Source organism: Gossypium arboreum, chromosome 9, assembly GCF_025698485.1.
Source record: "Gossypium arboreum isolate Shixiya-1 chromosome 9, ASM2569848v2, whole genome shotgun sequence".
NCBI lineage: Eukaryota > Viridiplantae > Streptophyta > Magnoliopsida > Malvales > Malvaceae > Gossypium > Gossypium arboreum.
Window position 1 is genome coordinate 74,536,773 of NC_069078.1, and position 72,089 is coordinate 74,608,861.

Below are 72,089 nucleotides of genomic sequence, written 5' to 3' on the forward strand. Positions count from 1 at the left end.
TAGGAGGGCTTGATATCCATTACCAAGAAATCAACTTCATGTGTATTTGGCCCAATTTCCAAAGGGATGTCAATTCGTCCCATCACTTTCCTTTCAGTTCCATCAAAGGCTCTTACCACATTGTGACATGTTTTCATATGCGAACCGTCAATGGGTAATCTGTACAATATGGATAATGGAAGGACATTCAAAGCAGACCCGTTATCAACGAGTACACTTGGCAGCGTGTATTCCTTGCACCGAGTAGTGGTATACAAGGCTTTGGTTGACCCTATGCCCTAGGATGGAATTTCATCATCATTAAAGTAGATGAAATTGTCCGCACTGATGTTATTTACCAACCGGTCCAACTTGTTAACGGATATGTCGTGGGTGACATATGTTTCGTTAAGTGCATTCAACAATGCATCCCGATGCACCTCAGAACTCAAAAGTAAGGCTAATACTGATATACGCGCCAGCTGCTTATGTAACTGATCGACCACACTGTACTCGTTATGCTTAAGGAATTTTAGAAACTCCTTAGCCTCCTCTTTCTTTACTGGCTCTTTGACAGGGATTTCAACATCTTTCTTCTTCTCAACGTCAACATCCTTTGCTTTCGTGGGCTCCACTCTAATGCCCCCCATTATAGCGTTTCCTACTTCGCGTATGGGAACCTTTATTTTGCTCGTTCCTAGATGCACTGGCTATGCTCTCCCCCTCAGGTACTGTTACACTGCAATCATAGCTCCATGACACCCTCTTGTCATCCTTGTAAGGGAAAGGAGTGGGTTTATGGATGACCATCTTGGGCCCAGTTCGTGTCCCCACTTCCTTATTCCCCGGTAAGGAAATAATAATTCTTGGTCGGCTGGTTCCTTGTTGTTCATTTTCCAGCACACATATTTGTCTTTTGCAAGAACTACCCTAAAAAATCTGTAGCTCTTTGTCAAACATAAGGCCTTGCACCATGGCCTTGAACTCCTCACAATTTTGGATCACATGACCCACCTCACCATGGAATTCACAATAATTCTCTATTCCTCTTCTACCTTTTCCAGAGGTCAACATGCCTCTCTTCACCATTTCCTCCCATACTACTTTCATGGGTGTCTTCACTTCAGCAATATCTTCCTTGATTTTTCCTTCTATTGTTTCATCAATGGCATTCACTCCTTGATTGCCATGATCTGGTAATGGATTTTCGGCATTAGGGGTACTATCAAATTTCACAACCCCCATCTTGATAAGCCTCTCCACTATCTTCTTGAATTCTATGCAGTTTTCGATCGAATGCCCCGGTATTCCCGCATGATATTCGTATTTAGCATTTGCATCATACCATCTGGGGTACGGTGGCTGTAGTGGTTTCAAGTAAAATGGAGCAATGGCATGTGCATCATACAAGCTTTGATAAAGCTCACGATACATCACAGGGATAGGCGTAAATTGCATTCTTTCCGAATTCTGTCTTATGCCCGATTCCTGTCTTTAGGTATTTTGTTGTTCGACTATAGCTGCTTTGGGTTGACCAACTGTGATTACCCTTGAGTTGAGACTATTCACCTCATTGTCCTTTCTCCTTGGGGCTGATCTTTTAGTCGTTTCCCTCTTCAATTTTACCGCCCCTTACGGCGTTCTCAATCATCTCTCCTGCCATAATTATATCCACAAAACTTTTCGTGGTGCTTCTAATCATGTGAGTAATGAATGGAGTCTTCAGAGTGTTGATAAATAACATGGTGGTCTCCTTTTCCAACAATGGTGGCTGTACTTGCATTGCTACTTCCCTCCATCGTTGTGCGTATTGCCTAAAATTTTCATTAGGCTTCATCTCCATGTTTTGAAGCGTGATCCTGTCTGGCTTCATATCAGTCACATGGTTGTAGTGTTGCATGAAGGCTTGTACAAGATCTCTCCATGAACCCATTCTTGCACGACTCAACTGATTGTACCACCTAGCCGCTGCTCCTACTAAGTTGTCTTGAAAACAATGGATCAATAGTTGATCATTGTTCACATACCCAGTCATTCTCCTACAAAACATTGTTATGTGTGCCTCTGGACAAGTAGTCCCGTTATACTTTTCAAACTCCGGCATCTTAAATTTATGAAGAAGCACCAAGTCTAGGACCAAACTTAAGTCATTGGCATCAATCCCTTGATGATTGCTAGCGCCTTTCAAAACCCTAAATTTCTCTTCCAACCACTTGCAACGATCCTCCAACTGTTTTGAGGATTCAGTTGTCATTCTTTCCCTCTCCATCATATCTAGATCAGGAGTGACAAGGTTGATCAGGCTATCGCCCACGTTATTTCCCAACCCAAATGGGAAATTCACGGGGATTCTAGCATCAACCGGCCCATGTTGAGGTCTTACAGTAACAGATGGCCTTCTAGGAGGTACCTCAGTTTGCAGTAGCACACGTGGCGGAGTGAAACCCGGAGGATGATCCTCATCCTCCTCACCAGTGATAGCCATGGGGGTCTTCCCTTTATCAGTGGCCCTTAGAAGCTGAGTCATTTCGGCCATCATACTCCTCTGAACCTCTAGCATTTGTTCCCTCATGTCATTCTGCATCTTGGCCAACTGCTCTTGCAATTGGTCTTACATAACCTTTTGCAATTGTTCGAACCTTTGATCCATACTCTTAGTTTTAGTGCGAGTGCCGTAGGGATGTGTGATTTCCAGATTTTCCTTTTCTACCTCTTTGGAAGTAAACTTTAACTAATTAGAGTCTTTCTATAATTTTGAATGCATATGATATGATGTAATGCAAACGCATGAATGCAAAAAGAAAATGAGATGTTGATCTTGAATTCAATTCCATTAGAATAACTTTTCTAGAAAATAGATTTCTTTACATGAAAATAGATTACATATGCGGTCTTGCCCTTCATAGTCTAAGTAAACGCTGATCTTTTCCTCATGGTCGAATCCTGTTAATTCTCTAAAAGATGCCTCTGCTAGCTCCTTGTTGCTTAATCTGAGCCTCGATCTTTTGCTCGCTTATCTTCATAATACTTATCAAAAAGTGTCGGCTCTTGGATAATCTTCATTGGCAATTAAATCAAGTCATGTATTCCTTTGTGGACTTCCGGCTTTCTCTCGTCATGCTCTTGGATAACCTTTGTTGGCTTGAATCTCTGGCAATTACATCATGTATTCCTCCGTGGATTATTAGTTTTCTCTTGTCGTGTTTACTTGAACTATATTCAGATGACGGCACTAGAATCCACTTTATCAAGAAATTCGTTTCCTTATGACAAACTATTCTATTTAGGAATTGAATTTCGAATCAACATCTTCTTTTCTTTGATGTAATGTAATGCAAATGCATGAATGCAAAAATTTATCAATCTCGATTCAATCTCATTTAGAAAACTTTATTTAAAAAAAGAATATCTTTACATATAAATGGATTACATATACGCCTTTGCCCTAATGCCCAAAGTTCTAACTTTATCTAATAAAAGGGCTAACTCTCGACCTTTATCAGACGGTGACTCATACATCATGCTCAAAGCATCCGCTCGTACTGCTAAGTCTTGAACAGATTCAGCAACCTCTCGAATCTGGGCTATTGCCTCTCCAATAATATAATCCCTATCTCTGACTTAACCTTTAACTTGATGGAGCTCTTCTTTGAGACAATCTTCTTACACCTCGAACTGCTCAATCTGAAGTTCACTACCATGCAATGCCGCTTCCAAATCTTCAACCTTACTTTTTAGCTCTTCTAACTCGACCGTAGGATCATGGTTTCTATGCCAACGAAGAGATCTTCCAAGCTCAGTTACTTTAGTCTTCAACCCTTTATTCTCTCTCTCTAATGTCAAATTTTGCGACCGCATTTCTTGGCACTTCTTCTCCTAGTATTCGGCTCTAACTTTTTCCTCTTGAACTTCTTTCTGCCACTGTTTTAAAGACCTTCCTAACCCCACTCGCTTCAAAAATACTTGTGCCTTCTTATACTTTTCTTTTAAATCATCTTGGTCTTCCTTAACCTTCCTCTTTTCTTTCCTAACCTTTTCAACCTCCTTCTTTTGCAGGTCGACATCTAGACCTAGGTACATCTTCTCCTCCTCAAGTTTTTCTATCTTCTTTTTGAGTTCCAAATTCTTTCTCTTAAATTCTTGCTTCATGATATCAAGCTCCGAGGGTATCACTTGTAGATATTCCTCTATTGGTCGAACTTTCTGAATTTTTGTCATAGGGACATTATCGTTAATCCTTCTACTCCTCCACTCGACATATTCCGGTGTCATAGCAGGATTAATGGCCACTGCCTTCAATCGATAAGTCCTGTTCCAAGCACTAGAAACTTCGATAACCTTCCTCTTATAATCGGCTCCTCTGTATACAAACTCACTTTAAGCTAACCCTTGAGTCACTGGTACGAACTGTCTCAGTGCATGCTGCCTTAGCACGAGCAAAGGGGCATAACCAATGGCACCCCAAATTCCCAACAGGGGAACCCAATTAAAGCTGCCACATCGATAAAGTATATCACCAGGAACTATCCATGGAGCTATCTATTTCACATCCTTCGACTGAAGATTCTGAAGTAATGCTATCCAATTCTCCTTCGGCACATCCACTTTTCTAGACGAGGATACTATATCTTTCACTGGGGAGTAGTTCTCAAAAAAAACTCGACAAACAGTCCTATCAATCAACCAAAAGTGACTGTAGAACCAAGCCAAAAGTAACTGAGCACATCCTATAAACCTGCCTGCGCCAGCCCTCCTACATGCACCTAAGGACCTAAATGTTTCCGCCAAAATCGCAGGGATGTATGACCCTTTTGTCGAGTCGATGAAAAGATCCGTGGTTGCCTCGTCCACATATCCCAAAGCCCTAGGGAAAACCATCAGTCCATACAAACTTAAGGCAAAAATGTCTACCTTCTTCGTCTCATCAGGGTGTGTCAAAATCAAAATTTTCAAAGCGCCCCACGAGATGCACTTGCACTCACCTTTCTCTTTAATTCTGACCGTGACCCACTGCTCGCTCATCCCCGTAATGGCCATTAATTTCTTCCAAAAGGTAGGGACACAAGCAGCTCAAGAATAAATCCTATCACTCTGAAACTTGGGACAACGAAGTAAGGCGGTGTACTCCTCTACGGTAGGTACCAAGTCTACTTCTCCAAAGGTGAAACAGCTGTACGCCGGGTTCCAAAACTGAGCAAGGGCTCGGAATAAGTGCTCATTTACCTGAATATCGAGTAAGCAAGTTAAATTTCCGTAATTATCGTAGAATAACTGCTTGGTCCCATTGCCACACTAATCCCAAATTTCCTTAAGCTCTTGGAGATTATTCTGTGTGACACTTATACGAGTATAATCTGGCAGCTCCGACACATATCTTATAACTATACTGTCTCCCTTTTCTAATTGAGTTTGCTCTGACCATTTATGAACATCGGCGTTGTCCTCCACTCTATCAAGAAGTCCATTTTCCATAATAAAACTTCCTAACTTAGAAACTGACCATGAATCGATACCTTTATAAATGCAAAATGACATGCAAACAAAAGAAAAGAAGTAGTCAGTATTGCATGATATCAATAAATCTCAACGATAGTTTATAGGGGTAATATCTAAGGTTTAATCCTAACTAAGTTGGGTTCTTACGGTTTTTCTATATGAGGTTGGTTCTAAAGTTTGAGGTACCTAAATCAGTAGATTCCTCAATCCTCACCCATTATAGGCTCATTTGAATCGAGTTCAATTCAGGGGAATATATTTCCCTATGGCTACACGGAGATGAAAATCTCACGAAACCATAGGTACGGATGTATTCCGAAAGTGATCCACTATCCTGCACGGAGGCGAAAACCTCACGAAGGCGTAGTTTCTCACTCCCACTTAAGGGTGTGACCACAACGGTCATGCAATGCAATGCGAGAAGATATATGCATAAAAACTTGAAACGATTAAAGAAAATAGGAATAAAATGATGAAAACAGTACGAAAAATGGGTGAAACGCAATGAAGAGATCGCATATCAAAACCAAATTCTCAATTTTTGAAAAAAGACAAAAGTTAATCAACTTGTGGCTTGACTCTCTTATAAAACTCCCCAGCGGAGTCGCCAAGCTGTCGTAACCATTTTTTAAAAAAAACGGGTATCGACTTGGAGAAAAACGAAAACGGGAGTTGCCACTAATCTTTTTAGGTGTGATTGGATCACCTTGTAAAAGTGGTTGTTTTTAATAAATGGTTTGATTTATTTAAACAACGATTTTGGTCCACGTAAATCAAAAAAACAGGTTCGGGAGTCGGTTACGCACGAGGAAGGATTAGCACCCTCGTAGCGCCCAAAAATTGGTACATAGTTGATTAATTAATATCTTAGTGTCGAAAATTGAAAGCTTGAAAGACATTGAAATACGATCCCTCTTCGTAAAAACGCTAATTTGAAAATGACTGAATAGATTAAAACAAACGTTAAAGACTCTCTCATCTCGAAGTAATAAAATGTCACGCCCAGTAAGTTAAGACACGACATATCAAACTTTGAGAATGAGCTTGCCTTTATTTAAAATTCATATATTCTAAATTTTATTTTAAAAGGTTGTTCGGTTATTTAGGATAAACAAGAAAAGTCGAAACCCAGTAAGTTAGGGCACGTTTTCTCGAATTTCCTAATACCGAATAACGCCTTTATTTTAAAACAAATTTTACTTCAAGGTAACGAAGTGTTATACCCAAGAAGTTAGGGCACAACACCTCGTATTCAAAATAAGTATTATTCAAAACTCAGATTATGATTTAAAAGAGTATTCCGTATTTAGATTAAATGAGAAAAGTCGAGACCCAGAAGTTAGGGCATGATTGTCTCGAATTATCAAATACGAAATATTTATTTTATGAAAGAATTATTATTGGGTTAGATAAAACCTAAATTCGTGATGGAACGAGATAATAAAGAACGATAACAAATAAAAATCAATAATTATAACAAGATAAACATAAACACAAATATGAATAGTAACGATAAATACAAAGGTAAGATAAATGAGTCGAACAAATAATAAGAAAGGGAAATAATGAATAAGCTAAATGTTTGAAATTATTTAAAAACTATAAGTAGAATAGATGATGAAATAATAATAAAAAAGTAATGATATGTAAATAAAATAAATATGCTAAAAATATATATATTTATTAAATTAGTTAATATAAAAATAATAACGTATAAGTAAATACAAAAAAAGAAAATATAATAATAATAATAGTAAAAACACAATAGTAATAATAATGAAAAGGTATTATAATATAATAGTAATAATGATGATAATAGTGGTATTAGTAATAATAATAATAATAGAAAATAATAACAATATTAAAATAACACTCTCTCCATCCCTTCTAAATCCGGCTATTGGTCCGGCTTTGCTCTGGTCACGGACCCCCACGGGCTGCCGTCGGCGCCACCGTACATGGCGGCCGGACCTAAAAAAAAAACTTTTTTGCTTTGATCTTTTGATTAATCTCAAAAAACTAGCTTTTCCAAAAAAAAAAATCCTTCTAACATAGTCTTGAATGACTTTTATAGCCAAATTTTACAACTAATTTTTTTGTAGACAAGTGGAGTGGTTAGGATGGTTTAGTGGGGTGGTTGGGGTGGTTTAGTGGGGTGGTTGGAGTGAAGATATTTGGATTTTTTATTTCATAAATGGGCCATTAAGGTTTAGGTGATTGGGCTTTGGAGGTTGTTGGGTTTTGGGCTGTTGGATTTTTAGATGTTGGGCTTTTTAGCCCTGACAAAATTTGGGCTGTACAGTTGATATCACCATTTCGCAATAGTCTCATTCCCCTCTATGTTTCATTTACTAGTTTCTTACCCTAAGGGTTTTAGCAAGAGAATTAACCAAATTCACTTCTAATATAATCCATGGATTACAACTCCATCCTTTTTAGTTACTTTATCACATCATGTGTTAAACAAATATGTTTATTTTTATCATTGAAAATTTTATTATGTCAATGGCAATTACAATGCATGAACACAAAAGTTGTTAAATTTGTGCCTAATGATATATTTGCTAAGAAGTTTTTCAATCACTTAACCTCATTACCACTCAATTCTAGATCAATAAATTTTAATTCCATGATAAATTTTGCTATAATTGTTTATTTGGTTGATTTCCATGATATAACACCACCACCAAAGGTGGATATATAACCACTAGTAAATTTTATCTTGTCTGAATTTTGAAATTCAGTTAGCATCACTATATTCTTCTAATATAATGGAAAATTCACTAAATAAAATACAATTATTGAATTTCATATTTTCCAAAATAATATGAAACCTTCTTTACCATGAAAATTATTTTTCCTTAAAATATAAAAAAGAAAAGCCCAAAACTAAGATTGGGGTAGGAGAGGGAAATTTAAGTAAGTTAAGGGAAAGGATTATTCTTTTCTTATTTGGATAATATATAATATTTTACATAGGCCGAAAAGTGAAGGAGTTGATTTTTTTACTAATACATTGATTTTTTTTAGTTTCTTATTTGTTTATAAATGGTTCTAATTATTTTTAATTTGTCTTTTTTATTATTATAGCTCTTAAGAATATTAAGATTCTTTTTATTTTTAATTTTACTATCAAAATTATTTTCTACATTTTGAATTATTAAGACTATTTAACAAATGTATCAAATTAATTTATACTTTTTTTATTAACACTTGTAATTATTGTTCTATGACAAACATTGATTTTTTTATATAAATTTTAATTTAATTTAATTTAATTTAATTATTATATGATATTTAAATAAGGTCATAATTAAAAAATTATTTAAGCAAACCATTTACTTTCCTTTCCACGTACTAACCAAATAAAAGAAATATTAAAATCCATTTATCTTTTCTTTACTAATTTTAACTAGCTAAATAAAAATCAAATATTTCCTTAAGTTGTTTAAGAGTTAATCAATAAATTGCTTCTTAATTTTAAAACATTTTAATTACATTCTCAAATATCGATCTCATATCATTAAAGTCCTCCCATTATTAAAATTGTTAATTTAACCATTAAACGAGGCGTTAAATATTATGTAACATAATTTAAAATTAAAATATTAAAGTAAAATAAATATTGTAAAAATGGATGTTGCAGGACTTTTTGTTTTGAGGTTTTCAAAGCTTGTAAATAACTGTCATTCACTCTTTCTTTTTCGATTTTATTTTATTTTTAGTTTTAATTTTAAAAGTTATATGGCAATGTTTTTTTTAATTATGCCATATAAGACTTTATGTGACTTTTATTGGTCAAATTAACTATTTCATAAATAAAAGGACCTAAGTGATATAACATTGATAGTTTAAAGATGCAATTAAAATGTTTTGCAATTTAAGGATGTAATTAAAATATTTTAAAATTTAGAGACCAATTCAAAGTAAAATCATAATATGGGGATATCGGTGCAATTAACTTTTTGTTTAATATTTTCTTTCGTTTTTTTCCTTTCTTTATTATTAATTATTAAACTATGGAATAAAACTCACTTCACCAAGAAAAATGAATACGTTTTCACGTGGAAGGAGGATCAAAGTTACATTGGCATAATCACGGGAGTTAGGTGAGATGATAAGGTCTCTCCTACCTTAACTAGTGGTCGAGAGTTTAATTTTCATTCTGGATATAGAGCAACTTTAAAATTTATGGCCAGTGTCTACTCTTTAATGGGCCTACAGAGTATGAAAGATTAATTATTGGACTCATTCCAATGAATACCTTGATAAATTCAAAAAAAAAGTTGTGTTGACATCTCCAACAAAAAGTTAGCAGATCAATGGTCAACACATTTTGACAAAATTTCATTTGTGTCGTTTCAATAATTAATACAATTCCGAAATCAAGATTTAAATTATTGTGGTTCTTCTCTCTAATTTATAATAAAAAAATTAGGATAAACTACATATAAGATCATTAAATTATTAGTAAGTTTATTTTTTATTAATCAACTTTAAAAATTATAAAATGATCATTAAAATTTTTTAAAAGTTTTCATTTAAGTTATTAAATTATAAAACTACTACTATATAACATTCTCTTCTCTTTTACAGTTCAAAATTTTTTTTTATATAAAACAATTTTAAATATTATGAATTTATAAATTAAAATTCAAATAATTATAATATTGTAGTTAATTCAAGAAAATGTAGAATGATGAAAGAGATAGACTGGCGGTGCTCCCAATTGTAGCGAGAGAACCCACACGGTTTTCTTCACTCCTTTTGTCAGCTGTGCTGTGGGCACCATTACCTGTTAGCCCTCAAATCTCAACCTCTTTATTTGATTCAATCTATCAATCAGCAATAAAAGTCAGAGGAATAGTTATTTAAGAAGGCATACTTCTCTCCTAGTTTTCCTTTTCTTTCTTTTTTTAATGCTGAATTTCTTTCATTTTATTTGATGATGATTAGTACAAATTACAGGAAATAATTTTTACGATTTAGGTCGAAATTTTCTAATTACACAAAAATACATATTCATGTAGCTCAATCGGTCAAGCAAATCGATTAATACCATATTTTGTTTAATAGAGAATAACAGAAAGTGGTATAAATGAAATTATGGAGCAGCAACACTCTGCCACCTGGTAACATCTGGTAAAAGCAATAATAGTGTTGGTCCACATGGTTTATAGACTTTTGAACATGATAATAAGTTTATTTCCTTTCCTATTAAATTATAATGAATTGATTTATGTAAAGGAATAAAAGGGTCCACCAACCAAAGGCATTGATGGGGTCAACAAAGATCAAGTCAATAGTCTCCACCTTTGTACAAGTCAAGGCATCTCATCTCCTCCAATTCTACAAGTCATATTCAAAAAACGCATCCACAGCCAAAACTCAACCTCCTAAAATTGTCTGGTTTTAAGACATCCGGTTTTAAGACATCCTCCACACTTTGAATGCAGTGCACCTGAATAACAGGTAATAAATAAGAATCTTCCTTGTAAACATCAATTTTCCCATTCAATCTATCTCTAGCTGTTTGTTTTTAGAGATTCCAAGGACGATGGGTGGCAAGTTTCATGCTGAAGCAGATCTTGATTATTCCATGGAATCAGAAACGATGTCCACTACAACTCAATCATCTTTGGACAATCAGGGTGGCAGAAACAAAGACAAAATACAAGTAGAGAAGAAGATGAAGAAACTGAGATCAATCAAGCTCTCAAGAGTTCCATCAGCAAGAAAGGGAAATCAATTTCGATCCAAGTTATCAAGATATGCAGCAAGCTCGGAACAATCTACTCCTATAGACATGTCTGATGCGTCACCAAATCATATCCATGCCACAAAGTCGGAGAATTTTCAGGCAAGTAGACAAAGTTTTCATGCTATTTATTAATTGTTGTGAAAATTCAAGTTATTGATAAGCCAAACTTGCTTCGTATGGACAGGTATTACCGACAGCAGAATCGGGTTTTAAGCTTCTTAGAAGTGTAACCAGAAAGTCCAGCATGAAATTCAGAAGGCCACAGATGAAATTTTCTGGAGGAACTGAGTTGAAGAAGAAAGGGAAGAAATCATCTAGGAGAGAGGTAAATTCTCAAGATTCATCAACTCATTACTTGAATGAAACTAGTTCTGATATGAAGAAGGAGCAGTTACAAGCGAGTTCCTGTTATTCTGGATCTAGTTTCGATAGCAGTGATCAGGATAACAACATTTCTGCAAACGCAATACAGTTAGCTTATCCTGGTAATAAGTCCGTTAGAGTTGTAAGAACATCTAGTTTAGGACCTATGAAGAAGTTAACTAAAATGGCAAGTTTAAGATCTAAGAGGACAAAGAAATGCTCTTCCATTTCAGACCCAAACGTAGAGAGAGCTACCTGTTCCTCCACACTCAAAGCTTCCAAATTTCCAGATCATTTAGAGATTAAACCAGGAGGAAATGAATCCGATGGAACTGCAGTCTTGAATGTCTGCCGATACAGTTATTGCTCTCTTCATGGTCATCACCATGGTGACAAACCTCTATTAAGGAGGTTTGTCTCGATGAGGAGGCGGGCCGCCAAGAGCCAGAAAAGCTTGAAACCAGACCACCGTCAAACCTCTGGTAATAGAAAGAAAGGAGCCCAGACAGAGAAAGGAGTCCCTGATGGGGATCTTGGGGTTGCATTTCAACAAACTGTTGATATCAGAGAGATCCCTTCCATACCAGCAACGGAGGGAATGGAGGGCAGTGATTTTGTAGATTTGGCCGAGAGTGTGCCTGGTGAATCATCATGTCCAAGTCATGAAGAGCATCTGCAGCAAAGTAATAACCCGCTTAAAGTAGGACAGCAAAGTCCAGGGACATTTCAAGCATTCAAACACATTGATGTTGATTGCAGTGGAATTGGAGAACAACAAAAGGCAAAATGTGATACCCCTGGCACCAACATCGAAGAGACTAGAAGAATCAACAATGGAGACCGTAAGTCCATTCACGCACCGGGCCGTCCCGAAGGTGGAGATGTTACTTCACAAGAGTTTGGAGACCCATCACAGTTTGCCAATTTGTCCTTGAAGCCAGATGACACCTGCAATGCCTGTGTTCCAATGGGAAAAGAATCTCACAAAGATATTAATGATGCTCCTGTTACTGGGATGATGGAAGAACCAGCTTCAACCATCGATAAGAAAGAAGATTCGGACCTTGATAGTGGAATCCTGCAACCTAGAGATCGTATGGCTTCTACTAGTAGTACTGACGTGGCACGCAAAACAGAGATGGAAAATCAGAAGAATTTCACATTTTGGAAATTAATATACCGGCATATGGTCACAGGTCTTGATGCTGAACCTGAAATTCAAACTCCTCGTCCTGGAACGAATGCAGAAGAACAAGTAGACGATCTGCATCATACACATGGAAAGAATGACTCTTGTCAGGAAATTTTACAGGAAGATAAGGCCACGAGCATCAATGATCATGATGCAAGCAACCGGAAGCTTGAGTTCAGCCAAAGTGATGCCATTAAGCTGGTACAGCAAGCATTTGACAAGATCCTCTCTGAAATTCCAGACCATCCATCAGATGATCAAACAATTGTTAGTGAGAAAACTTCAGAACAGGAGCTCTTGTATCAGAAGCAAGATGAAGGCAAAGAGAACATCTCAACTTCCTCTAATTCCATTGAAGAGTGTATGGTACAGAATCAAGAAGAAATGAAGATTAAAGGTGATAAAGAAATTGCATCTGAAGAAGTGAAAGCAGCCCCAAAGGAAGGAAAAATGTCTGACAAGCAAATCCCAAGCAGCTGGAGCAATCTGAAAAAGATCATAATCCTCAGGAGATTTGTCAAGTCATTAGAGAAGGTGAGGAACTTAAAGCCAAAAACAATACGTTATCTTCCTACAGCCAAAGACCCAGAAGCAGAAAAAATTCAACTGAGGCATCAAACTGAGAAAGAGAGAAAAAACGCCGAGGAATGGATGCTTGACCATGCACTTCGTCAAGTGATTTCAACACTGGCTCCATCTCAGAAAAGAAAAGTTGCTATGTTGGTACAAGCTTTTGAAACCGTCATCCCAGCAGAAAATGGAGATGATGTGAGGTCCAATGCAGCAGCTTCTTCTCCTACAACTTCTGTTCAAGCCTATAATGAGTTCTCAGTTGACAATGGTGCTGGCATGCCAAATGAAAATGGTTCAGAAATCTCCCCGGAAAAACTATTGCAGTCTGAAATGGATTCCACAGATGATCGTGGCCAAGTCACTGAATCCAATATAGCATACCAGAAATTGACAAAATCATCTCCGGATTCTAAAGAAACAAGTCTTCTTTGTAGCAGCAAAGAACAACCGTTGTCTGTAGCAGGCTCAGAAATGAGCGGTACAGACATGAACAAAGAAGATACTAATGCAGTTGGTGAAAATAATGGGAATGAAGTTTCAATTGTCGACCTCTCTTTGTCAGAACTTGAAAAACTCAGACCAGCTGATAAGTCCTTAACTGATGAGGATGCAATAAGGACTTCTCATGACAAAATTTTCCCAGTAAATGAAGAAGTTATCCCGAAGGAAAAAATTTCAGCTCATAGCTCAGAAGTCTGCAATTCGGGTTCTGAATTTGATATAAAGGAGATGGATTTGGAATCTGGTGACTCAAGTAATTCACCTGATCAGCAACCTGGTACACCGGGATGGCCAACAGAAATTGGTGAAGGAGTTCAGCCAAAATATAAATTCCTCCATTCACCACTTGAACAACCCGAGTCATATTTCGCAGCTGATATTTCTAAGTCGGAAAGACAAAAATACACGAGGCTTTGGTACTTAATATATAAGCACATGGTGTCAGGTGGTGCCACGGAAAATGGATCACAACGGCTTCAGAGTTTATCGGATGAGGAAGTACAAGGCGATGATGCCAGCAAACATTCTAGAGAGAACGACACAAATGGTCACAGTTCATTTGCAGCAGGTCAGGACATGATTGAGAATTACTCACCAGACTGCAACAATGAGATTATAAAGCTGGTAGAAGAAGCCATTGATGAGATACCTCTCCCAGAAATTCAACAAGGCACATCAGATAATCAATCAGTAATTGGTGATGTAGTTCCGGATCAAGAACTTCCTGAGAAGAAACATGGTCAAGAGGAGGTAAAAATCATCTCCAGTTCTGCTGGTTCTGCTAAAGAGACTTCTGAAGAAGCTAAAACCATAAGAACAGAACTTTGTTCAACCTTGAATTCTAAAGAGAAAACATGGAGTTCTGAAAATGTCAACACCAAAATGGAAGCAAAAGGAGGGAAAGATGAGGGAATTAAATCGAAGAAGAGAGTGCAGAGAAATTGGAGCAATCTGAAAAAATTAATCCTCCTCAGGAGATTTGTCAAGGCATTGGAAAAAGTCAGAGAATTTAACCCAAGGGGACCTCGATACCTGCCCCTAGATCCTGCAGCAGAATCAGAGAAAGTTCTCCTAAGGCATCAGAATATGGGAGACAGAAAAAATGCTGAAGAATGGATGTTAGATTATGCACTTCAACAAGTGGTTGCTAAACTAACTCCAGAAAGGAAGAGGCGAGTAGGGCTGCTTGTCGAAGCATTTGAGACCGTCATTCCGGCTATAAGTTGAAATCATCCAAAGTGCAGATATACCTCCTCCAGCAACAACCAGTCAAATTGGTGTCAGTTCACAAGGTAAGCACCAAGAACCCTGCATTTCTTCATCATTTCTGGGAAAGATGATTTTAACAATAAGGAATCTGTATAGCAACAGAGAAAGAAGCTAAAGCACTTTTTAATACAAGGAACTCATAAGTACAAAGCACACAAACGAGCCTACCATTTTTATACCTGATTTTGTTTAAACTAAAATGATATTATTATGAAATTTCAGAGTAAGTCTTTGAAAGTTTAGAACCTCACTTGGTAGAGCATTCATAAGGAAATTTCATTGATATGGGATAAAAGTGGGCTGCTATTATCTTTTATTCAAGTGAAAATTTGAACTCTTTGCAATGATGGTGAAACTTCATTATCTTTTCCTGCCGAATAATCTTGCAGGTAAGACCAAAAGAAGTGGCCATTTCATACGGTCAATCTGAATGAAACAGAAGCATCAATTCATTCGGGTGAAACATCACAGTAGGAAAAGAACAGAAATTAGGAGGTAGATTTAAGAGTCTGAGAAGTTGCAAGTTCCATATTTTTTCTGAAACCTCAAAGTATATTTTGAGCATGCTTATGATGGGAAAGAAAAATAAGAATACCATATGTGTACTTGTATAAGTATGGTGTTGTTAGTCCTTTCTGAAAACTAGAGCAATTGTTCTGATAAATGGTTATGGATGTCAGAGATAACATCATGCCTGTCTGAATGAGGATCTTTACCAACTGCAGTAAGAGATTGAATCGAAATCTACCTGGTAGCAGCATTTTTTGCGTAAGTTATAGGAGAAGATGTCATTGAAGAATCATTTACTAAGTGAACCAAAATATCACACCCTTGCACTGTCGTCCAAATACATTTTAAGTGTTAATGAACGCCCTAAACATTACACGTCTAGCAGCAGCACCATATAGTAAGTCCACAGAGAATTAGATAGGAAACAAAAACATGGAAAAATACTTAAAAAGGGAATTTTGAGTTGAACAAGAGGAGATGAGTTCCCTTTGATGATATGAAAAAATTAAACCAAATTAAGGATTCAGTAACAATCAAAATACTTTGATAAGTTAATAGGATTTTTGTGTATGTGAAAAAGAGAAGGCATGTCATGTGTAGTACGATAGCAGATGCCTGATTCAGTCCCTGACCAAATCCATGTAGGATAATTCATTTTCAAGTTAATCCAAGAATGCGGTACGGTTTGATGACTGCGTGGTGGCAGGCAGCAGAAACTGATCTAGTCAATAAACAACTTCCAGATGGAACAACACATACAGAGAAATAGGAAAAACAAAAAGAAAAATCCAAGTAGAATCTAAATGTTGGGAATTCGAACAGAGGTCATCAAGCTATAGTGTAGGGAATTCATGTTTGCAGGGTTATAAATCCAAAGATATCACTCATATTAATCAAACAACAATATTATTGGGAAAAAGAATTCATGAAGGTCGGAGAAGTCAAGTAAAACTTAAAGCTGTATCCTAGTGGTCCCAGTCCCAGTCGCAGTCCCAGTTCCAGTTCCAGAGCTCTACCTTTGAAACAAATTGATTGCAATCTAAGGAAAAGGAAAGAGGTGAGCGTGTTACAGGGTAAAACTGAAATAGAAAAATAAAATAATAAGGATTAAACGGCGCGTTTAGTATAGAGGGTGTTAATGAAAATAGTGCGTATCGATTTAATGAAACGGTGCGCTTAGTAAGGAATTAATGAATCGGTGCGCTTAGAGAATAATGGTCGTAGTTGTTAAAGGGCTGACGAACTTTTGTAATGGCCATTTCCTTCCCTCTTTAAACCACTACTGTAGGAGGGGGAAACAGCTATGAATTTGGTTGTCAATTCAGTTTTCATCTCTCTCTCTTGATTCTCCTATCTTCCTCCTTTTTTCTCTTTCGATTTCAACCCGCAACAAAAGTATCAGAGCTCAAATGATCCTCCATAATTGGCCATGGGGTCACAACTCAGGTGCAAAAGAATGTTGGTCTACTACAACAGGAGGTCACTAAGCTCCGAGGTGAACTCGCACAATTGGATTCTAAGTTGGAGACCAAATTCAAGGAAGTGAGTTGAGATTTGAACTTCATAATTTGTTTGCGCAATATTTGGAGAATCCGACCCCTGTTGTTAGTAATGCAGTTGCTCCAACTAAGAGCAAGGGGATTTTGGGAGCAGTAGCAAATCTAGAGGCGGTGGCATGGGCCCACTCCCTAAAATATAAAATTATTATTTAAGCTTTTAAATTTTTTTAAAAATTTTAAATTAGTAAAAATAAAATTTTACGTTGACTCTTAAAATTATAAAAGTTTAGTTTAATCTTTTTAAAAATTATAAATATATAGACTATAAAAAATTAAAATTTTATTCGGCCCCCTCTAAAAGATTGTTCTGGCTTCGCCCTATTTGGGAGAGGATTCACCTGAATTTACTCCAAAAATATCCACTTGAAGCCCCCACTGGTGGCCCATCTCATGATCTCTTGTTAGATATGGGGAGTGCGGGTATGCAGTCTCGATTGGATCAATTTGACGGTCTTGGTGGATCTCATAAGCTTGATTGCCCTCGATTCGATGGGACAGATTTTCGAGGTTGATGGTCTAAACTTGAACAGTATTTTGATGTAGAGGGAGTGCCAGACAATGCTAAAGTTCGCACAATAATGCTTCACCTTGAAGGAAGGGCATTGGACTGGCATCATTTTTACACTTACAGGGGGGTTGCACAAGCTGAACTGGACCTGTTATACTCGTAGCCTGCAGGAGAGGTTTGGATCCAGCCTCTTTCAAGATCCAATGGCTGAGTTAGTCACCTTGAAGCAGCAAGGAACCGTGGAGCGATATCATGATGCATTTCTCAGTTTGTTGAATCAGCTGCAACTGCCCGAGTCATATGCATTGAGTATCTTCACCAGCAATCTGAAATTGGAAATTGGACGGTATCTACAGTTGTTTAAGCCTCAATCCTTAGTTGAGGGCTTCCAGATCGCGAGACAAGTGGAGACTATCCTTCTCCATTCTCAGAAGAGGACTCTTTTTCCTAGTGTTGGTAGTTTTCCTCGATCTCTGCCTGTGCCTTCTCACTCTACTTCACCTGGTAAATCAATTCTCCCACCAATAGCAGTTGTTTAAAGAGGGAAGGAAATGACCGTTGCAAAAGTTCGTTAGCCCTTTAACAGTTATGACCGTTACTCCCTAAGTGCATTGTTTCTTTAATTTCTTCCTAAGTGCAGTGTTTCATTAACTGATATGTATCGTTTTCATTAACACCCTACATACTAAAAACAATGTTTAGTCATTATTTTAGTTTCCTAATTTTAGTTTTACCCCGTAATAGAGCGGAGTTATAATATGATACCCATGGCGCTTCAATTCTTTTGAAAAGCTAATCAAATACAGCTTTTCATTTTTCGTAGGATTAATGGGGCAAAGAAAAAGAAAGCCAAGAAATTGTTTCCCCTAGTAGTTGATTGAGCTCAGCCCAAAAACTGTGGCCACACCCATGGCGATGTGAGATTTGGCTTCATCACTTGAAATCCTACAACATTAAATTAAATTACAACCAAACGAAATGGCAACATATTTGGTCGGAATCTTCCTGCAGCACTTTGGAAGTACGTAAAAATTACTTACGTCGCCCACCCCGTTTTAGGACCAGCATTGAGTAAAAGGAACAAAACTTATATTTATTAGTTGGTCGTTCTTATTTAGTTATATATGAAAATATGTTTCTCTTTTCCTGCGATAAGTTACTCATCTCATCCTTTAACCACCCTTTAACCATGAGGTTGAAGATCTCTGCTCATGAAAATAAAATACATTTTGCTATTTGCAATGAGAATAATCATTGTTGTGATTACTATCATTAATAAGCTTTACTCAAAAGATGAAGATAACAATAGCAGCAAAACCCATAAGCAGACATGCGCAGCATATTCACAAGTTAATCATAATTAGCAATGGCGACCATGTTTTCATCACAAATGAAGACACACATTCATCTATACAGCAAAGCCATGTCAAAGCATTTACTTCATAACTTAATATTATCTCTTCATCCAATGAACAAATCTCCTGAAAATGGTTAGATGAAGACAGGTGGAGATGATAGGCAGCCAAATAATGATGTGGAATAAAAGAAAAACATTGCAGATAATGAACGCATTCCATTACATAAAAGTAAATCATAAAATTGTTTATGCCAAAACCTACATTGAGAAACTGCAAAACACTTCTTAAAAAGGTTAATGTAGGCACCAAACATACAACTGCAAAACAATTTGAGTTCCTACTAAAAGGAAATGTTTTAAAACCTCATCACCTACGCCTCTACTGCATCTTTACTTTTTTTCTTCTTTTTTTTCTTTTCGCTTTTATCATCCCCTGCACCATTAACAGCAACAGGAGTTTCCTCGCTCTCCTTGCTCTTCTTCTTCTTCTTCTTCTCAGACTTCTCTGTATCTGGTGAAGAAGCTTCAACCTTATCCTTGTTCTTCTTCTTTTTTTCCTTCCCAACCTTCTCTTCAGTTTCAGCATCAGCATCCTCTTCACTCTTCTTATGTTTCTTCTTCTTTTTCTCTTTCTTCTCAACTTCAGCTTCACCTTCCTCAACCTTGGCTTTCTTAGCAACAACCGGAGCAGGGCTATCACTGCTGTCATCCAATTTGCGCTTGCGCCCCTCTCCATCTTCCTTTTCCTTTTCCACCACCGCAGGTTCAGCAGAAGCTGCTAGGCTGGCAACCATAGAATCCCCACCAGTTGGCAACGCGACATTTCTCAACCACTCTTTAGGAGTGCTGTCATTTGGCTTTCCATGCTTATCCAATTTGCCTTCTGCAATCAATTTCTTCTTCATGGATGCAGTTGGCCCCAAGCCCCACTTCCTCGGATAAGTATCCCTGTCCATAACTACCCTCTTAATCTTTGCCACCACACCGTGATCACAAGTAGCCATAACCGCAGTGGTCATTTCAGCAATTCCCAGAGCAATTGCCTCTCCTTTCGTCGTCATTAACACAACTTCCTCCCCAACTTCAATGTCATTCTCAAACCTCAGTAATCCAGGAATCATCAACTTCGCCCCGTAACAAATAGCATTAACAGCAGAGTCCTTCACAACCAGCCTCTTATAACTAGTCAAAAGGACTTCAAGAGGCATAATCACCCTCCTCAAATAAGTCTCATCTCTATAATTATCATAAACCCATTGAGCATCCATAACATCATGCATGGTCACCATATTATCTTTCTCGCCTAAAATCCCAGACCTAACCCTCCTAAGTTCCTGCATATGCCCACCAACCCCAAGAATTAATCCCAAATGAACACACATAGTCCTAACATAAGTACCCGCCTCGCAAGAAATCCAGAAAACAACCAAATGCCTATCCACATCATACTCAAGAAGCTTACTTTCGTAAATAGTTCGAATCCTAAGCTGTCTTTTAACGGCCGAAATCAAGGGCGGCCTCTGAAAAACAGCTCCAGTCAAACTTTCAAGAGCCCTAGCAACCTTGGCCACGTCGGGCACTTTGGAATGCAAGCGAGCAACACAGACATACTCTTTGCCTGCACCCTGCTGGGATTTAACAAGCCGAGTGGCTCTATCGATACATACAATAAGATTCCCAGTGACTTTGGGGTCCAAAGTTCCACTATGGCCAGTCTTTTCGACCCGCAAAATACGCTTAATCCAAGCAACCACTTCATGAGAGGAAGGGTTAGAAGGTTTATCAAGGTTCAAAATACCGTACCTGATGTACTCAGCAAGGGGACGCTTGAGGGGAGAGAAACCGGAGGGAAGAGGAGTGTAGTGGCCAGTTCGAACGTTGAGGCGGTCGTAGTTTTTGAGAAGGATAGGCCACTGGGAAGTGTCGATGGAAGGAGTGGTGGTCTGGGGTTTGATCATGAAATCTTGGTCGGACTCTTTGGCTTCAGCATCAGCCGCGGGTTTTTTCTTGTGCTTTTTCTTTTCTGAGCGAGAGAGCTCAACCTCAGACATGGTTGCCTTAGTGTGTGTGTGTGTGTAAATGTATATTAGGGTTTTTGAGTGGGTTTTAGGGAGGGTGAAGGAGAGAGGAAGTGACGGTAAGGAAGGAGAAAGGAAATGGAAAGGATTTATAGGGTTAGGGTTTTGGAGGTTTTAATTATGGGCTGGGCTGCTGCCATTTCTACTACTCCTACATTTCCTTTTTCTTTTTCTTTTTTATGAGAGTGGGGGATTTGCCTATTCTCTGTATTTAAAATAAATCTATAAACTACACTAGATTATAGGTGAGTGAAAAAATATTTTATTTTTAAATTTATTTAATAATGATTATTAGTGTATTGATAAAAAATTGTTTAAACATGTGTTCAATGAATATGTTAATTTTAAATTTTTTATTTAAATTTTATATAAAATATGTAAAGATAAATTTGTCATCACAATAATAGAAATGATGTATTAGCTTTTTACTAACTCGATTGATACCTATTAACCCGTGACATTAACTCACCAATCAAAAGCTTTTACAACAAGTATAGTTATATAACAAGTAATAAAAATGTCAATTAAATCTTAGTTTGACTGGCATAGATATTATTTGTTATCAATAGAGGAGGATATGGGTTTAAGTGTGTTGAAACGAATTATACTATTATTTACTGTTTGAAAAGAAAATTCAATGTTTTTATTTTATTTATATTTTTTATGCTTATAAATATAAAATTTAAAAAAATATTGTGAATATTTTATTTGATTAATAAAATACTTCAATTTTGTTATCGGTGAAAGTGAGAAAGAGATGTAAGACAAGACAATGACTGTGAACTGGAGTTTGGGCATTGTTAACATGTTTGGTTTTTTACTATATTCTAAGTTAAGCTTTCATAAATGAATGAAAATTTTAAATAAGTTAAAATATAATATGTGTAGTGATATAGTTTTTTTAATCATCTAATGTGGAAATTTTGTTTTATTCTTTTAAATAATTTATTTTTAAAATTTTAAAATTATTATTTATCTAGTTACATTCTACTTTATTTTTGGGTTTATGAAAGTGTGATAGGTTGACTTTGTCTGATTGGACCACATTTGTTAGATTAGTTTTGTGCCCTTGTTTTCATTTTTCCACTACCACTTTGTCATCCATGGAACTAATTTGAAAAATATTTATGATGTACAAAAATAAGATTCCATTATGTTTACTCCAAACAGAGTTAAAAAGTATACCACATTTTAATTTAAGATTAAATTGTGATTATTAAATTTAACAAAATTAAAACGAAAATGCTAGAATTAATTTTTTAATTTTATTTTAAAATGTTTTAAATCAAAATTTAGGAAGAAAAACTGTAATTATTTAGTGATTTGGTAAATGAGTTTTAATTATTACATAAATAAATTAATATCTTTATTATATTAAAGCTTTTTTATGAAATTAGTTTAGTATTTTGCTTTTTGAATATTGAATTTAAAAGACAAATTTTGTAAACATTAGAGGTTAAATTTGTTAATTTTTTTATATTTAGGATCAAAAGATAGAATATGTAAATATTAAAGGATTAAATTTTTACTAGACCAATAAAAAAATTCATGTCGTCTTTTTGTTACTCGGCAACTAATGAAAGATTGACTAAAATATTTAATTTGGAAAAGTTTAATGGCTAAATCGAAAATTTTAATAGTTGAGTGACCAAATAGAACAAAGTCGATAGTTTAGTGACCATTTCTAAATTTTACCCATTTATTTTTTATTTATTATAAATTACATAAACTATATGTAAATTTAATAAATTAGACCCTAAAAAAAGGGGGGAAAAAAAGTTATGGAAGTCAGAATTTCGTCTGAAGAGAAAGAGCATACAGAGAGAAATAGTCAAAAGGTGAAAGGTAATGGTAATGGTAATGGTGTTTCTAATACGAACTAGTTTCGATAATGATTCGTGTTGTTTAAATTGCTCAATCGTGAATTTGAGTAAGACTTGATTTGTTTCAAAAGGAATGGAAAAGATAGACAATGGCTACAAACAAAGGTTGAAAAGAAAGATAATTAAACAATGGATAGGGAATTCGGCTAACAAAAGAATTAAAAGGATAATTGATAGATTGGGTGGAATGGAAAATAAGAACTCAAGCTTCAAGAACGAGTCAATACTATAAAGAGTATTGCCTCAAGACTTACTATAAAGAGTATTGCCTCAAGACTTATATTGCTTAAGGTGAAAAAAAATGATGAAGGTAGATGGACACACCAAAAGGTGATAAGTTCGGTTTACAAAGGAAATATTGACGCCACAAGCTATGCTTGATAAGTCAAGTCAGACCCGAAAAAAATTATGAGAATTGGAAATCTCACAAAAGAACACTTGTTCATATAATTTGACAAAAAGTTCTTTTAAATAATTACAAAACAAACTATTTATAGGGTGAACATGTTCCAACCTAATGGACACAAACTAATAAGCTTAAATGAGTTATTGATGGACTTAATTAAGCTAATTAAAACTAAAAGACCTTTGATGAACTCTAACTTATGCAACAGCAATGGACAACTTATTTAATCTTCCAAATTAGTTAATAATGAGCTCTAATGAGCTGAATAGCCTATTAATTATCCTTTAAGCAGCTGAATGGACAGCAGCAATAATTGGCTTAAATTTGACACACGAACAACCTCTTTGTATGAATGCTTGAAGAAAACTGATGCAATGTGTAAATGAACAAAATTGAACAGCCATTATCACTTTAAAAACGTTTGGAAGCTGAATGGCTTGTGTAATCAACTCCTTGTCCATTAAAATCTCCAAACGGTTACTTAAATAAGCTCATAACAGCGACTGGCCTTTAATTCATCTTCATAACAGCTGAATTCATTTCTTCCTTTAATGCCAATCCATGTAACAGCTGATTCAATGATTAATTCACCTATAAGCACAATTAAACAAGTTAAATGGCTGTAGCAAATTAATTAAGTTGGAACATATTAAATGTCGAAATTATTTAAGCAACTAAAGAACATTCAAGACAACTTAATTAATTAAACTAAGTATTTAAGCAATTAAAACAACTAAATTAATTAAACTAAACATATTAAAAGTTCAATCCAGAAATTATTTATCTCAAAAAACATAAAATAAATAAAACTAAAATTGAGCTGAAACCAAATTAAATATTCCAACAAATTGATGCACAAGCTAAAACCGATTAATGTTGGCTCAATAAGCTTGAATGAGCTATGAACGAGCTAAATGAGCTTGTAGCAAATTGCATGGAACACTTGAATCGAACTTCTTTGATTTTTCAATTATTCCAGCAATGGTTTCCACCCCAAATTTAGTCAATTAAAACCTGCACACAAATTAACAAACTAAAATTAGATTTCATTTTGCACTTGGGTCCCTCGCGCTTAGGCCAATCTCGGTGTTGTAGAGTTGGGTCGTAACATGATGCAACCAGGTTCGCATCAGTTTCAGGGTCTAATTCTTTGCCCAGACTCTCTTATTCAATGGCCTATGATTCCAAAAATGATCATGGGTTCAACTTCAATTGATGAGATTTTAAAATAGAAGATCATTCCTAAGTGTAATGGGGTATTCCGGTTGTGCAACTCAAATAAGTGTAGAAACAACAACTGAGGCAACCTTTGGCACAAAGCATTCATTATTAAATCAATTGCTTATAATACCTTAGTTTCCAAACTTGAGGAATTTGGAAGATGATTTTGAGTGTATCAATTTGGGGTATGGTTTCTTCCCCGTGAAGTTTTAAGATAATCTTATGGTGGGTTAGTATGGCGGTGCGTTTACCTAAACCCACCTTTAGAGTCATTACATAAGGTTTATAGGTTTTGATCATATTTAATTTTTTTGACACAATGACTAAAACTACTCATAGCTTCTCTTCAACCCATAAATAGGAAGATAATGCGCTTCAACGCACTCGAACTTATGTCTTTCTGCATTGGCAACAATTTTCATGCCAATCGAGCTAAGACTCAATTTGTTAACTAATGAAAAATAAGTCTCTTTTCCTATTGCTATTAACGACTATTGCTATCAACATTTGTCCTCTAAATGTAGCATCGAGTTCATCTTCTAAGGTTTTTTTCATCTTTTTTATAATTTTACTATTGTTTTTATTGTGTTTTAAAGTTTATAGTTTAATTTTATTTTAATAGTTATTAATTTTTTTATCTTTTAAGATATTGTAGTTATGAAGTTGAAAACAATTGATTCATTTTTTAAAAAAGAAAAGTACAAAGACGACACAATCACCTTCAGAAGCATCACAAATAAACGTACTACCTTCATCGTTTGCTCCTTTAAACTCTGATTCTTGTCATTCTAAGATTTTTAGAGTTGAAAATGAGACCCTTGATTTGTCTAACTTATAACGTGAACCAGAGTTATGTAAGCAAATATATGAGTATCCGATTAATATGCGGGATGAAATTCGAAGAGCTTATATTAAGGCTGGACCATACCAACCTATTCTTTCAGAATATCCTGCTTCTAATTCAAAAAAGCATTCTCGTTATTTTCAACTATCATGGTTTAAACAATTTTCCTAATTAGAATTATTCACCTTCTAAAGATACAGTAGTTTGTTTGTCTTGTTTTCTTTTTAATAGCAATCCAAGTAGTTGTTTTGAATCAACTACATTTACTCATAATGGCTTTAGTAATTGGAAAAAAGTATATGATTGATGCAATTGTGCTTTTTTGACACATATGGGAAAATATTTGAATTCATTACATAACAATGCACAACGAGCTTAGGTAGATTTCATGAATCAAGCTTGTAATGCCCCTTACCTGGCTAGGTCGCCAGGTTCGGGTATCGGGTGCTGTACAACGAAAATGGCTTACTTAAATTTTCTTAAACAACTTGAATTTGAAACCCAATAGAAATTAGAATTCCTATTAACCTAATAATGTAACATTAAATTTTTGTTCTCAATAGTCCAGTAAAAACTCTAGTCATAGACTCGATAATGCACTTATACAACTTAAACCCTGAGGTGATGCCTCCATGAGTGCCCCTTTATTCACGTGAATAGCTACAGCGTGCTCGTCCCTCTTGATACCCATTACGTCATAAATCTGGCTTGTATAGATCTAAACTTAAATTTTTTTTGATATATAACTTTAATACTAATTAAGTGAAAGTTAAAAGATAAATTCAATTTCTATTTATTTACTTAGATTTTATTTAAGATATAATTTTATTTTATTAAAATAATAACTACGAAAATAAAAATATCAAAATTTTAAAATAATATTTTAACATTAATTATTAATTATTTTGATCTATTGGTAGCTAGTATACTTAAGACTTTTATTCACGTTATAATAATATTATAGAGTGAACAAAATTATCATAACTTATTTTTAAATAGAGTTATAACTTATAACTAATAATTCTAAATTAAATTATAAAAATAAACTTAAATGTCAATTTAGTAATATGGTAAAAGATAAAAGATATTTTCATCGGCCCAAAAGTTTTTCTAAACTCGTGCTTTTATATATACTATAAAAGATTATAATTTATAAATAAATTTTATCTAATATAAAATTGTTATTTATTAGATAAATTTATTTAATAAAACCGAAATATGATGAATTTTACAAATAAAAAAAGGATTTAAAATAACAAATTCAAAATACAATAAATAATAAAGGCTATATCTCCAAACTCATTCTTTTATAAATAGATAGATAAATTGACATTAGTATTAGTCCCCTTCTCACTTTCCCCTTTCATTTTCCAAGGATCAAAACTGCTCAAAACCTCCTATGCCTGTCGGCAAGTGCTAAGAAATTAGGTGCTCTTTAAATAAAATTTGTTTTAAATATTGTGAATGGGAAAAATAAAGATTGAAAGGGCTTTTCTCTTATTCGGGATTCAACTCGCTTTAAGTTAACCTGAACCCAAGGGGTTAAAAAAACACAAGTTAGATACAGAGAGTGCACCATCTAATCATGCAAAACCAATCAAATGGTACTAAGTGAAAAGCAGACCTACCAATATTTCATTTGCTGTAATTGTGTCATACATAAAAAAGAAGACCCCATCAAAATTCTTCTTTCAATAAGGGAATCAATAAATTTCTAATGTACACTGCCTTTGTAGTTAAGCTTTTGGAGATTTCAGTTTCAACAGTTGAGATAAGCAAGGATCAAATTCCCTGAGCCTATAATATGTGACCGAAAAGAACATACACAAAACGCAACTTTTTACGATAACTAATCCATCTCAAGCAGAAACCTCAGAGAGGTCGTCTGTACTTTCCTCAAACTTTTTCCTTTTTTGGGATTCTAATTTACTTTGGCTGCCAATGGCATCAGATACCGCTTTTGGTAGCCAAAATCCAGGTCTTTCAAGAAATGGTGCCCGGTCGAGGACTAACGGCTCTCTCAAGGTTATCTCAACACCATCATATGTCCATAATGCCAAACTTGCTTCACCCTTGAGACCCAAGGAGAACCAACCTAACCCAGCTGCTGCAATGTCTATGGTGTTTACATCCCAACTACTTCCAGACACTTTAACTTCCCTCTCTTGCCATTTCCCTAATTCAGAAGCTCGGTCTTCACCAATGGGTGGCTGAAGAGGAAGTCAAAAACAGTAATATTAGGGCCTTTTATCTTTTATGCCATAACTGTAGTTATATAGTCAAATGCAGTTAAAAAAAGGCAATGTCATCTCCATAGCAATGTATTTTCATTTCAGGATACAATAATTTCCCTCAAAGAAGCTATAGAGGAAATAATTACTCGAGTAATCCCTTAAACTAGGTACAAAATTTCCCAGTGATCTCATACTGCAATTAAGCTCTCTCGGTAGGCACAACAAGCTTCCCAGAAATCCTTCTCTTTAAAAGTGAAAGTCCCTTAATCTTGGTTGCAGAACAACCAAACTTTAGGCAATAATGATCACTAAAAGTGGAAACAAAGACCAAACAATTTCCTTACCGATATTCTTCTATTTCGATTTTATGAGGATATTATTCTAGTTCTTTAAACACCATATAAAATGACACGACACCCTTCAAAACAGTTTAAGAGCCTATTGATTTAGAAGGGTCCTCGAGTAGCAGTTAATGCAACCAGCACAGTGAGAAACAATCACCAATTAACATAAGTTGGACAGAAAATACAAAAGAGAACGAAATAAAAGTATACATATACCTGCAATCTGATACCAACATGGTTCTTCCATATTTCATCAGCATTTTCAACCTTTCCCAAGTGCAGAGAAACATTTGGCGATGCCCAAATTGTAACATAAATTGTTTCTACTGAAGCATAATTTAGATCCAGTCTCATCAAGCCACCAACATGGACAGCTTGTCCTACCTGCATATTTTAAAAATCTAAGCATTAGACTTGATAATGTCCCTATTTGGTTGCATTGCTACCTTAAAATATTGCAAGCTTGAAGCAACAAAAGCTGCAAAGGTTTATTACCGTGGACAACAGACAATTGAAACTAAGATAACACTGGAAAACATAGAGGTGACAGGGAAACAATGAAAGGAAATCCCAGTTATTCTTACATATAATATTGAACTTTTCAGCATAGAATGACAAAGCATTCAGCTAAGGAGGTCCAGGTCCATGTTAACTAAGCAAAACGACACAAGATCTGTCAATCTATTATCATCTGGGTTCACTTTTCCCTGCTACATTCTCTTATGACCATATATCAATAGACGAAGCTATTGTCGTTGACCATGAAGGGGCATATAAACTAATGCACTGGATTTGGCCCCTCAAACTCATTGAAACATCCATCTTTCAAAGTAACTTCATCTTGGTCTAACCATCATAATAAAAAGTTAGAAATTACCAAATGAGGTAGTGTGGAGACACGTTAGGTGTTTGCACATCGAAAGAGAATGCTGATAAACACCCTTATAGAATATGTGGTTTGGCCTCTCAAACAGATTAAGGTACAAATATTATGGAACAAGCTTCATCATATTGTAAACCTTCACAAAGGAAGTTAGAAATGACCTCATATCGGAGAAGGTAAGGGTAGTGCCAGATGATAAAAAAAAGGGCAAATGGAGACGCATTTCAGGTCTTCAGGCATGTGAAGTAAATGTCTGAAAATGTCCCCAGAAAAGGTTGTGAGTGGCCACATCAAAAAAGGGAGGGGGCACAGAAAATAAGACATTGGGGATGGAGTACTATTAAAGAGGGCCTGTTTTCATTAATCTTACTACAGAATGACTAAAATAGTACGTAATTGTGTCATATAGTCCATGCATAGCTGACCTTATGCAGTGGAAAGGGACACTGTTTGTTATTCTTGTTACTGAAAACACAAACGGTATAATGAATAAAGATAAGAGACTCAGTTATTCTCGTTACTGTAAACAAGCACTATATAAAGAATAAAGATCCAGAACCCGGAAGCGAATTAATTGAAGGCAGAATGAAGATGCAGAGGAAGAGGATGAATATACAGCCAAATAAAAAACTCAAGATCAATGATATGAACTCTTTCAATGCATTATATCCCTGATGTGCAGTACATCATACTCCCATATTTCATAAACAACTAATCATAAGATGCAACAATCAACTTTCACTTTAAAAACTTCAGTAAGTTTAAAGCACCGGGATTCTGTTCAATTTTAATTGAAAACTAGACCTTCACAAAATAAAATAAAAAAATCAAGGGAAAAAGGTCTAAATGTGCACAGTGATGATAGTAGGAGGAAACTTGCCTTCACCCTATATGTCCGAGGTTTTAGCTCCTTCCTTATTTCAACCATCTTCTGCTCATCCCTGTTTAATCTCATAGACATTAAATACGGATGTAGGAGCCCTGGAGTATCATACATCTTTGCCTTGGCCGACAAAATTCCACCAATTCGCAAAATCCCAAGAGTTGTCCCAGGAACAGGAGCTTCTGTAAGCCTTGTTATATTTGCCTTTTCCCTCTTAGCAAATGCATTGATAAGAGTAGACTTCCCAGCATTTTGAGCCCCAATAACCCACACATTACCTCGAGGACCTGCTAATTCCTTTATGAATGCCAACAAATTCTTCACACCCAAATCCTTACGGCAACTAACCAAATATACCCCATTAAGCTTGGGTGCCCCTCCAGCCTTAGCTCGGTGCCTAACCCATCTATCTAACCTAGTCGGTGAGATTTGTGAGGGGAGAAGGTCAACTTTTGTAGCCACTAGAACAAGTTTTGGCAACTTTTTGGAAAGTTTGGAGTCATTTTGGGCATTTTCCAACAACTTGAACAACGACTTTGCAGCCCGCTTTGGAAAGGAACCATCAAAATCAACACAATCAACAACCAAAACGACAACAGTAGCACCAGCATTCCCAGCGGGCTTTATCAACCTAGTTGCTATTAATCTATCAAAATCAAAATCAGGAATCAAATTTTCAACAGATTGGTTCTTCACCTGTCCATAGTTCCTCAAAGAATGACATCGCGCGCATACAGTAACCTCTTCTTTCTCCTTCTGTGCTTCCCGAGCCATCCTTTTCCTTTCTGCTTTTGACAATCTCTTCCTTTTACCCTTCTCCATAATCTCGTCTGTAATGTTACCATACCCAACACTTGCAGGTGCAAAACCATCAAACTCTATATCATCCTCTCCTTTTAAAAAATTAGCTTCCCATTCATCAGAATCCCAATCAAACTCATCCCCCTTTCCCAAATTATCTTCTTCTGTATCACTTCCCTCAAATTTTCCCTCAACTTCATCCACAAAATCCTCTTTTTCTTCTTCTTCTTCTTCTTCTTCTTCAACATCATCATCATCATCATCCAACCCTTCAAGTTCACCCTGAAAATACTCGTCCAGATCCTCTACATTCTCCACTAGTGTCTTCTCAACAACCTTTCTTTTCTGATAATACCCCGGAATATTAGGATCTTTATCTTGCATAAAGACTCCACAACCAGGGCAAACAGGCCCATAATTCTCATCCTCATCTCTCCCCTCACTCAAAACCGGATTCTTTCCTCTTTTAGGTGAAATTTTACCACGAATTTTCTCTGTTGTTCGATGAAAAGCTTGGTCCTTTACCGCTAAACTAATAGTAGAAACTCTGTTTCGTTCATTCTTCCTGTCACCCACTCCTGCAAAAGTAGTGTTTTTGAAACTTGGGCTGTATACTAAGCATATGAAAGAAAGTAAAAGACAATACAGACATACCAATTAGCAAAGGCAATTACCAGAGAAGAAACAAAGTGGGGTTTTCAGTATACATCTTGTGGTGTTGTAATGGAGCTTAGGGGTCAGCTTGACCATTGTTGTTGATAACAGATATGCCATTTCTTCAAGATACAAAGACTTCAACTTTCATTATCTATCCAATCCAAAAATCAAGAGATGAGAAAATCAGAAAGAACATATGAAAATACAAAACTAGTTGGAGTACCAATAAAACATATAAGATTACCGTCAAAAGAGCAAAACCGAAAACGAGCCGGAGGGCTTACGATGGGCAAAAATGTAGAGGATTAACATAATATTTTTTTTCCCCGCAACCAGCAGTTTTAATTTGATATTATTACTTTTTAAAAAACAATTTAACTATTTATTTATTTATTTTGGTATTTGAATTTGGTAAATTGATTATTTTTTTATCTTGAATTGAAAAAATATAAAAGTTTGACTTATGACTCTTTGAGATTTTACTTATAATTTTAGAATATTTTATATTTTTAAAGTTTAAATATCAAAATAGATTTAATTATTAAGTTTAAATTTTAAAATTAACATAATTTTAAATTTTAAATTTTAGAAACAAAAATTACATTAATCCAAATTTAAACCATATTCCAACCTTTTTTTTTGGAAAAAAGAAATCATAGATTCAATAAGTAAATCTTATGCATTCATCAAAGGTTGATAGGCAATGTAGACTTGTTGTCTTGCTTGAAAAATGTGATGTTTGGATAAAAATATAAGTTTAAAAAAAATAATGTCCGTTTTTTAAATGGGACGGGCTTTGGGTAAGCTTTTTCGACTTAACCCAACTACAATTTTATACTCGTTTATTGGACTCGACTCGAAAAATAGGTTTAAGATTTTACTCAAGCCTAGCCCAGATAAAAATGCTAAAACTTGGGCTTGGCCTGATCTGCCCATATTAAATTTTTTATATTATTTTTAAAAAATATATAATACATCAAAAAATAAATTTAAAATAAATTTAAAAAATATGCATATTTAAATAACACTAAGATTTATGTTTCTTAATAAATAAATGTCTCTAAAATAGTAACAAAATTAACCATAAAATAAAAATTATACAATATCCAAACAATAACAATAAAATAATAGTAACATAATAGTGCTCTGATAGTAAAATAGTGAGAAAACAATAAGAAAAAAACAACAAGGAAACAATAAATGTTATTTTTTTTTCCAAATTTTGGTCGAGTTGGGCTCAAGGCCGAAAAACCTTATCCAAAACTCGATTTGTTTTCTAAATGAACATTTTTTTATCCAAACTTATTTTCGGACCTATATTTTCACCTAAATCCTCATATTTTTTGGATGAGCCTTCGAATCGAGTGACCCGACCCATAGACAAGTCTAAATTAAAGAGCCCACTTAGTATTTTATATTGATAAAATGTATTTTTTTTATCATAGCTATTTTTTTTCCTTTCTGAAATTGAAATTGGAATTTCTTATGCCAAATTATCACTTATTATTATTTTCTATAGGCTTAATTTATTATTTTTCCTTGACATTATACTCATTTTATATTTTGGCATTTATTTATTTTTGCTCGTATCAATACTTAAATTATCACTTCATTATAATTTTAGTTTAAAAATTGAAGAATGTTAAAAAATTGAACTAACTAATAATGACCGTGCAGTTGTCTCTCTTTTATGTTAAAATTAAAATAAAAAAATATTTTTAATTAAATGAAAATGAATTACTGTTAATTTTTTGTATAATTATATTTCAATTTTTTATAATTTTTAACAACAAATTATGAATGTTATTATTTTTTAGAATTTTATCATATTTTTATAGTTATTTGAATATTTTTAGAATTAATGTCAAGGTAATGAAAATTAACGAATCAATTACTAAAATTTAATAATTCAAAAATATTAATAATTATTGAAATATAACTTTAAATTATTGAAATCAGTTACCCTAAAAGATAATTCAACTTGTAGTGAAGGGTAAAATATAAAGTAACCCAATAGTAATTAATGAGGCAGTGAACAAGGGCAATCGGATGCATGTAGATAGCTTACGTGGAAAATACTTGACAACCTAAGCATGAAATTGGGTTTAGTGGCAATATCTGGTTGGTTCAATGACGCCGAAAATGCCCAGTCCAAGTCTTCTCATCAAAATAACATAAAATAAAATCCCCTCAAAACGACTCCATTTAATTTCCCTAACTTTCCATGTACTAGATCCAGTGAAAATTTTAAACAAACTAAAACAAAATTTGCAGAGAAACACAGCAGCAGCCATGGCAGCTCGCAAGAGAGCTTCAGCGGCAGATACAAAGCCAAGCCCTCCTCCTCAAACCCAGGAAACAACCACCCAAATTGACCCCCCTATCGCTCCACCTAAGAAAGCCTTAATCTTCAAATTCTGTCTTTTCTTTTCAATCCCATACTTTTACCTTCTTTACCAACACTACACGATCGAGCAAGAACTTAGGAGATCCATCCTTATCAATGCTTCCCTTTGTGTTACCGGCTTCTTCCTTACACAGAGAATGATCCCTGTTGCTTCTAGATATGTTTTGAAACGCGGTTTATTTGGATTTGATATTAACAAGAAGGGTACCCCTCAAGGCACTGTTGAAGTGTATGTCCAAATTCCTATCTCTTTTTTTTTTCTTATAGGAAAATGAAACTTTGGGTTTTAATTGCTTTTAAATTTTGCTGATTGAGGAATGTTTTAATTTGCAATTTCGATTGGTTTAGCTATATTGCGTTTGGATTTTGTTCAAGATCATAAGCTGAGTATACTGGCTAGATCTTTGTTTTTATTATTTTTATTATATATGTGTATATATATAACTTACTTGTTTAATAAATGTCTCTGTTTTATCATTTTATTATCAACTCAATGACTTGTTGAATTGTCTTTAATTTAGACCCTCAACGTCGGTTTACTGTTCTTTTTAGAACCTTTGTTTGATACTATTAAATTCTTTTTTTCTCCCCTAATTCTGTTGGCAGTGCTTGCAAATGCTGATATTATTTACCATCATGCTTTCGAATCATATGCTCAAGCTTGTTTTTTCTTTTTCCATTCATGAAATTTATAAGAAAAATGAAGGGAAAAAAAGGCAACACTCTAATTAGTAAAGGCTGCTTCGGATTCTGCAGGCCCGAATCATTGGGAATTGTTGTAGGCATTGTTTTCTTGGTATTGGCTATTCTATTCCAGTATTTTAACTTCACAGCTGATTCAAATGTAAGTGTGATATTTCCATGAAGTTTCTTTCTGCTTTTTTCACTTTTTTTTTTAATTTTTAATTTTGCAATCTGCAGTTGTATTTTACAATATCAATGAAATAGTTTATGACATAATTCAAACGCTAGCAATGGGTTTTACCATTTTTAAGGGAAGAGAGTTGACAGTTTAACGTATAATTATTGGTGCATTCTATGGAAGTGAAAAGTGGGGTGTAAAGGGTAGCGACAGAAGGAAAAATAAGTAAAAGATTGAAAATGGGAACTTTATTAGAATGTGTAATTAAGGCAAAGTGGTGTAGGCTTATAGCAAACATAAAATAGACTAAAACTCTAAACTCGTACGTTATTCCTTATGACCAACTGAACTAGTTCATAGTAATATTTGTTCTTATTCTTGTATTTTTATTGGATTCTTGTCATATTCCTTCCTTAAACCAAACATATATTCAGGAAAACCATGCTATTGAGTTTTTATAGACTGCTTCTGGTAGGTTTTGAATCAAGGATAAGGATATTGGTATATTATTGTTATTTGTTATTCAAGTAGAGTTAGATGTAAAAATATTACGTAGTTGAAGTCATTCTAGAATATGGTTTCACTTCTTCAAATCTTTCTTCTGTTGTTAAGTTCTGTAATTGAGTAGACCAGAGAGAAACTGTTATGTACCTGACCTCAAGTGGTTTGGCTTAAGGCCTAGTTAACTTGAGAAAAATGCTGGGAATGTTGAACTTTGAGATAACTCCACTTTATTCTAAGAAATTTTTATTCCTTATTCCTCTTCTTCTTCTTTTTTTTTTTTTTTTTTTGTACTTGTCACATTTAGCGCTGTTAGTATTCCAACTTTAAGGTAATAAAAATTTTGTTTCTTGTATCATAATTTTAGTGCGAGTTCTCAATGCATTAAGTCTGATGTTTAGCTTATTCATGCAGAGTTTAACGTTTTATGCAATTTAAGAGCAATCTGTTGCCTATTGTTTATTCAGTGGCTCGTTGAGTATAATGCAGCCTTAGCATCCATCTGCTTCATGATTTTACTTGGATTTGTAGATGATGTCCTGGATGTCCCTTGGAGAGTGTGAGTATATCCTTAGCCTCTGGTTTTCAGCCTGTTAATTATTTAGAAGGACGTCTATGGCTTCTGAACTAATGCTTAACAAGATCCTCACTTTCTTTTTTGTGAAGAGCAGGAAACTACTACTGCCGTCAATTGCTGCACTTCCATTGTTGATGGCCTATGCTGGACATACAACTATCATCATTCCAAAGCCTCTTATTTCATATGTTGGGCAAGAGGTGTTGGATCTAGGTATGGAACAGTACCAAGTTAATATGGCAGTAAGAATAAGAGCTTTTTGAAATGTTGATGGTGTTTGTTCTGTTGGTCTCATTTTCTTGTGGTAGGATGCCCCATTCTCTTTTCTTTTCCTTTAGGGTCATCAACCTAACTCTAATAAAAGCTATAATCTCAATGTGCTGGCTACTGGGCATGTGGGTTCATCTTTAGTTCAAATCATTTAGGGTTTTTACCTTTTCAAATGATTTCAATTGACGTTCCAAGTTGTTGATTGTGGCCAGATAGAGGGGGCTTTTGGTTAATTCCCTACCAGGTGACCCTTCTGTTCATAGATTAAGCAGAAGACATTGTGTATCTTTTTAGGTCTTCCTCGATGCACTTTTCAGCACTTAATTTTTAAAGTAAAAGTACGGCTGGACAATGATTAAGTTCTAAAACTTCATTCTTTGTTGTCTTCAAGGGGGAAAAAAATTGCCGTGGCACAACGATATTAAGAATGGTAATTGGTTAGTTGAATACTTACCCTAGGATAATATATTATGGAAGAAACTTGGTCTGGACCTATGGTTTAATTATGAACTTAGTATCATTGAGCCATGCCAAGCAATCAATCAGCATGATTTGTTTTCAATGATGAACTGCATCATAGAAAGGAGTCTGTACATACTTGCTAACATGCAAATATATTTACTTTTGTCCTTGTATTTTCAGACAAATATTCGTCTTTGAACCATTGACACTCCAAATTTTTACCATGTTAAAATTGTGTCTATATGCTCAATACACGTTGGAGGGTACGTGAAGATATAAAGGAATGTATTAAGATATGCCTTGGATATAGTTGGAGTTAACATTAATCTTTTTGTATGAAAAAACAGAGGGCCAAAGTGTTGGAGTCAACATTAATCTTTCTATGCGTGAAAAAACAGTGGACCAAATATAACTATAATTTTTTATGCAGATTTTAGAGTTCAATTTGGGCATAAAAGTTGCCTTATCTTGTGTTATCTTCATTTTCTCTCCCATTTTAAGATACCTTTTCAGGATTAATCCATTTTGAACTTCTAGAGCTTTTTTCGTTCTTTTTTCTTTAAAGAAGGAAATCTCAATTTGTTTCTGTACATAGAGCATCAAGTCAGTGGGCTGTTTATCCTTGCAAGGAACTAACAGTTAGTTTTGTTGTGGCAGGATGGGTGTACAAATTGTATATGGGGCTTTTGGCAGTATTCTGCACAAATTCTATTAACATTCATGCTGGTTTGAATGGCCTTGAAGTTGGGCAAACAGTTGTGATTGCATCAGCTGTAAGCATAAACAGTAATGATATTGTAAATCTGGCATTGTAGTGCTCTAACTTCTTTTTGAAATTTTACAGATTTTGATACATAATTTAATGCAAATTGGAGCATCTTCAGATCCTGAGTATAAACAAGCTCATGCTTTCTCTATTTATCTTGTGCAACCCTTACTAGCCACTTCCTTGGCCTTACTTTCCTACAACTGGTAATAATCCTGGCATTTTGCTGCCGGCTGTTTGCAACTTCTTCTTAGCTAATAGTCTTGCTAATGGCTTTTTACTCTTGTTTGTAGGTATCCTTCTTCAGTTTTTGTTGGGGATACATACACATATTTTGCTGGAATGACCATGGCTGTAGTTGGAATTCTGGGACACTATAGGTGTGTGTTCCTTGCCATAGGTTTCATTTGCCTGGTCTTTGTTTACATACATGTACGCATGAATTTATGTATTGTGTAGGCATGTCCTTTCACCCAAATGTCATAATAGTAAACTCAGTGCTTTCCGAGTTCTGACTAAACATTTGGGAATTAACACGTCTTATTTTTAAGATTAAAAAAGAAAATAGTGATGCAGTAACCTGGCAAGTCAAATTGAAGACCATGATTTAAGAAATGTACTTTATTGTCTATTAATGGCATGTTGGGTCCTAGAATATCTATCCCCGACAAAACAAAACAAAATTGATGATTTTACCGTTATTCTTTTTCTTTTTCATTTGATGTTGATTTTTGGCACCTAATTACTGGGTAATACAATACATATTAATTGATTAGAAGCAGGTACCGCTGAGTTATAAGCTTCATGCTGCCATCTGCTATTTTGCTGTACTTGGTGGTTTATTGTTTATTTTCTTTTCATGGCGACTAAAATATTTTGACTTATCATCAGCAAGCTTTAAAGTAGAGGGGCTATGCTTATAAATATTGATTAAATTTCTTTGTTCTTTCTGCTTTAAAATCTCTTGTTCCAGTGAAACACTCTTGATTTTCTTTCTTCCTCAAGTGTTGAACTTTCTCTTGTCACTTCCTCAGGTTTGATCTACTGCTCTCTCTCTCTTACTATATATAACTTGACTAAATAATGTGCAAAACATCTAATTTGCATTTTCATAAATTCTTTGTTAGCTTTCTGGCTATGTTAAATGTCCCCGACATCGTCTTCCGAGGTAACTCTTGATACCAGTATCAGACTTGGACTGCAAGCATCAAACTTTTCTCATCTCTTTTATCATTAATGGCTTTTGTATCTCTAGATTCAATCCTGAAACTGGATTACTTACTGGAACACGTGATGGTACACTCATAAACTTTTACTTGAGAATGGTTGGGCAGAAATCAGAAAAGATGCTTTGTATCCACCTCCTCCTTGTTCAGGTGAGTTTTTCATGTTTGCGTTCGTTCATTTTTATGTCATCTAATCCTAACAAGGAGTTAGCTAGGTTCTGGATGCTCTGAAGATAAACCAATTTAAGCAAACATATAGCTTGTGATAAATGGTTGTAGTTAGAGTGTGTAAAGTTGAATGATGTGTGAGTACCATGTTTGTTGACCAATGTCTTATGTGGTTTCCCATTTTTATTAGGCCCTAGGATGTTGCTTCTGTTTCATGCTGAGATACTTGCTGGCTGGTTGGTACAAATAAGGTGGCAACTTTAAAGAAATGCAAAATACTTTTGCTATACGGGTTTGTGGTGTAAAACAGGAGAAATGATTTTTTCAGCTGAGAGAAATGAACCTACTATCTTGACATACCATTTTCATTTTGACAATTTATATATTTGGTGGAAGACAAAGTTTGAGAATATTAGATATGGGGAAACCAAAGCCACAAATACTGTATTTTTGTTTGCGTTAGGAGGTCCGTGTTTAAAACTGTACATTGATTCACATAAATTTTAACTACTTTTTTATACATTGGGGAATTCAGAATAGGATAGAGGGCTGCAATTTGCAATTTTTTTAGTGCCCATTGTGTGTTTTATTGACGTCTTGTTAAAAAATTTCACTTTGTGTATCAATTATTATTTCGACAATTACAGAACTTTAAAAAAAAAAAATTATTAACGGTACAATAGTTGGTTACTTGGTTCAACAATTTTTTATATATATGAGTTTTGCCTAAACAGCAATCCAAATCAAGTTTTAGATGAGATATAAGTTTAATCCACTGATCAAATTAGATATTTTCAAACAAATTAAAAAAAAAAACAATAATGAACATTTTCTCCAATTCAAGATGATTGGATTTTTAAAAAAAAAACTTGCTTGACTATTTTTAAAGTCGCGCTCCTAAGGCCCATTAGGGACTAGATTGTAATACATTAGTAGCCACTCACTCGGGTCTTAAAAAAAATCTGGGTTTTTAATATGTAACTTAGATAGGTCTCACTTGAAGATTAAGGGTAAGGTGAATCATGAGAGGATAGTGAGGCGGGTTTGCCAAGAAGAGCTCGTAGACACGGCTTGCAAAAGGGATCCGCGAGCATAGGTTGCAAATCGAGCTAGGTCACGGCCTCAGTTTGTACACACTCAAGGAGTGTGCAGAAAAGACCGTGTGCCACTTAGGCCATCCAAACACATGTCTAACAGGTACGAAGCCTGTTTAGGATATCAGTCTCAGGAATAGAAAAGACTGCGTGTGTCCAGCTGGCTTGGAGTTCGCAGAGAATCAAGACAAAGTAGTAGAGTCCCGGTATGAGCTGGAATAGTACTTTAACCATATGTATAAATACCCCGACATTTCTATCAATAAAACATGAGAAAATATTACTCAACACTTTATATTTTAGTTAAATGTTGTAAATATGTGCATTAAAAGATTCAAAATTTTTCTATTAAAAGATTATGGCAAAAGATCTGTTAATTTTTAAGATTTAATAAAATTTGTAAAATATTTTTATGTGGATAAGAAATAAATATGTTAAGTTGATAAATTCTAATAAAATTTTAAAGTAAATTTATAAGATTAGTATGATATTATTTAAGACTGTGAAGATAAATTTGGAGCGTGGGTTAAAAGTTTGTATTTAATACTTAGATGTGAATGGGTATCAAAATGGAAAAGAAATGTGGAGTACGAAGATTAAATATAGAAACAAGAAAATTGGAATACCACATTGAGAAAAGTGCCTTTAGGACTGACTTTCACAAGGTAAGTTAATGGTGTTATATGCCATTTGATAATTACGATTTACAAATCAACGGGAATATCCCATCCCAATATTCTGTACGCACAAGGCCAATTGCTTTGCGCCATCTCCAAAGCTCCTCTCCCACTATTAACCTCTTCAAACAATTTAACTCTCTATCGCCCATTCAAATGCCTACCTCCTCCTATTTCACCATTTTATCCAACTCTTGTCTGGCATTGCTCTTCCAAGCTTTCTTCATCTCCATCGCCGCATCTTCTGATCATCACACGCCTGAGAACCATATCCGAACACGGGCGGATGCACCCTTTAAAGTTGCGTTATTTGCCGACTTGCACTTCGGGGAGAACGCCTGGACGGATTGGGGCCCCAAACAGGATGTCAATTCTACCAAGGTTATGTCTAGTGTGCTGGACACTGAAACTCCAGGTGATTTTTATCTATCTATCTCTTTTTATTTATTTATTTTCAAGTACATGTAAAACACCAAAATTATAATGGTTACATAAAAGAGAATACATAAGTGAGTAAATGAAATATAATTTAATTAAGTTTTAAAAATTAAGAAATAAATAGAATAGAAAGATGGTGTTTTAATCTCATTTGGTGTTTTCTATTGATAAGCAGTACAATCTTCATCAAATGATTTTCAACATCATTTCAGCATATTTAGGGTTTTTTTTTTCTTAATCATTTTATATACATACACCAAAGCAAGTCATGTGACAACAATTCATAAGGAAACATATCTTACAAGGTTTTTTCTTTTTGGGATTCAATAATTGTGGTATTACACTAAAAGGAATACATCAGAAAATGTAACTCTTATTATTATTTTTTTAAGAAGCAGAATAATGTTATTTTATTTTAGCAAATTTTCAATAATTAAAATATGAAATGTATTTAGTTCTTATTTTCTTATAATAGAAGCATGAAAATAAAATTAAAATGTTTCCCTCAAATAGGGGTTAAAGATTTGATATTTAAAATTGTTTAAAAAAATACTTTTTGTGATTTATGTACGTGAACCAAGTTGAATTCATCAATTAAAGAATTTTCCAACTTTTTCCAGCATCCCACCTAAAACTAGTTAGTAATATGTCAACTAAATATTTTACTGTTTTCTGCTATCCACAGCTAAGGGGCAAACAAATTTGTGATTGTCAATTGACATCTGATCACAATTATCTGATATTATACCTGGTTAAAATAGGGCACTGAAAATGCCTGGAAATTTTTTTGAAACAATATCCTCTTTAAATGAAACTAAATACTTAATCCTACTACTAAACCCTGCTTCCTTGTTTATGTATTTATTCATTATTAAGAAACAACATACTTGACAGATTTTGTAGTATATCTTGGAGATGTTGTTACGGCAAATAACATCCCAATTGCAAACGCAAGCTTATATTGGGATCAGGCACTCTCTCCAACAAGATCCAGGGGCACTCCATGGGCTAGTGTGTTTGGAAACCATGATGATGCACCCTTTGAGTGGCCAATGGAGTGGTTTGCAGCCTCTGGAATTCCTCAGCTTGTTTGTCCTGTGCCGAATTCATCATATTCAGGTAAGCAGCTGGATGATCAAAATGAATTCCCATTAATATTCTATACAATGAAACCTACCAAGTAAGAGATAATGAAACTTAGGTGCTTTCAGGAAACAATTACTATTTGTTTGCTGAAATCAAGAGTTTCTTTATCAGGTGAAGAATGTAGTTTTTGGGGAACATCACGATTGGAGCTGATGAAAAATGAGATGGATAATAATGTCTTATCTCTTTCTAAAAGCGGACCTCAAGATCTATGGCCAGGTATATCCAACTACGTACTCCAAGTCTTGTCGAAGGAGAAACCACATACGCCTTTAGTGTATCTCTACTTTCTAGATTCTGGTGGAGGTACCTATCCAGAAGTTATATCAACAGCTCAAGCTGACTGGTTCAAGCGCATATCTGAAGAAATCAATCCAGATTCAGGGTACAAAAACGGGTGTCTTCTCTCTTTGATTATTTGAATAGTTTTTGTTGGTGTCTTATTGGATAGGATTCTTGAAAAAATACTTGAAATTCTTACTGATTTTTACGTGTTACATTAGGTTAGATAACAAGGGAGGGAAATGAAGTGGAATGGATGGATAATTTAACATATTGGTCTCATGACATTTGGCCTTAGAGGAAAAGAAGACATCAATTTTACCAATTTGATTAAATTGTGAATGAGTTTATTTCGAGTTTTGATATCTTCTGAATAAAAGAAGGATGCTCAATTCAATCAAACGAAGAGCGTGTCTCAAAAATCTGATTTTCTCTATGTTTTCTTACAATAAAAGAAATGTTATTGTACAGGGTCCCAGAACTAATCTTTTGGCATATACCAAGTAAAGCTTATAAGAAGGTGGCTCCTAAGTTCAGAATACACAAGCCTTGTGTGGGTTCCATTAACAAGGAAAAGGTTGCTGCTCAAGAAGCTGAAATGGGTATCATGAAGATTCTTGTTAAAAGGCCATCCGTCAAGGTGATTTCATGGATAAATATGCTTTCCTTTTTAGAGTCCTATAAATATTGTCTCTTGAACTATTCTCTGGGGTTGGGAGCGACAAATTTCTAAGGTCTAGACTTAAGATTTTCAAGTTGGAAGTTGCAATTTCTAAGTTTGTTGTCTTTTGGAACACAAGCAACATATATACCTATGTTACTTATATGCATGCAAAATATAGTTAGGTCAAGACAAAAACACGCCAAGTGATGGCAACTGCTAATATTTGGGTCTCATAAGGGTGGGCAAAAATAGTAATTTCTCAAGATGTTCATTGGAGTCTTTATATATATACATGTGTGTGTGTTAAAGTTCGTCTTTTCCTGCTCTCCCCTCATTCCTAGAACCTGCGTCATGTATTCTAAGTGGAAATCTGTAAGGAACTTTCTCCAGAACACGATATAGTTTCTGGCATATGCATTAATTATCAAATATGCTCAAAATAATTTATGGCTAAGCTCAGACTTTACCGGTGGGCCTTTCCATTGCTTGTATAGCAGGGCAGGAAATCCTTACTCTTGAGATTTAATATTACTCCTAATATTTCTTTTCCATTTCGATTCATGAACTAATGGATTGCTAATAATACATAGAAAAGGAATGAATGTTCTTACCATCTCATTTGGGATCAGGTCCTTGGGCATCTAGAGAAGATTCGAATCTATCTGAAGCTCAACTAGTCAATGTATACATCGAGCTCCTATAAGACATCTTAAATTGTTTCTTTGTTCTAGCTTGTGTTAGAAGAAATCACAATATCTAGACTTACTAAAGCCATTGCTAAAGGAGTATGCCATGAACCAATTACTGCAGCAGAATTAGATTAATCTGGAAATTTAAGAATGTCAACTTTGCATGTTTATTTGAAAAGGTGAACTGAAGAGAGCCCAATGCAATGAAACTTGGAGGAATAGTTTGAGTAAGATACTTGGTAATTTTGCTATATGGACCCGAACTGTATGTAGTAATATTCATCACCAAATCAGAAAATGATTCAATTAGGTTGAATGGATATTAACTTGTTAGTTTTGTGAATGCATGGTGGCAGGCAGTGTTTGTTGGGCATAACCATGGATTGGACTGGTGTTGCCCATACGGGCAGCTTTGGCTTTGCTTTGCTAGACATACCGGTTATGGTGGATATGGAAATTGGGCTAGAGGATCTAGAATCCTTGAAATCAACGAGAGACCCTTCTCTATAAGCTCTTGGATTAGGATGGAAGATGGTTCAGTTCATAGTGAAGTGATCCTGAGTTAATTCTCAACAAATTATTAGTCTCCGAGGTATTGTGTCCTGTTTATGCTATATTTATCTGCCTAATCATTTTATTGCAACTAGTTTCTTCTTTTGCAGATGGTAAAAAGCCAATGTAGGGACTTTTAAGTTACAAATTTGTGCAATTTATAGGGAAGTAGAAATGTGAAAGTCATAATATAAACACTTATGGATGATTCTTTTCTTTTTTGAACACAATTAAAAATGTTTTGTTTTCTATCTTTCGGAAATGGCATCTCAAAACATTTATTTATGTTGAAATATTTTCAAAATATATACAGTGTTCCAATAGTTGTAAATGAAAGTTATAAGTAACTAAAAGTTGTCACTTTGTTTTTAATAAAAAGCTGTCACATTTATACTGATGAATTATGTCTCTTAAATTCAAAAGTTATGTCACTTAATTATTAACAAATAGTCATAATTATTTAAGTAGATATCTATTGAATAATTATGTTTATTGCTAAAAATATGACTATTTATTTGGTCGTTATGTCCCTATGAAAAGACATGAGACTTTTTATAAATATGAGAGAAATTTCATTTGTATGACACATCTAAAAATATAGGAATATTTTTTTTTCTATTTCTCCCACCATTTTTATATTCATAGATTGTTTTATAAAGAATTTCTGAAATTCATATCTTTGCTATGCTCTGCTCAGTGTTTAATGGACTATTTCCGTCAATACAAAACGTAGATAGTCATTGGGCTTCATTGTATCTTCAAGGTTCATTTGTTAGTAACTCTTTTGCACACCATAATATAGACGGGGGCGAATAGAACTTTAAAGAAAATGGCATTGATACACGTCTTGAAATCTTGATTAATTTCTCATAAGTTTATTTTATCCCCACACACTAAAAATGTATATCTGTGTGTACTATTTTCATGAATATAATACTTTTCTATTGTAGATAATCTCTAGTCATTTTTACTGAATCAGATTCATTATATGTTATATTACCTTATGTTGAAACCTATTCGAAAATCGACTTTTTATTTAAAAAAAAAAGCGAAAATGGAGTCTCCACCAATTTTTTTTTAATTAGTTGTGATTGGATCACCTCAACTTGGTCATTTTAATAAAATGTTAGATTTACCACTTTTGATGATTTTCAGTCTACAAAATCTAAGAAATGGGTAAGGGAGTCAGTTACGTATGAGGAAGGATTAGTGCCCTCATAATACCCAAATTTAGTACCTAATTGATTACTTAATGTCTTAGTGTCGAGAGTTGAGAACTCAAAGAAAATTTAAAATACGATTCCCTTCCTGCATGACTTGATTAAAATATCGCTCACTAAGTTAAATTTTGTGGAGAAGGCCTTATCTCAAGTTAATCGAGAAGGAAATATCATGCCCCATAAGTTAGGGCACGATGTCTCGAATCTCTAGAAATAAGAATAATCTCCATTTGATTATTACCTAAATCCTATGTGCTTTCATTTTAAAAAAGATATTTGATTACTTCGGTTCAAGGAGAAAGTCATACTCCGTAAGTTAGGAGCACGACCCATCGGATTCCCCAAATAAAGAATATTGCCTCGGTCTTAAATCATTTCTTATGCGTTTGTGTAGAAAAACAGCAATACACGATGATGACAAAATTAAATAACAACATAAATAATAAAATGAAATTACAATAATATGATGAATACAATAATAATAAATAATAAGTAATAAGTTATTCAATTAATAATACTTTATAATAACGATAATAATGGTGAAATAATATAAAATGTATGTTAATAGTATAACTATGTTCATAAAATATTGATTTTGAGTGAATTTTAACAAAAATAATATTAATTAACAATGGTTATCACTTAATAGTATTAATAGTATCAATAATTAAAAATAAAGGACCACAATAAAATAATCAGGAAATTAAAGGGCAAAAAAATTAAAAATAGCAAGTACAGGGACTCAATTAAATGAACAGGGGACTAAATTGAAATTGTGATAAAACCTTAAGTATAAATAAATAAAAATAGTAAATAAAAGGGTTAAATAAAAAAACAAAATGTAGGGACCAAAAGGGTGAATAATCACATACCCAGTACACGCCATTCCCAAAGGGTCGATATTTTAAGGTTTGAATTGAATATGTAACAAAATTTAAAGCCTAAATCATAAAAAAAATAAAAATAAAAATAAAGGATTGAATTAAAATAAAATGGACAAGTACAAGGCTTCAAAGGGAAATTATCCCAAACCCGTGTCGTTTCCTTAGTTCAACAGTGGGTCACAAGACTGACTTGCAAGGAAATTAAAATTATAAGATGAAATAAAATAAAAGATGCAGGACAAAATAAAAAAGAAGCAAAAAAGTGGAAGGTCCAAAACAGCATATATCCTTTTCCTTCAAAAAACACTCGGATCTTGAGAGGTGTCGGGTCGGATATTTAGGTTGAGTTTGAAACGACGTCATTTTGGGCGTCTGATGCCAGTCCCAAAATGGCACCATTTTGAAGGGCTATATAAGATAAAAATCTAAAAAGAAAATGTAACAATCCAATTTCGATGAAATTGGAAAAGTGGTTTCGAGACCACAAATCCGAGCCGAAAATAAAATTTATTTTTATTTTATTATATGGTCCATATTATGATAGACATGTCATGTGAAAATTTTGATAAGAAAATTTTATCGATTAAGTGTTTAATTACGAGAAGGACTAAATTGCATAAAATGAAAAAATTAAATTCTAGTAGCTAGAAGGATCAAATAGCTACGGAATTCAAAACTAGATGTCCTTATATGGTAATTATACCATTAATAAAAGTTAGTAGATATTTTTGGATGATTCATCCATGGAAAATTAGAAAAAGGCTAAGGACTAAATTAGAAATAAAAATTATTAAAAGATGATAAATTATTAAATATTTTTATCATCTTCTTCCCCAAAATATTACATGGAAACCTGGGAGAGAGAGAAGAAACTTTCATGGCCAAATTGGGTAAGTTTCCTTCGCCCGTTTTTAGTAATTTTGATATTTTTAAAACCGGGATAGCTTAATCTATCTATTTGGGGGATCAATTTGAAAAGTTATCAAAGTATAAAAATTGGGTCATGGATGAATATGATGACAATTAGAAATTTATGGTAGAAAATGAAAGATTGTTGATAGATAAACAACTTTTACAAAGTGATTTTTGATGAAAACATGATTTAGGGACTAAAATGTAAAGTTCTGAAATTTGATGAAAAATTCTGAATTTTTATGAATACATGTGCTGTAATTTTTGTAATGGAATTTTGGTTAGGCTTGGAATAGGGTGTAAATTGCACAAGTTTCATTTTACGAGTCTAGGGACGAAATTAGAATTTATAGAAAAGTTAGGGGTAAATTGGTAATTTTGCCTAGGACGTAAATTGAATCCACCTAAATATGATGATAAATAGATGTTAAATTTACTCGTATAGATCCGGATAGACCAAATCGGAGCTAGAACAAGGAAAGGAGGAAAATGTCGGATTAGTAGATTTATGTACACGAACATTTGTCGAGGTAAGTTCGTGTAACTAAATTGTGTATTTTATATGCTTGAATTAGATGTTGTGTTTGTGAATTGTATAAATATCATATATGTATATGACATTGAAAATATACCTAACAAAGCTCGATTAACGATAATGCCCGATAGAGGATAAACGATAAAAATGTTACTTTTATGCTTGGAACGAATGGGGAATGTAATCATTTAAATTATATGAATGTTATAGATGTATGAAATAATTACATGCTGGGAAATGCTTGAAAATGTTAAATCTTGTTTGAAAAAATGAATATCGATGGATATGTGATTTCTCGAAATGAATGAAGTTCTGCACTTGTTGCTGACAGGATTTAGCTTAGACGAGTAATCCTATTGACCTCATTTATGAAAGGATTTAGCCCGGACGGGTAATCCTGATATAATTCCTCTCGAGCATATGTTATGGATTGGATTTAGCCCGGACGGGTAATCCAGATCAAGCTCCTTAGAGCATATGTCATAAAAAGGATTTAGCCTGGACTAGTAATCCTGTTGTATACATGTGTTGCTCGAGAGTGTACTATCTGAAATAGTACCTTATAGGTACCATTGGATATGAATTGATGGATCCTAATTTGTACACCTCGAGTGTACTACCTGTGTAACCATCAATATTTCAGATAAATTCAACGGGTAAAAATCTTGATATGAAAATATATGGATAAGAAATGAGTTATTATACGTATACGTTTGAAATACAAGCAAATGATGATACATGACAAATGATATATGAAAACATGAGATGATGATATTTGTACATGGAATTTATTTGATGAATATGTTCATTCTTGATTCTAGACTTGTACACCTTGAGTGTACTAATCGTGACCTTGATATTCCTAGTAATATGAGTAAAGTTCTGATATGAAATGATCTGAACTCGAAATGAACTATTATGAAATTATACTTGAAATAATGAGATGAATTATGCATGTTGAATGAATACATGTTGTGGAAAGCATATGTGCTTGGAAACTTGATTGTTATTGAGGCCATATATGTTTTGATGTTATTATGGAATATATGACTAACAAGGGCAATGAGAATGTGTGTAGGGCTTAGGTCAAATTGATTGATTATGCCTTACATAGTTACCTTAAAATAAAATGAATGGTAAGTTAAGTACCATGTTATACGAACTTACTAAGCATTTTATGCTTTCTTAGTTTTATTTCCCCATTTTAGAGTAAATCGGAAGCTCGATGGAGATTACTCACACTATCCATCAGCCCATGTCGGTACAATATGGTAAAGCAATTATGGTTACAATGACATGTATATGTTATATTTGCCATATTGGCATGTAAATGTAAATGATGCTTGTAATCTAGCCATTGGAATGACTAGTAATGGTTTGTCTTAATATAATTGTAATGTCAAACTATGGTAGCTACATATATGTTAAGTAGTTGATCAAAATCATGTTTAACATATGGTTTGAACTAAGGTAAGATTGTAAACATGTATGCATGCAATGATATGCCATGTTGAATGATGGAATTTGCCTAATTTGAATGCCTAAAATGGTTGGAATGTGTTGGTATGTTTTGGTGCAGGAAAATGGTAAATTTGGGTGACAAATGAAGATAAGAAATTGCTTTATTTTGTCCACACAGGCAGACACACGGACATGTGTCTAGACCGTGTATGACACACGACCAGGTGCATGGGCGTGTAGTTAGGCTGTGTGTCCCCTGCACCTTAATTTTGAGAAACAGAATGTTCGAAACTGAGCACACGAGTAGAGACACAGGCGTGTGTCTCTGTAACAGCCCATTTTTAGCCAAATCGGAACAGTGGTTTTGAAACCAAAAATCTGAGGTTAAAATATTTATTTTATTATTTTTTTAATTTTTACAGCAGGATTGGGTGATTCTGTGAAAATTTTGTTAAGAAATTTTATCGTTTAAATGCTTAATTTGATAAAAAGAACTAAATCGCGTAAAGTGTAAAAGTGAAGTTCTATTAGATAAAAGTATCTAATAGCTATAGAACCTGAAAGTAAAGGTCCTTATGTTGTAATTAGACCATTAATAGCATGAGTGGACATATATGGGCATATATTAAGGTGTTTTAAATGGTTTTATAATAATGTTAAAATGGTAATTTATAAAATAAAGGTTAATTAATGAAACAAAAATTTCATTCGTCTTTCTTAACCGTGTATAGAAAAGAAAAAAAATAATTTTAGGGCTTGAAACATTCGGCTACTTCAAGGTTCAATTGTAAGTCCGTTTTTGTCCCCTTTTTGATGATTTCTATGTTTTTGTGATTGTTGCATCTAGTACTAACTAACCCAGGGACTATTTTGCAAAATTGTTAAAGATTTTGAAAGTTTCCATTAATGAAAATATTTATGTTTTGATGTTTGATGATAGATTATGAATGTTGGTTGTGAATTAAACAAGTTTTGTTAAGTGATTTTTGACAAAATACAAAATAGGGATTAAATTGAGAAATGTGTTAATTATGTGGTAGAAATGTGGAATAAATGAAAAATATGAACTGCTAGGGGTATAATGGTAATTTGGCTAGCATGGGTCAGTCTTGAATTTCATGAATTTGTGATTTTGTGTAATAATGACTAAATTGTAAGAATGTGAAAGTTTAGGGGCTAATGGTAAAATAGCTTAAATGCATAGAAAGGAATAAATAAGCTGATTTTGATTACTTATAGATCAAGAAAAGGGGAATTCAGACTTAGATCGGGGAAAAAGCAAAGTAATTGAATAGTCGGCCCGTTTCGTCATTTTGTACACAAGGTAAGTTCGAATAATTGAACTTAAATGTGTATTTATTTAATTGATGGATAGAATTGAGATTTTATTTATTTTATTAATTAATTTGAATATCTTAAGTTAACTGTACGATTTAAATAAGATGAGTCGTAGAATAAGACCATAACTGGGCTATGGCAATCAGAAAATAAGGCCATAACCGGGTTATGGCATGTGAATGTAAGACCATGGCAGGGCCATGACAATGTATGTGTAAGACCATAGTTGAACTATGGCATCGGAAAAACGATGTAGTTGTACCGTAAGCTTTTATAAGCTTGGAGTGATTTGATAAGTGAATTGATGAGAAATAGATACGTATTGGTACAGGTATGTACAGAAAACTGTTCAAGTAACAAGTTAAAAGAAGTTGAGAATTTATGAGTTACTATGTGGTTAAACTTTATGTTAACTCATTTATTGATGCTTAAAATGCAATTTATGTTATCTATTTTGAAATGCTAAAAAATGATGAGATTATTTCATATTTACATACGAACTTACTAAGTTTTATAGCTTACTTTGTTTATTTTTTTATGTTTTATATTATTTCGAAGTTAGCTCGGATTTGGGGATCGTCAGAGACTTTATCTCACTATCAAACATCTACTTTGGTACTTTTGAAGTTGTGTAAATATGGTATATGGCATGTATAGGCTTGAGTGATTTTGGTATGTTTGATAGAAGTATATTTTGGCCATTTGAGTTGGCTTTTGATGATGGATTTGATGATGTTTATAAATGTGCAAATGGTTCTATTTTGAGTTTGGTAATTGACCTATATTGTGTGATTGAATTTATAATGCTTGATGATATTAAGTAATTTGATTACTAAAAGGGTTGATAATTTGGGAAGCTATGTGCTTGTGAATTGGTGCATGATAATGCATGTTTGGACTGGTTTAGTTAATTGAATTATATATGTGAATTAAATATGTAATTAGATGGCAAATTGTGGCATATTAGTGACTTGTATTGTTGATAATGAAATGGTATGAATTGAATATTGGTTAATGATATTTGGATGCTTATTTGTGTCTTGAAATGGAACTATTTGAGCTTGTATAGGTATGTGCAAAATGGGTGGCAAAATGGCTTGGTAAATAACCTATTTTTGTCCATACAGGCAGAGATACGAGCGCGTGTCTTAGCCGTATGTGACACACGGTCATGTTACATGACCGTGTGTCCCCTGGTGTTGAATTTGAAATCAAGTCAGTATGCTCTACACGGCCTCACACACGGGTGTGTGACTTGTCCGTGTGGCATAAGTCAGTATACCCTACAGGTTTGGCATGGCCTAGTACACGGCCTAACACACGGGCGTGTATTTCCATTTTTAGGGCACACGGGCTAGCCACATTAGCGTGTGTGTTGGCCGTGTGACCTAAGTTAGAGAGTTACATGGGTTGGACACGGGCTTGGATATGGCCATGTGCTCCCATTTCAAATATCCACACAGCTTGTGACACGGGTGTGTCTGGTGGCCGTGTGAGACACACGACCTAGCCACACGGGCGTGTGTCCCCTGTTTTGAGAAAAATTTTCAAAGTTTCGTGAAACTTTCTTGGGTTATTGGTTTAGTCTCGAACCACTCCCAAAGCATGTTTAGGGCCTTGTAGGCTCATGTTAGGGACAAATTGAGTGAAATGGATTGATAAATGTTTGAATTTAGAAAATGTTTATTAAATGATTGTTTAATTGTTTTATAAGTTCGGTAACGCTCTATAACCCTATTCCGGCATTGAATACTGGTGAGGGGTGTTGCAGTCTCATCCGCATGTGCTACACGACCTAGAACATAGGCGTGTCTTGGCCGTGTGAAACCTGCACCTAATTTCGAATTAAGTTAATTAACCACACAGCCTGGCACACGGGTGTATGGCACAGCCGTGTGCACAAGTCAGAGGGTCACACGGGCATGCCCCTTGGACCACACGGGCGTGTGAGCCCTACACCTTGGAAAATTTTTTAAATTTCATGAAAAATTCTCATAGTTTTTTATTAAGTCCTGACTCGGTTCCAAAGCTTGTATGGGGCCTCGATGGCCCAATTAAAGGATGTTTTGAATGATCTCGATAAATGAATAGTAATTAACATAAATTATTTGTAAAAATGTTTTGAAAGTTTCGGTAATGCTCTAAAACCCTGTTCCAGCGACGGATACGGTTTGGGGGTGTTACAGAAAATTATTGTGAATCAGTTTTTTTTTTAAAAAAAAATCTTTTTCCTTTTTTTTCTCTGAAGCTACCCTCCCTTTCGATCACAAGTCCGATGAGTCTCCGCCGTGGCTGCAACCTCCAGTGGTTGGAGATCGCAAAAAGACCCCTTTTTGAAACCCTTTTCGTGTAGAAAACGGATCTGGGGCCAAAATCCCTAAAAAATTAGTCAAAGTTCGGTTAAAAGTAGAGAAACCTTTCGATTTCTCCCCTTTTTCGATGAGGCCCTTGATTGAAACCTTAAGGGGATTCCGAAACTTCTCAAGTCGGAGACAGGGGCACTACAACGACGTGAGTATTATAGGTAAAAAAAAACCATAAATCTTTTGTTTATTATTATTTATATATATATTCTTCGAAAAAAAACTAAAAGGAGCGACCTTTTCTTTTAAACTTTTTTGTTGTTTTTGTTGTATTCCATTTCATATCTGACGAAAAAAATTACAATATATTTGTTATGCTTTTATAGCCAAATCGATTACAATATTTTATTGCTTTTTTTTCTTGCTTTTCTACTTCTATTTCTATTTTTTCCTCTTGCAAGTGGGCGGTGGTGGTCAATGACGATGGGGAGCTATACCTTTGCCATTTCGATGAAACAATGGCAAGGGGCAAACCTTGGGCGATGTACCTGCTGACGTGGCAATGAGAAATGCCGAAATTTTTAGGGTTCTAAGGTTTTTTTTTCTTCGTTTTAAATTTTGGGTTATTGGGTTGGTGTATTTGGGTTTTAGAGTTTTTGTATTTAGGCTTTTGTAAATGGACTTCATTATTATTTTTGGCTTTGTTGTTTTGGTTTGGGTTTGGGCCGGATAAAATTGGCCTGTTACACCTTATACTCATCATGTGGGTGACCTAAAAGAATATTATGTATCTTGTTACACAAAATAAATTTACAACAGAGTCACATTCATTTTTACATTTCCTTTAATGCAATTCTTAGTAACCAAGCTTATTCTCATATCATTTCACAGACCATCTCATATTGTGAACATATGTACACTTCCTTATTTTACTCAATGCGTAGACTTTCTTATTCCATTCCATACATACTTTACACTGCAATAGTCCATTTTATTGAATCACAAGTTCACATTTCATAGTTCATACATAATCATATCCATTCATTCTAAAACAAATATTTAACAAAGCTTACTCCTTACCTTCTTTGACACTTTATATTCATAAGCATTATAAACACAACCAATAAATTTTATTCATATTCAAGAACATACACTTATGCTGCTTACCAAATTTATCTATTATCAACATTGTTAACTCAATATACCATTAACTTATCAAATTACATATCTTTTCACATTAGCTCCTTTCAAGTCACATTACAAACATGCATACTAAATTCATTCAATATACAATTTCAATGTCTTAGCTCATTTCTATTATCAACTTACTCATAATACTACACATGACATTCTATTTTATAATTCAAAGCAAGGTAAACATGGCTAGAATCCTTAAATTACCTATTAAGCTTACCTTTTTTGAATCACCATGTACTTATTTACTTTACCATACATAATAAAAGACTTGTAAACATATACATGATCACACTAATTCATTAACATGTATCAAGTTCATCACATAACAACATTACTTACTCATTACACTTACAATCAAATTTATAACCAAGAATTATAATAACCATTAAGAGAATGAATGATTAATAGTTTATGGAGTTAAAGGAGTTAAGGTAAATTATTATGAATGAAATTGTTATGATAATATTGATAGTGAATTTGGGGAATTTATAATTCAAGTTAATGAAATTGATTATTAAAGAAAAGATTACTATACATGTATTGAATTAGTGAAGAATTAATCATTGAGAAATATAATATGAAAATATTAATATGAATAAAGATATTCACATGTGAAATTATTGGGAATTCAGATATATTTGAATGATATTAAATGAATAGAAGAGTATTAAAAATGAGAAAGACATGTGAATTGCCTATTCAATTAAGATATGAAAATATGTGTATTGCATTAGTAAACATGGTGTGAATTAGTTTAGATCTGATTGACATACCAATAAAAATTGAATAGCACGCTTAATATGATGTGTATGGGATACAAAGTATTCGAAGTACCAATTGCACTTATGTGCAATGATGTGTTGGGGGATTATATTATGTGTGTCGAAACCATTTTTTATTTTGGAAAAAAACGGGATCAAATTTTAAAACAAAGTGTGGAGTCGCCATCAATCCTTTTGTTTAAGTGTGATTGGATCACCTAATAAAATATTTTATTCCATTTAAATCAATTTTGGCCTACGTAAATTTAAAAAAACAGGTTTGGGAGCCAGTTATGTATGAGGAAGGATTAGCACCCTCACTACGGTCAAAATTGGTACCAAATTGATTAAGTACTGTCCTTATGTCTAAGATTTAAAAAGACTTTGAAATATGGTTCCATTTAAAACATTTAAGTGGCTCAACTTAGTCGTCAAAATTCTCTCGTTTCAAAGGAATACAGCATCACATCCAGCACGATAGGACACGATCCTTTATACCTTCGAAAACACGATTAATTTTTGACTTCCCAAAGCTCATATGTTGAAAATTACAAAAGGATGGCCAATTATTTAGTCCAACGAAAAATCAAAACCCAGCACGGTAGGGCACGATTCCCCGAATTTCCAAACATTGTTTACTGAACATTTTCAGATAATTCTGAGTCATTTATTATTCATATTTTGAAAATAGTCATAACGTCTCCCTATGGGGCCCTCGAAGCCCCAAACATATATTAAAAACCAACCGGAATTAAATCGGGATCATAGAAATAAAATTTGCAAATCTTAAATTTTATTTTCATCTAAGTACTTACCATTTCAATTCTCCTTATAATTAAACATGTTACCATTCAATCAATGGCTTGGCACTTGTCTAAGCATCAAGCAACATCATTGTTAGTATACTTGCACATATTTCATATAAATTCAATATTGATATACCTATTTTCTCGACATGTCACACTTGAGTTTAATAATTGTCTTTACTTACATAATTTCCTTGTATCAACATATCAAAGATAATCATATATATACATGTCATGACACATATCATTCTCTTACCGTTTCTTCATAAGTATATATCAATCATTTCATTATATCAATATTTCATGCTCCATTATTTCTATATATTTTATGTATATTTATTCCGTAAAGTTTATATCAAACTTAACATAAATTATGTTCCATGTACTTATTCTTATTTCGTTTATCTATCTTCATAATTATTTCATACAACTATTTTGTACATATATTTCCATATGACCAGTTCTTGTAAACAATTCACACAACCATTTCATATAACCATTCGTCATCTGATACAATATTACCTGAATATCAATTATTCAATAGATGTCATAGCGTCTCCCATCCACGGTCTTATTTATCGACATGATGCCATAGTGTCTTTCAACTATGGTCTTACTCATTTTCTGTCATGTTGCCATGGTATCTTTCAACCATGGTCTTATTCATTTCCCGTCATGTTGCTATGGTATCTTTCAACCATGGTCTTACACATTTCATATCATGTTGCTATGGTATCTTTCAACCATGGTCTTGCACGTTTCATATCATGTTGCCATGGTATCTTTCAATCTTTCAACCATGGTCTTACACATTTCATATCACGTTGCCATGGTATCTTTCAACCATGGTCTTACACATTTCATTTCAAAGAGCACACTCCCGCGAACCTCATCCTTACAGCGGGATTACTAGTCCAGGCTAAATCCCCTGTAATATAAACTCATAGAGTATTGTCGGGATTACCAGTCTAGGCTAAATCCCCTGCAACGACAATTACTCTTATGAGCTTGGATCTGAATTACCAGTCCAGGCTAAATTCAGACCCTAATTCGGATTACCCGTCTGGGCTAAATCCATTTACACATATTCTTTGGGAGGGCTATATCAAGATAGGATCACCCGTCCGGGCTAGATCCTTTTTACCATCAACTCCTTTTCAGAGATCCATCGAATTTTCCTTTCATTCAACTGAGATTTCTTCCCCTTTTATCAAATATGTTAATGTTTCATCAATTTTCATACAATGAACATTCAAATCATATTCATATCAAAAACATACATTTTAAGCATTTAAGAATATAATTCAAGTTATACAAACTTATCTAGCAAAATTGCAGAAATATCAAGATTCAGGGGCATTTTGATAATTTACCATTTTCCCAATTTTCACCCGATCATAAATTGACAATTTCACTCAATTTATTAATTTAGATAATAAAATAATTCATATATATTTTCCTCCTGAAGTTTTACTTTTATTCAATTTAGTCCTTAAGCCTAAAACATGCAAATTAGCCATGCTAACTGAATATTCATATATATTTTCCTCCTCCTCCTCTCCATTCCACATCCTTAATGTATTTAACACACTTGTAAGTAACATTATTTATAATTTTTATTATTTACTTTTATGAATATTCAAGTTGTCCATCTGTGTCATAGTCACTAAATTATTTATATCTGGAGATCTAGAACTCCAAATTAAGATCCGTTAATTTTCCATAAAACTAGACTCATATATATTCTTACCATAAAATTTTCAGAATTTTTGGTTTAGTAAATAAGTACAATTTATTCTTTAAAGTTACCTCTATTCTGCTATCTGACAGTTGTGACCCTTCTTCACTAAGAATTAATTATCTCCACGTACAGAATTCGAATGATGTTCTTGTTTATTTCTCTTGAAAATAGACTCATTCAAGATTTTAAACATATAAATTTAAGCCCATAATCATTTTTTTCCAATTTTTTTTATGATTTTTAAAAGTAAAAACAGGGGAGCCCGAAATCATTCTGACCTTGTCTCACAAAATTTATTATATCTTATGATTTATCGTTCTATTGCTTACATAATTTCTTCTATAAGAAACTAGACTCAATAAGCTTTAATTTCATATGTTATTAATCCTATAATTCAATTTATAAAATTTTTGGTGATTTTTCAAAGTTAGACTACTGCTGCAGTCTAAAACTGTTTTAGTGCAAAATGTTAATTTTTATTTTTCCCCAAATTTCACAGTTCATACAATTCAGTCCTTATTTCACTTCTAACTTGAAAATTCTATCAATTTAATCCCTAGTTCAATCATTTCATTCAACATGAACAATATCTAGAAATCTAATAACTTTCAAAATATCAACTTAACTTCATCAAAACCTTATTCCAAAACTTCTAAAACATCAAAATTAAAAGAAAATGACTTAATTAACTTACCTATTAAACTTCCAAGCTTCACACCTTGAATTTTCCCTTTTCTTCTTTCTTTTCTCTTTTTCTTTCTGTCCTTCCCTTGCTCTCTGTTTCGTTTGCTTTTTCTTCATTTCTATTATTTCTTTCTTTCTTTATTTCCTTTTATATATATATACACACATGTATTTATATTTAAATAATAAGTATTATTTATTTATTCATGTGTATATTATTAGTACATTTGTATCCATTTATAACCATACATTTGTCATTATTTAATATATTTATCATATAAAATCTTATAATATAATTATTTAATTAATAAATATCTTATATTACAAATGTATGTATTTTTATCCATACACTTATATATTTTATTTACTATACATTTGTCTTTATATTAATTTATTTATCATATAAATATCTTATAATATAATTATAATAAATTAATTTAATATCATTTATTACTAATAAATATATATTTTATAACTAAAATCTAAGTAAAAATCTTGGATTTTTACTTTTTATGCAACCTCACTTATACTAAATGGCATAATTGCCATTTTGGTCCTTTTTATTTTCTTTTTAATCGATAATTAAACTTTCAAACTTTATTCAATTTAATCTTTTTATCCAATTATCTTTAATTAAGCTAAATTCACTTAATTAAACTCTAATTAACCACTCAATTAACTTTTTAAATATTTTTGATAAATATTTAAGGATCCGTTTTTCAGTAACGGAGACTCGAAAATAAACTTTTCCGATAACCGTAAAATTCGGGTTATTACATTATTTATCTTTTAAAATTCCATCATTGAGTCATCATTTAATTTGGTAAAATTACAATTTAGTCCCTCATAGTTCTTCACATATTCAATTTGGCCCTAGTCCATCCATTTTCCTTAGTTTCTAGATTATTCCACCCTCAAATATTTACACTATTAGTCCTTTAACTTTTTCATATTTACACTTTAACCCCTCAAATTTTGAGTATTTACTCTTGTGCAACAAAACCTTTCTCACTTTTACAATTTAGTCATTTCTTGAATTAATATATCATAATATACTTCCCAATATTGACATAACTCAAAATTTCCCTTTTTGTCACTTTATTTCCTTATTTTACTATATCACGGATAATATTTTACTGTAAAAATTTTTGGGATATTACATTGAACATTGCCTTATTTTAGAGTTTTAGAAAACATGAGTGAAATTCTAAAGAAATATTTGATTATTTTGAACAAACGGGAAATCGAAACCCAGCACGATAGGGCACTATTTCCCGAATTTCCAAACATCAAACATTGCTTTCGTTTTAAAGTATTTTTAAATGAATAATTGTAAAACCAGCTCAAAACGCATTAATTTGACTTGAAATAAAATTAATTTTAAAAAGTTGGAAACTACAAAGCAACATTTATAAAAAAAAAAAAGAGGAATAATAAACATGTGCTAATATGCACACATAAAGTACAATACTTGGTGAATGAAGATAATATAACCTTATTTAACCAACTAACAAAACAAATAATTAAATATAACTAATCTAAGAAAATGTAACCAAATTTCCAAGTATGGATGGAGAACAATTGATATAACAATATAAAAAACGAATAAATAATTTGCAACAATAATATATATGGCGAATATAAAACAATCAATACCAAATGTACAAAACAAAATAGAAATTAGAAGCCAATGTGATATAAGACAATTTTAAAATAATGATGAATTGATGAACACATAATATACATAATATATGAATTGATGAATTTGAAATAATTTGCATAAAAAACTAGGGATATATATATAATCATTAAAATATATGTTATAGAATGAAGACATTTGAATCAAATAATATGTAAAATATTTTAAAAAATAAAATATTTATTTAAAGTTGACAATATACATACAATAAAAGATAATTTAAATAATACATAAAATATGAAAGGATAGCAAGGGTATAAAATATGAAATTAAATATATATACGTAAATAGATTTTAGAAGCAATTATATGTAAAAATAACATGGAATTAAATATGTATATGGGATCAAGTTAATTTTACCATGAATTATATATGTACAAATATATAAAAACATTTGAGCAAAATATTACATAAATTATTAAAATAATATGATATAAAAAGAACTTTAAAATAATGATATTATAAAACACAAGAAAGTTATTAAAATTGCTCAACACATATATAAAAAATATTAAGTGAATTGTTAAATAATAAGTATTACAAATAGAAAACTCAATTAAAGTAATATATGTACAAATGTATATAAAAACATTTAAACAAAATATTATATAAAGTGTTAAAATAATACGGTATAAAAACTTTACAATAGTGGTTTTAAATAACAAATTAATATCATCAAAGTAGCTCAAAGTGTCAAAATAAGTAAACAAGAATTAAAAAAATTGAACATTAAGTGGATCTTTAAAAATAATAACGAATTATACAAAAAAATCAATCAAAACAAAAATGAAATGAAAGGGATAATTTATAAATAACATAAACTTTTGAAATTAAAATAGGGACCAACGTGCAACATTTGCAAATGTACAGGGACCAAAGCTGGAAATATTCCAGGTCTCAAAACACTGCGTTGAGACGTGGACCAAATTGACAACATGCACAAATTATAGGGATAAATTTTAAAAAATCAATGTAAAGCAAATAATGTACAATTGAACAACAACACGAAAGGGAGGACTAAACGTACAATTAACCCTCAAGTACCAAGTGCGCGGATCTCAACCTTGCACGGGTCGGGTCATCGGGTTTGTGGCTCCCAGACAGTGCCGTTTCAAAGCCATTGAGATTGGCTCAAAACGACGTCGCTCCATACACTTTAAAAGATAAAAATAAAACCCTAAATGAAGCACATACTCCATTTCCTTCCTTTTCTAAAGAAATCAGAGTAAAAGAAAACCTAAAGCCTATCACCGCTATTCGGCTGACCCCAAAAACTCGAGCAGATCAATCACCACCATTGCAATTGGTGGATATCGACATGCGCGTATCTCGTCTGGAGACTTGGCTCAAGGATTGCCAATTTCAGACCTAGAAATCTCATCTCGAACTTCGATTTCGGCGAAGGAGATAAGGATTCTGATGGCCTATTCGTGAAGGTAAACACTTCCCTTCTTTTATTTTCTTATATTCAAACCACATGCAAACTCAAAGAAGAAAAACGCATAAATAATAAGATCGAGAATCACCTTTTCAATAATTTTCAATTTGATTTTGTTGTATTCAATATGCATCCCCTTTTAAAAGTACAAACGATGGCTTTTTATAGCCAGATTTACAGAATAAATAAAAGGAAAAAAATAAAAACTATTTTCTTGCTGTCATTTGCTGGCTTTTTTTTTTTCTGTTATTGGTGCTATTCTCGCAGGTTCTATGGAGAAACGGCCGTACAGAGGAAGCCGCTCGTGGAGGTCGTGCGTGGGAAACCCCTCGTGAAAGCCCGATTGCAGTACTAGCATGTTTTAGAAATCTCTAAGTTTCTGGTATTTTCAAGCTGTTGGGCCTTTTTTGGGTCATTTTGGGTCTCGGGTTTAGACCATTGTAATTAGGTCTAGGTTTTGGGCTGGGATTTGGGTTGTTTGTTAATTGGGTTAGTCTTAGTAACTGGGCTGGGTGGTTTGGGTTTAATGGTTAGGTTGGGTTTTATTATTTGTAGAAGGACTTGGACATTTAATTTACTTAGTTCATGGTTTTATTTTTTTATTATTTTTTTGTTTTTGGTTTTGGTATCGGCCCGGGCGAAATGGGCATATTACAATGTGCAATGCACTCATATACTTTGGTGTGTTTTGTATGGATGCACCGTTGGTAAAATTGGCGTGTTTAGTTGAATATGATTTTGTATATCTAGCTTATATCCACCAACAATTTACTAAGGGGCTATTATCAAAAATTAATTTGAACATGAATCTAAGTTGTTAATAAAAGAGATAAAAAATTGTTATAGATATGTACGTAATATGTAATTTCCATGAGTCATTTATAAACTAAGTGAGATTGTTTATTAATTTTATGATATTACTAAGGGTTTAATGTTTTAATTTATGAGATTTATATATGAATTGGGAAGTGGTAAATTATGAGAATTCAATTGAGTACTTATCAAGTATTTTGTATGCTTAGCACATTTGTTGTTTTTTTATGCGTAAGTTGAAGATTGAATTGAGAAGATAGTAATCATTTTGCTGCAATTTCCAGATCATAACACATCAATTAAGCGCTAGCAAGTTAATTTGCCGCAATTTAGTGTGACAAATTAAGCCCTTTTCATTACTTAAAAAGCTTGTATTCAAGTAATTTTATGTCATTTATGTTTATTTCTAGAATTATTTAGTTTTAATTTAGATTGAACAAATTGAGTTTTTGGTGTTGCTTTATGACCTTTAAGGCCGATCCAGGCCTAAGGAAGAACTAATTAGATGACTGAGTGCGTAGAACGATATTTTAGGTCGAGCAGTCGGTGGACTATCCCGGATGTCGTAACATTTAGAGGGGGTGTCGCGAAAATGAACTTCGAACCAAGAGGGGGAAATACAACCACCGATGTCGACAACAAACTTCGAACCAATAGGGGGGAGCATTCGACGTGCAATGTAGAGACAACAGCTATAGGTGTTGCGACACTGGTCCGACAAGGCCCAAAATTAATGCAAGGTGTTTTTATCCGTACAATCATATTTAAGTAGTTAATTAGTCTATAATTGATCTAATTAAGTCATTCTACACAACTACTATATATATCAGCTCAAAACAATAGATTAGGGGACTTTTCGATAGATTTCTTTATACAAATTTCAGTTTTGCTTCCAGTAAATTAGGGTTTTTGCTTTTATGTTTTCTTAGCCGGAAGATTTCTATTCCGAAGTTGAGACGATTGCGAGCGGAGAATGTTCCAAATTTGTGCTGTTAAATTGATTCATCAATGAACATTCTCTTTCCCTATTCTTTTATTTATATCTCTTTTCTTAATTTCATTAATTGAATGTTTGTATAAATATTGAAATATAACTTCTGCTTTATACATATGTCGCATGAATCGATTGTTTAACCGATTAATTGATTAAGTAAATAATTATCTAAAATTGGGTATTTATTTAAGTTTTCTAAAGATCTTAGTATACTAGGATTGACGACCCTAGTAAAATATTGAGACAGGGGAGACTGAAAGAATATCCTATTGGGTAAGCCTTTAGTAGACTTGTGCTAAATGGTGAGACCGAAAGGGTATCAGTGTGCCTAGGTGAGACCGAAAGGGTATATTAGGAAGTAACTCTTAGCGAAAATGAGACCGAAAGGAAATTCCTAGTTAAGAGTGGTAAATAACTCAATTAAGGGCAGTTGTCGGCTTAGTTAATAATTAGTAATTCAATAGATTCTAGGCTATATAGCTCGCATCGTTGAAACTAAGAATAGAAAATTCGACAGTTTAACCTAGGTTTAGTCTAATCTAATTTGTTTTATTACTATCTTAATTTAAAATTCGCACTACTAAATTGTGGCTCGACTAGATTAGTAATTATTTTCAGGTAATTAATTTAGTAATAATCTTCTCTAATATAACAATCCCTTGGGTATAATCCTTGAAATACTTTCCAAGTGTTTTGTTGTAAACAAAATCTATATTACAATTTGACTTGTTTGCTTGCATATACCTCACTTCAATTCTTTATCTAAATTGCATAACTAAAAGCCTTGACACACATACGTCAAGGTGCAATCAAGTTGTTGACATCGTTGTTGGGACTTAATTTGTCATTGTAGTATAATGATGAATGCCTGTTATGCGGGCGACCCGGGTGTAATCCTTGGCAAACAATTCGAGAGAGAGAGATAGATTTATTTTTGTGAACATCATAAAAGGCACAGTAGATTAATGTACATAAATGATGATATTGGAATGCTTTATGTTCCAAGTGCATGCATTGCTCTTTCCGCAACCTTTATTTTAGTTTTGGTTTACATGATCGTAATAGCTGCATTATGAGCATTTTAAAGTTATAATATTTTGGTCTTTTCTCCTAAATTGTTGTATATCATTCCACAAAACCAATATAATAATTACGACACTCCATCAAGGGATTTTTAATTATGAAAAATATATTTTGTTAGTTAATTATTTATACTATTATAATGCGTTTTGGTTAAATGTGGTAAAACCAAAATTTGTTTATAGCAAACTTATCAATTAAGGACAAATATGACATTTACTAAAAAGACTATCCATTTCATCCATACAAATAAATAATTAACCATATTCACTTATAATATATATGTTCAATTTTAATTATTTTCACTCTGAATGTGATGAATTTTAGTATTTATTAATCATATCCTATTTGTCTTATAATGTTGTATATTCAAAAGAGTTTTAAATATGATTGATTGATCCATGTTGATGCCATGATTGCGATGGGTTAGCCTTTGACTGCTCACTTCTACCTTATTTTTATGCCACATTCAATATCTAAACGTTAAACTAAACTAGTTATGAAATGAGAATGGTAATCATGTCTACCAATGTTTGATCCAAATCTAAAGTTTAAGCCAAGTGTTGGCAATATTTGAACAGCTCAAAAGCTACTTTTTTCCATGTGTATAATTACGACAAAACCACCATTAGCTGCTGAATTAGGCATAACAAGTTTTTCAACTTTTTGATGGTCATTCTACTACTCCCGTGCTTCAATGCTTTTTTTTTTTCTAGGATTACTTTGGTATTTTATGTAAATGCAAGAATTATTGACGATTTTTCTCTCTCATTGATTCAGAAAAGTGGTCAAAGTTGAGTTGTCAGGCAGCCTTGTTTGACTTCAACCCACTGCAATTTCACTTGGGGAAGTGAGGGGGCATGAAACATAACCAGGGTTTGGTACAATGTTGTGTACATCCTAAACACTCGCTTCCACTACCCTTCCCATCTAACCTTAATTTCACAACAAAATAAACTTCACACCATCATTATCAAAAACAAAACCAAATATCTGCTTCCATAACCTTAGAAATGTCTATTGTTAAAAATTTAAGTGTCTCATCACTTGTCAATCCATGATTTATATGAGAAAATTTCACCCCAAAATTCACAAGACATAGATTAATTAAATTATATTTTTAAAAATAAAAATAAGCATTATTTAATAGATTTGTAACTGAAAAATTAATTAATTGTCATATCATTTTTTAGTTAAGGATATATATATATAAGTAAAACTTTACAAATTAGTAAATACTTACAAATTTTTAAAATGCACAAATATTTAATTTATTTGTAAAAATAGAAGCTTAGCTTAAAAAGAATTATTGCTATGTTAAGAATAAAGATAAAATAAAAAATAGTCGAAATTTTGAATTATTTTTTTTTGATACACAATATTTGTTAGTGCGGAATTTCAATGAGAAAAATCTCGAACACACGGATGAGACACGAGCAACAAATCAAACAAAAAAAAAACTATGCAATAGAACAAGGCTCTAAGGCGCGTATCAATACACAATATTTTAGGTTCCATTCACCTTCACTTCTACTCGGTGTGCAAATGAGTTTCAAGCAAATGAACCTTAATGATACAATGAAGCCCGGTGACTATTTCAGTTTTGTACTGACGGAAATAGTACACTAAGCACTGAGCAAAATATAAAAAAAAATCAATTTCTATAAAAAAAATATGCAACAATTCTTTATAGAATAATCTAATGATAGTAGAAGATGAAGCAATGATAAAAAAAAATTTGAGAAGTTTTTGGTATGTTTTCCGAATGAATCTCATTTTCTTATGTCTTTTCGTAGAGACATAACTTTCAATAAGTGTCTTTTCTAAATAATCAGTCTTTAAAAGAGACATAATTATTCAACTAATACACCATAACTTTTCAAGTAATATTGCTTGAATAATTATAATTCTTTGTCAAAAATCAAGTCATATAACTCTTGATTAATAATCAAAAGATATAACTTTTGACTAATTACACCCTTTTATTTATAGTTATTAGAATATTATAAATATTTAAAAATGTTTCAACAATATTATAGGTAGGGGATAGGGGTAACACAGATCAAATCCATGTCAAATAAGCGTCTGACAAAAACTTTGACCATCATTCCATACAAGTCAAAATATTAAATTATTATATTTCTCTTATAACATAGATCTCATTATATTAACTTCTAACCTGGAAAAGCTGACTAAACAATATGTTGAAGGGGTAAAGGACTTATGTTGGAATATTTACTTACATCAATATTAAATTTATTTTTTTAGATAATTTCTACTTTTTATCCTTATAATAATGATAATAATACTCATCCTTATACACAAACATCCAGTCTCCATATCACATCTTAATGGAGTCATACCTCTATAACCACCCTATATACAATAGGCCATCGTTCTAGTGAGACCTATGTTAAAACTCTCCCTCCATTAGAAAAGCCTTTTTCACCACAAGAAGAAAAGGCCTAAGAGGCCTACCAAAACTCTACCGAATCACTGGCAAGAAACCCTTTAAGCTCATAAGAACCCCTGAAATCATCATTCCTAGTGGCTCTCTGCACATTTCATGGTGTGAACCAACCTTGTTCTAGTGGCTCTTTGTACCCCTTATGGTGTGGACCGTCGTAGATACCCACTTCTAACTTTTGTGCTGTAAAAATTGATGCCGTTTGTGGAAATTAAGAAAAGGTCATGTCTTTTCCTAAGTGAGAATCCATAACTCAATCCCCTCAAGCTTTTTTTTTTTATCCTTTTTTCTATTTTAGGGTCTTCTAAGTTTTTTTAATATTTGAGTTTAGGAGCTTTCAACTTTGAGGGAAGGGGGAGCAAATATGTTTCCATCAAATATGTCAATAGAAGTACTCCTTCCACCCTCAAGTAGCGATCAAAAAGGGGCCAACAGGGAGCTTACTCTAGCAAACCAAGGGGGCTTTGCTAGCACATCAAGGGGGAGCCTTATTTGTACACTAGAGGACCTTTTGCTAGTACCGCAAGGGGGCTCTTTGCCCATACACTAAGAGGCCCTTTGTCAGCACACCAAGGGAGTCTTTTGTTGGAAAAACATTTAGAAAATATGTGAGAATTGACATTGTGGAATTTTAAAAATATTAGTGTTTCGATATTTCGGGAGATAGTCTATATCACAAACGACCTTGGGAAGGTGTCTGGATTTTTCAATAAACTCGAATTGAAGTTCAACTTCTTCAAGCTTTTAACCCATTGATCTTATCTATTATTCCTGAGCTCTCAATTGCTATAGAAGTGAGCTCTAACTCAAAATACGGAACACAATATATAAACAGAGATTCTTAGGGGTGGAAATTAAACTCTTTTATGGAGACCCCAAAACCAAAGAATCAACTTTTATATTTGAATTGTAATCGCTAGACGATTTTAATTATAGTTATTCTTAATCTAGAATCCAAACTCATGAAAAATAGAATTTATTTGCGTACTAAAAGTGTAATAGGCCCAATTTGCCTGGCCCGCAACAAACCCAGAAAAATAAGTTAAAAACCAAAATAAAAAAATACAAATAAAAGATCCAAATTTAAAGGTCCAATGTCCATTTACAAATTTTTTTGACCTGAACCAAACTAAACTCAAACATTAAAATCAAACCCCAACTTAATCCCAGGCCCAACAAAACCCATTACACCCAAAACGGACCTAACCAAGGCCCAATACCTGAGTGAAAGAAATCAAGCCCGATAGGCCCAAATTTTTTCCAATTTTTGGAAACCCTAGGGTTTCCTATCGGTTCTGCACCGCAGCTGTAGTCACCAGTAGCCCCAACGAACGTCCCTCTATCCACGCCCACGAACGGTTTTTCCACGCCATGCACATCTGCAACAGAAAACAACCACAAGCAGCAATTGACAGCAGATTTCAGCAAATTACAGCAAGGAAAATTTGTATTATTTTATTTTATCCTTATTTTTCGGTTATAAAACCGAATGAAGATGGATGTAACGGGGATCTTTTTTTTCCTCCTTCTTTTTATGAAGAGAATAGCAGAGAAATACACACAGATACTAAAAAATCAATTTGAAATTAGTTTTAAGGTGATTTTAGATCATGTTCTTCCTTGATTTTCGTTTCTATTTCATCATTCTTTATCTATTGCATGAAAATAAATCTATAAGGAGAAAATGAGACTTATCTATTGTTGAAGGAGGCTTCGAAATCCTTATTTGCTTCGTCGTAATCGAAGTTAAGGCGAAGATTTTGAAGCCTGTGAGCAAGGCTCTCAGATTTGTGGTCGAACAGGACCAGATTTGGCCTTTGCTTGATGGCCATCAGCCGAACATGAAGGCAAAGCGGTAGGGGAAAGGTGCCTTAGGTTCGGCCGAGTAAATGGGGAATAGGTCTTAGGTTTTTTTTTTTTTTTATAATTTGCTTTTAAGTGGCTGAATATTGGATTTTAGGTTTTTAGGTTTGATTTTGTGCAGAATTCAAAACGGTGCAATGTAAATGGGGAGAGATCCGCGCGCGCAAACCTGATCCATAGGCTGGATTAGCGCTTTGGCGCTTCAAATGGTTAATTTGTGCAGATAGTCCTTTGCCTTCGCGCTAACTTTTTAATTAGTCCTTATTCACATTTTATTTGTTTTAAATTTCTCCTTAGAATTTACGTGGCATTTCAGTTTAGCCCGCACCTAAATGCTGTACTTTGAGATCTGGAATATTTTCGGTTCTGATCCCTACGCATTTGTGCGCATTGCGCTTTAGTCTTTTGAAATTTCAATGGTTTAATTTATTAATTATCTCTTTCATTTTAAATTTATTTTAATTGAGTTTTGTTATTTTGTATAATTCATTATTATTTTTAAAAATCCACTTAGCATTCATTTTTAATTCTTGTTTATTTATTTTATATTTTAGCTACTTTGATAATCTTATTTTGTTTTTAAACTCATTATTGTAAATTTTTTTATATCGATTATTTTAACATTCTGTACAATATTTCTTTAAATGTTGTGTATATTTGTACATATATTATTTTAATGGAATTTTTATTTAAAATATTCGTTGTTTTAAGATTCATCTAATGTTTTTATGTAAAATTATTTAGGATTTTATTTTTGTATTTATAAAATTATTATTATGGAATGTTTCTTTATATTATACTATTCTTATGTTTTATATTATGGTATGTTTTTATGTATACTAGTACGTATATAATTTATAGATTAATTTAATTATATATATATATATATTATTAATCTCATGCTATTTTTAAAATAATTATTCCTAAATTTATTTATGTACACATGTTTTGTGAATCTATTATGGGTATTATATCTTATCATGTATTTTATTATTCTTTCATATTTTATATATTATTTAAGTTATCATGCACATTGTCAATTTTTAAAATGAATTTGTGTTTAAAATATTTTGCATATAATTTGATTCAAACTTTAATTCTATAATATCTATTTCAATAGATATATATCTTTAGTTTTATGCAAATTTGTCAACTCATATATTATATATATTATGTGTTCATTAATTCATCATTATTTTGAAATTGTCTTATACCGCATTGACTTCTAAATTCCATTTTATTTTGTACATGTTTTGTGGATCGTTTTATATTGTGCCATATTTATTGTTGATGTATATCATTTAGTCATTGTTTTATTCATTATATTAATTGTTCTCCATCCATGATTAAGAATTTGGGTTACATTTTACTTAGAATAGTTGTACATAATTGTTGGATTTATTAATTGTGGTTTATTGTACTATATTATTTCATGTTCATTAATCCTTTTCTATACAAATGTTTCGTTATGATGCATGAAGTATTCCATCTATTTTAAAAAAAGTAAATGTGTTTTGAGCGAATTTCCAATTTTCCTTCTTATTCAAAAATTCTGAAATAAGGCAATATCCGATGTTTGGGAATTCAGGAAATTGTGCCATACCGTGCTGGGTATGATTTTTCGGTGAACTAAATATTTAGATATCCTTTTATAATTTTAGTGTACGAGTTTTTGAAAGTCAAAAATCAATCGTATTTTTGAAGGTATAAAAGATCGTATCCAATCGTGCTGGGTATGATGCTGCATATCTTTGAAACAAGAGAATTTTGACAGCTGTAGCGACGTAAAAATTCATTTGGTTTCGGTCGCTAATTGTGGCTATTTATTAAACGTTTGAAAACCAACTTTCGATTTTATTAAAAAGGGAGTCGCCACCGATCCTTTTTATAGGTGTGATCGGACACCTATTAGATCTCTTAAAATAAATAAAAGGCTGAGTTTTGGTCTATGTTAAAATCGAGAAAAATTTAGGTTCGAGTCGGATTACGCGAGGAAGGTATTAGCACCCTCGCGACGCCCAAAATTGGTATCTCATAAACACGTGTTGTCTTGATTTTCAAAAATACGAGTTCAATGTAAAATTTAATTGTGATCCGATTGAAAAGACGAGAAGTTTTAGTATTTTTGATTTTCGAGAAAGATATGCCGTTTTAACACGAGTCAATTGACGTTCACCCAACATAGCGATGAACTCGATGACTTAATGTTAAATCGGTACGTTTCCTTGTTTATTGAAATTAATTAGCAAAACAAGTATATGATTTTCGAAATAATGCAAAGTAAATTGATATGAAATAAAAATAAATAAATGAAAGAGCTAGGCATATATTGAAACAAATAACCAATGTGACAATAATATTAAAATGATAAAGATTTATACGACATTTAGCGCAATACTAGAATTAAACACGAAATAGAAACAATAAATATATACATAGCGATGATGTTAAGTATATATATTAAGTAAAATAGGAATGAAAAAGGTTTACATAATAATACTAATATGGGTACATATATATACATACATAGCATACTTAAAATGAACATATACAATATATATAACGGACCTATGCTAATAATAATAGCAAAATGGCAACAATAGAAGATATATATACATCAAATAACATATAATAATCTTAATATCCTAAGTGACAATATGGAAAATAATAAATACATTAATGAGTATAATAACATATGAAAATAATACTATAAATATATATATATATATGTACGTATATAAATATAATAGGAGTAAAATAAATGTAATAATAATATATACATATTTAGAGATAATAACATTAAAAGTAACTATTAATAATAAACATAATAATAATAATAATAGTGAAAGTAAATCGTATAATAATAAATATAATAGTAGAAAAGATAATACTATATATATATATATATATATATAATAACATATATATACTAATATGAATAATGATACTAATACTAGTAATAATAATGAAATACGAAAAAGTATATATAATATAATAATAATATTAAAATAAAGTAATTAAAAATAATACTATATATAAATATATGCAATGTATACACGTAAAAGAAAAATATACACTAATATATAGTAATAATAATAATGATAATAATATAATATTGGAAATAATAATAACCATATTAAATAGGGAAACGAAAATAAACAAAAACAAAAAAAGGACTAAAGAAGAACTACAAACAAAGCCTTGGGGCGAATTTTAAAAAAAATTAAAGGAGAAGGGACCTATTTGAATGCGCTTGGAACGACGGAGGGCTTACAGTGCAATTTTCCGGCGCATTTAAAACGGTGCGTATCATAGGGGGACTAAATTGCGGAACGCAACAATCAACGGGGTCAATTTTTTTAAAAAATATATATAAACTAAATTGTAAAACGCCTAAAAAGCGAAAGGGTCATTCGCGCAATTAGACCCTTCCACAAAAACACGCGGATCCTAGCCCTCGAGCGGGTCGGGTCAGTCCGACCCGCCTCAAAACGGCGTCGTTTTTTTGTTTAAATCTGGGTACCAAAACGGTACCGTTTCACTGGGCTATAAATAGCCTAAAAATCTGAAAAAAAAAAGCATTTGTGAGGTGGGAAAGAAAAAAAAAAAGAAAGAGAGAAAGAGAGGAAAAAGAGAGGAGGGCACCGGCCATAGGCTTGGTCACCGGACGGCCACCGAGGGCTCATTGGCGGCTGCGCTGCCACCATGTGATGGCGTAAAAATTCAAAAGGTCAATTTTTTCTTTTTTTTTTCTTTTTTTATTTTTGTATTATATTATTATTTTATATATTTTGGTATATATATATGGGA

At 33.2% G+C, this 72,089-nt stretch overlaps 5 protein-coding genes across 14 annotated transcripts; 3 read left to right on the forward strand and 2 right to left on the reverse strand.

The window, feature by feature from the left end:
* The first annotated feature begins 10,703 nt into the window (after window positions 1-10,703).
* On the forward strand, window positions 10,704-15,877 carry LOC108457439 (calmodulin binding protein PICBP-like). Of its 6 annotated transcripts, none has more exons than XR_008270950.1 (4): window positions 10,705-10,947; window positions 11,029-11,335; window positions 11,421-15,157; window positions 15,524-15,877. XR_008270950.1 is itself a non-coding variant. In XM_053019259.1 (3 exons), the coding sequence occupies exons 2-3, from the start codon at window positions 11,033-11,035 to the stop codon at window positions 15,090-15,092; spliced, it is 3,975 nt and encodes a 1,324-aa protein (XP_052875219.1). In that variant the 5' UTR covers window positions 10,704-10,947; window positions 11,029-11,032; the 3' UTR covers window positions 15,093-15,371. The 6 variants fall into 6 exon arrangements, 3 of the variants coding, with proteins under 3 accessions (XP_052875219.1, XP_052875218.1, XP_052875217.1); XR_008270949.1 differs by having other exon boundaries at window positions 10,706-10,947; window positions 11,005-11,335; XR_008270948.1 differs by having other exon boundaries at window positions 10,707-10,947; window positions 11,019-11,335.
* Window positions 15,878-19,264: 3,387 nt separating this feature from the next.
* On the reverse strand, window positions 19,265-21,235 carry LOC108456923 (H/ACA ribonucleoprotein complex subunit 4). The gene has a single exon (XM_053019260.1). It carries the CDS (start codon window positions 21,117-21,119, stop codon window positions 19,440-19,442), a length of 1,680 nt encoding a protein of 559 aa, XP_052875220.1. The 5' UTR covers window positions 21,120-21,235; the 3' UTR covers window positions 19,265-19,439.
* Window positions 21,236-23,890: 2,655 nt separating this feature from the next.
* LOC108457473 (GTP-binding protein BRASSINAZOLE INSENSITIVE PALE GREEN 2, chloroplastic) lies at window positions 23,891-31,659 on the reverse strand. 4 transcript variants are annotated; one of them, XM_017756557.2, is made up of 5 exons: window positions 31,547-31,659; window positions 31,320-31,453; window positions 29,842-31,223; window positions 28,295-28,462; window positions 27,184-27,710 (listed from the first exon to the last, which is right to left on the reverse strand). In XM_017756557.2, the coding sequence occupies exons 2-5, from the start codon at window positions 31,417-31,419 to the stop codon at window positions 27,360-27,362; spliced, it is 2,001 nt and encodes a 666-aa protein (XP_017612046.1). In that variant the 5' UTR covers window positions 31,420-31,453; window positions 31,547-31,659; the 3' UTR covers window positions 27,184-27,359. The 4 variants fall into 4 exon arrangements, with proteins under 4 accessions (XP_052875416.1, XP_017612046.1, XP_017612044.1 ...); XM_053019456.1 differs by lacking the exons at window positions 27,184-27,710; window positions 31,547-31,659 and adding an exon at window positions 23,891-24,026 and having other exon boundaries at window positions 31,320-31,532; XM_017756555.2 differs by lacking the exon at window positions 31,547-31,659 and having other exon boundaries at window positions 31,320-31,532.
* A 1,751-nt stretch (window positions 31,660-33,410) lies between these two features.
* On the forward strand, window positions 33,411-39,221 carry LOC108457486 (uncharacterized). The gene is made up of 11 exons (XM_017756581.2): window positions 33,411-33,938; window positions 34,466-34,553; window positions 35,540-35,631; window positions 35,744-35,862; window positions 37,039-37,154; window positions 37,226-37,353; window positions 37,441-37,527; window positions 38,121-38,181; window positions 38,275-38,315; window positions 38,403-38,523; window positions 38,732-39,221. The coding sequence occupies exons 1-11, from the start codon at window positions 33,595-33,597 to the stop codon at window positions 38,789-38,791; spliced, it is 1,257 nt and encodes a 418-aa protein (XP_017612070.1). The 5' UTR covers window positions 33,411-33,594; the 3' UTR covers window positions 38,792-39,221.
* Window positions 39,222-40,210: 989 nt separating this feature from the next.
* LOC108454845 (probable inactive purple acid phosphatase 16) lies at window positions 40,211-44,376 on the forward strand. 2 transcript variants are annotated; one of them, XM_017753446.2, is made up of 6 exons: window positions 40,211-40,727; window positions 41,645-41,869; window positions 42,008-42,281; window positions 42,650-42,818; window positions 43,888-44,123; window positions 44,194-44,376. In XM_017753446.2, the coding sequence occupies exons 1-5, from the start codon at window positions 40,319-40,321 to the stop codon at window positions 44,095-44,097; spliced, it is 1,287 nt and encodes a 428-aa protein (XP_017608935.1). In that variant the 5' UTR covers window positions 40,211-40,318; the 3' UTR covers window positions 44,098-44,123; window positions 44,194-44,376. The 2 variants fall into 2 exon arrangements, with proteins under 2 accessions (XP_017608935.1, XP_017608934.1); XM_017753445.2 differs by having other exon boundaries at window positions 43,888-44,376.
* Window positions 44,377-72,089: the final 27,713 nt, after the last annotated feature.

What these genes read in the sequence shown, in the direction of transcription:
- LOC108454845 (XM_017753445.2), top strand. Translation starts at nt 40,319, where the DNA reads ATGCCATTTGATAATTACGATTTACAAATCAACGGGAATATCCCATCC. An exon ending in GCTGGACACTGAAACTCCAG is followed by an intron (nt 40,728 to 41,644) that starts GTGATTTTTATC and finishes CATACTTGACAG; the next exon opens with ATTTTGTAGTATATCTTGGA. An exon ending in TTAAAAGGCCATCCGTCAAG is followed by an intron (nt 42,819 to 43,887) that starts GTGATTTCATGG and finishes GCATGGTGGCAG; the next exon opens with GCAGTGTTTGTTGGGCATAA.
- LOC108456923 (XM_053019260.1), bottom strand. Translation starts at nt 21,119, where the DNA reads ATGTCTGAGGTTGAGCTCTCTCGCTCAGAAAAGAAAAAGCACAAGAAA.
- LOC108457486 (XM_017756581.2), top strand. Translation starts at nt 33,595, where the DNA reads ATGGCAGCTCGCAAGAGAGCTTCAGCGGCAGATACAAAGCCAAGCCCT. An exon ending in CAGTTGTGATTGCATCAGCT is followed by an intron (nt 37,155 to 37,225) that starts GTAAGCATAAAC and finishes GAAATTTTACAG; the next exon opens with ATTTTGATACATAATTTAAT. An exon ending in TCCACCTCCTCCTTGTTCAG is followed by an intron (nt 38,524 to 38,731) that starts GTGAGTTTTTCA and finishes CATTTTTATTAG; the next exon opens with GCCCTAGGATGTTGCTTCTG.
- LOC108457473 (XM_017756557.2), bottom strand. Translation starts at nt 31,419, where the DNA reads ATGGCATATCTGTTATCAACAACAATGGTCAAGCTGACCCCTAAGCTC. An exon ending in CCCACTTTGTTTCTTCTCTG is followed by an intron (nt 31,224 to 31,319) that starts GTAATTGCCTTT and finishes CTACTTTTGCAG; the next exon opens with GAGTGGGTGACAGGAAGAAT. An exon ending in CTCGGACATATAGGGTGAAG is followed by an intron (nt 28,463 to 29,841) that starts GCAAGTTTCCTC and finishes TAAAATATGCAG; the next exon opens with GTAGGACAAGCTGTCCATGT.
- LOC108457439 (XM_053019259.1), top strand. Translation starts at nt 11,033, where the DNA reads ATGGGTGGCAAGTTTCATGCTGAAGCAGATCTTGATTATTCCATGGAA. An exon ending in CAAAGTCGGAGAATTTTCAG is followed by an intron (nt 11,336 to 11,420) that starts GCAAGTAGACAA and finishes TCGTATGGACAG; the next exon opens with GTATTACCGACAGCAGAATC.